The sequence below is a fragment of the Corvus kubaryi genome, unplaced genomic scaffold (assembly GCF_017639235.1).
Source record: "Corvus kubaryi isolate FWS band 111438036 unplaced genomic scaffold, C.kubaryi_AGA036_p1.0 69, whole genome shotgun sequence".
Classification (NCBI taxonomy): Eukaryota; Metazoa; Chordata; class Aves; order Passeriformes; family Corvidae; genus Corvus; species Corvus kubaryi.
The window spans coordinates 1,123,285-1,195,373 of NW_024582057.1; the positions used below are offsets into that span (position 1 = coordinate 1,123,285).

Here is a 72,089-nt window from a genome sequence, read left to right on the forward strand (position 1 = left end):
TATTGATAAGTTACACGATTCGATGCCAAATAAGATGCTTTATAATGGCCTTACAACCCAGGCATCTCCCAGATAACACAGAAAGTCAGCATTTACACCAGCATTGCTTAGACTTCATCAAACCTGCTTTCACCAGGATTTTGAGGTCTACTCCTTCATGCACTCCTCCTGGTCTTTGTGGAGCTCCGAGGTGGAAGGTAGCGGTGCTGGTGGGCGATGGTGCAGCATCCCTACCCACAGACCATTCCAGCCCCAGGGATGGAATAACCAGCAGCTGCCCAAGTGTGCCCCAGGGCGGGGGCGTTGAGGCACTTACTTTGTTTCACTGCAGATCTTACGGTTTTCCTCAGGCTCTCACCCCTGTGACATAAAGCACCAGAGAAAGCCTCTGCTGGGGCGGCCCGGGTGTTGTGTGGAAACAGTGTAGATGTTTCACAGGGTATGAAAGCAACCGGGATACAAGGCTGTATCTTGGGTGTCTTGTACCTGGTGTGTTAAGTAAGGCTCATTCCGGAGGTGTGCGACTGTCAAGGAACAGCGCTGAGGCACCACAGCATGTGGCTAAAACGAGCACGTGCATATGCACAGCCACTGTACTCAAGACTTCTGTGCATGACCTTGTCAAGGGGGAGAAAAAAATCGCTGGCAGAAAAAAATAGTGAGACCACTGGGGAAAAATCCCCAGTATTTAGACCATAGAGCTTAAAAGGCAGAAGTGTGTCAAGTTCCTATAGAAATACACACTGGAGACACTTGCTTTTTAGGATAGATATACACTGCAGACTGTGGAGTGGAGTAAAAATACCTGAGCTAGCTGTAAATGAGCCATCTCAGGCACCAGAAACAATAATAGCCTTTTAGGTTCTTACGCTTGTTTAATGCATTCCATCGGCAGTGATTCCAGGGTGGCTCCAGTTCTCTGAGGTATTTACACAGCAGCTGGGAATGGGCTGCGGTGCTGCCCAGCTCTTGTCCTGCTGCTCCCCTGTGCACAAGTCTGCTCCCCATTCCATCCTGAGGGGAGGGTTCCACCAAGCAAGCACCAGCAGGCTTTTGGCTCCTTTGCCTAATATCACCAGCCCACAGCTTTTTGTGTCTTGAACTTTGTTTCCCTGTTCTCAGCCTCCAGTATAACTTCTGCACTAATTTCTTATTAATCACATAAAGGAAATTTAAACAGCATTCACCCACAGCACAGCTCTCATTCCATCCAGCTTTGCAAAACTTTACCTATGGGTAGTTTATTGATTTTGTCTTGAGAATCACACAGAGCACATAAGCAGAAAAATTGGCCACCTACTGATGAAGATAAAAATCATACATCACTTAAACTTTCTCAAGTAAACTATTTTTGCTTTTCCATTTTCTTATCCTAGAAATATATTACTGTCTTTACTGCTATAAATGGAAGAAGTTCTGCTGTTCTTACATATATATATGCTGATGTATTTTGTAATCTTATATGCTTCATATCTATATTCAGTAACTGAGGTTTCAAAATGCATGCTGCTGTACATCCTGGTGTTAAACAGGCTTGAAGCTGCTTCTCCGAAAAGCTCAACATGTAATGCCAAAATTACTGCAAACTAGGGGAGCAGAAGTGGTGTCTGACTCTCTTTGGATTGTTCACAGATTTCTAAGCAATTCCAGCTGTGAAAGGATATCTGACACTCAACTGTCTCACAGCCATTGTTAGATTTCAACTCAGACATTTGATTTTATTTACTTTTTTTTTCACCCCCTGCAATTGTTCTTCTTTTGGAACACAGGGCAACAGTGCTATATTAAGCAGACAGTGACAGGAGCAGTGGAATCTGTTGCTTAATGAGGTCTGTAATATTCATGTTGGCTGCTATGATATGCCATTACTTAAATGAGAGACTTGTATAGCTGATACTGTCATTTGAAACAAAGAAAAATTATAGCACAGGTACATTTTCAGCAGTATGGTTGAGCAGTTTTTTAAGGTTTAGTTAATAGAATAGAGGATAATGTCTAGCTGGAGTAAAAGAATTATTCAGCTGGAGTAAAAAAAGGTTCTATATTCAGAGCACTCCTTATTAATCATTAAGCACTCCTTATTTATCATTCTGGCTTTTGATTCTTCAAATTGACTTGTGACTGCTAGGTCTGGTTGCACATTTGGCAAGTCTACTCAGGGCTGGTAATTCTTCAAGACACCTCTCGGGCAGCTTCCTTCCATGATAAAGCAGGAAAACTTCCTGCTGATTTGGGCTGTGGTACCAAGCTGTCCTGCCCCTGGGAAGAGTGGCCAGGCATCCATGAGCTCATGGCACTGCCTCTGGAGAGGAGTGGGTGCTGGCTGGGTGTTTTCCAGCCACGGGTGTGCTCCCTGGGCCCACTCAGGTTTGCTGCCCTCCCTGAGGAGACGCCAACCCCAGCACTGATGTGTGGAGGGGCACAGCAGCTTTGGAGGGGACGAGCGCTGCTTTCTAGGGGGTGACAGAAGCTTTGCATGCCTTGGTCTCTGCAGCAGCCCCATGCTGCTCTTCACAGACACCCTCTTCTGCTCAGCATTTTGACACCCACTCATGAGTAGGCAAGGCAGCATTCGAGCACCACACGTGCAATGAGCCTCCTCTTCTTGTGTGGTTTTCCTAGGCAGAAAATAAGGGATAACCATCATCATCATCAACACCATCACCTGTTACTCAGGAGCTGTTTGTGACTCTCTCAACTGCTGGTAACTTAACCTACACTGTAGTTTTGTTCAAAACCTCAGGACGTCTTGCAAGGCCTTTGGAGTCCTGAAGACAATTTTGCTACAGAGTACTATTTCCTCTCTCCATCAGAAACACATTTAGATGCCTTATTCTGTCCACACTGGTGAGATACAGTCTCATTTATTTGATTTGCTCCTTCTTTCTTTAAAAGCAGGAGAACACCAGGGCAAACTTCGCACAAACTGTAGAAAAATAAATCCACTGCATACCAATTTTTTCTTATTATTTCCTCTATTGTTTACCAAAGGGAAAAAACCACCCCACCAACAACAGTTACTCTGCATTTATCAGAGTGACTAGTAGAAAGCATGTGATTCTTATGGTAAGCAGCAATTTACAGATGGCCAGGTGCAAACAACATATCTAATCTTATCATGAATTTGTTTTATTCGCAGCTGCAACAGTTGGTGTCAGTTAATAGGTTACCAACCATGAAGTATATTTATTTCCTTTTATCCTGCTTTGGGGCCACAAAAGTGATTTGCAAACTGTCCTAGATGTTGAATTTACATTTCATTTTTGTGTGTGTGGCTTTTTTGTTATTTAGTTAATGCTACTCAGGAAGAAAATGACAACTTCTTTCAAAGAACCCATTTTGTTTTCATTTTATCTATTTCCTTTTCTAGGAATTTAGAAACTCTGAAGTAGTGTGCTCTCTGGATTTCTAATTTACAGTAAAGCACAGTGTTTTTTCAAGCATAATTTTTTTTTTTTAAGACTATCATCAATGAGGACTCATTTTTGCCTGTTTAGTTCCATCAAGTCATGTGATGGATTCACTATCAGCCTTTCCAAATAATCAAACACAATCTTTATAAGCTGATCATAAAAGAAATAAGTATTAAATTCTCTGGCCATAAAAGAAATTTAAATTTTAAATACCGGTCATAAAAGAAAGAAGTATTAAATTCTCTTCTTAGCTCCATGGCTCACACTGTGAACACCAGGATGTATAGATTTATATACAGCAGTGAACCAACCAAATAAACCACATAACCTACAGAGCTTTCCATATTCTGGTACAAAAATAAAGATGCTGTTTAAAATAAATATCCTTACTAATGAGTCTTTTCCAGTTTTTGTAAGGTGTGACAGTATTGGTTGTGCTATTTTTGGGGTTTTGCCTTCACTTATATCAAGACTATTTTGTGTTAGGTAAAGAGTGATAAAATAAATAATTCCTTGATAGCTATATATATATATTGCTTACATTTATCTTCAAATCTGCTTCCCAACAAAAGGAGTTTTAATAATAAAGAGCACAATTATTAACACATTTCCATGTGTGTAAGTCAGATGTTCTTGAAAGTAATGAAGTTGCACACGTAAATGAGTTTAAAAAAATACAAAGAGAAAAGAACTCCAAATTTTGATCCTGATGATGGTTTTAAAATACACAACCAGCAGAATCTTATCATTGGCATAGAGCACTATATATGCATAGTAATTGGAAATAGTTAAATGTATGAATTTAATGGACCTGAAGAAATAATTGCAGGGAATAAGATTAGCCCCCTTCTCTGCACACATGGTTTTGAGGCGGATTGGAAATCCCTCTGACTTTTTATCCTGAATTATGTTTCCCTTTTTAACACATTTTTGTTGCTCTGATTCTTAGTCCTAGCATTGTATTTGCACTGCTGCATAAAACACTAAAACTAATATCTTTGCTAAAAAAGCCTATTAGCAGTTTTTCATAGACTGAGCATCTAAGATGAAGGTTTTAAAGCATTTTGTAATTTTATATAAATAATGATTGGGTGCATGCCAAGATTTTGCACAAATCGACCTTTTCTCACCATTGGCCTGTCTTCGAAGGCTCTGGTGTTTATCCTTCTTATTGCTCAGCACACTATTGTAGATGGAAAGTCTTCTCCAGCTAAGGCTAAAATCTCTCCAGATGTATCTACATGAGTTACTCTGTCACTGGGATTGGAGACAGAGTTGTCCAGATTGAATAATACATTGTAAAAATGCATGAATTTACTGTTAAGGAAATAGGGCCATAACAGCAATTTTTAAGCTTCCAGCTTAAGGAGCTTTAGTTGTTGCAAGGTATAGTTACTGCCTTACCTGGTCTACTTGTCAAATCGGTACTTAACTTTCATAGACTGAGTATTTGAGTAGTTGACTGCTTATCCTTGTTCAAATGTGCTACTTCCAGTCTAAGGCAGAAGTTTCTAACACGTGTACGCACATCTTACTGCTGTGATGCTACGGACATCACACCAAGTGAGTTCACTCCCTGCCTGCATGTGGGGTGGGGATGGGGGTGCACGTGGCCTCACATCACCAGTGTGGGGCTTGAACCTTCTCCTTTTGCGCTTTTCTCTAAGACTGAGACCTGCTTTTAACAGCAGCAAGGACTATAACATGATTTCCTTATCTCTGGCCCATCCTTAGCTCCTTATCTCCAATGCCCATCGATGTGATTTCAGTGGTTTACTGCCAAGCAAATCAAAGAAGAAAAGCATAGGAGCAGTGGCCCATTTTGATGCTGAGGCAGGAGGATGTTTAGGCAAATGCTGCTGCTCTCTGGCCAGGTCAGTCCACAGAGTGGGACACCCTGTAGAGATGCTCAGGGCATCAGAGGTTCCCATCCACCCCCCACTGAAGGGAAACCAACTGCAAAAGTGTGGAGCACTACCACTCCCAGCCAGGCTATTCCTCACTGGAGATCCACCTCTTCTCTAGAAGCTGGGGCAAGGTGTTGGAATCTCCCAATTCTCATGACATCTGCTTGCTGACCAAGGCATGCATCTCAGTAGCTTTAACACTTGGGTCATGTTTTCATGTTTTTTCTTTTTCTCCCAAAGCAAGCAGAGTGAGAACCTTCTGGCTGTTTGCCAAGGAAATACTGGCTTGAGTGCCATCAAAGGTCTCAGGGTATCATGATTCAACATACTTCCTTATTATATTACTATTTTTGACTGCAGCCCTCTGTAATCCACTGAAGGAAGTTTCAGTCTTAGGAAGGGCAGGGTTCATATCATTTTCTTTAGAAACACAGGTGAGTGCACAGCTGAAATGGGTGCCATGTTGGAGAGAGGTGCTGCTCTCTGCCTCACTGTGACAGTTCCAAGTGCAGAACAAACCACCAGGTGCTGAAGTGCTCATCACCCTCTTTGTGCCTGTCTGTTCTTTTACTAATTGAATGTGGGCAACTTCCTAATGCGGGACACAACTTCATAAAACTGCCTAATCTGATGGGTTCTCTAGGGAGTGTTTTGTGTTTGCCTTTTGTAGTGCAGAGCATGGTCTGACTCCTAATACCATGCAGTCAGTCCTCAAAGTCCATACACCATTGCAGAGGCAGCAGCAACCCTGAAATGACCTGGCTCTCCTGTGCCATGAAACTTTTGGCTTTTGCCCTTTCATTGTAGGTACGTAGAGTTGTTTTGGCCCTGGGAGTTCATCAGTTCAGAACCTGCATTACTTTACTCTGCCAGGGTCGAGCCTCTCTCCCTGCAGGTGGGTTAGGGAAGGAGTTCCCCACTCCCAAGATGACTTCTTAAGTCAGTCTGAGAGCTTTCTGCAAATTTGCCAGTTTAGAACTTGAAATGGTATTGGATTCATTTTGCTTTTTAATGACTAAACACTTCTTTATTTTAATAATGGTGCTTCAGTCACCCAAGTAGTCATTATTCCTGACAGTGTACAGGTGAGCATATGGAATTCAGAATATGCTACTAAAACAATGCTTTGTAAGATTTCAGAGCAAGAAAACACAACTTTTTTTACCCTCACAGAATATTATTTTTTATTATGGACAGTTTTGTTGAAGTACAGAATTTTAGATTTTAGAAGTAATCTTCTGTCTCTTGGCTTAGGGGAGAGATTTATGAGAAGGGGTAAGAAATGCTTCCTGTCCTTCCTAAATTTATTAAGATACACCTTGATTCCAAGCCTTAAAAAGACTGTTACCAGTCTCAGATGCTGCCTCTACAGCAGGTGGGCATAAATTTAAACATTAGCCTCAGCTAAGGGAAGTGAGTGCTGTTATTTGAAGGATGCAGGAACTTCCCTTTCCATTCACAGCCAACCTTCTGGAGAGTGACAGTTCTCCCTGGACTGTGCAGCACCATTTGTTGCCCGCATCAGTGTGTAGGAGAAAGCATGGCTCTCAGCGGTCTCTAAACTCTAACAAACCTCATCGGTATCCCACAGCAGGAACCCTTCTGTTTGTGCTCCAGACTTGAGATTTCATTTTGTCAGCCAAAGTCCTCTGCTGGATATAAACTCAGCCAGGGAAAGACAGGATCATCCATTGGAGCCAGGAAACGACCTTTAGTTTTGACACAAGTCTAAACAGGGACAGATGATACTGTTGGTGCCTTTGGTGCTCCCAGTAATAATTGAGTTTTCAGAGCAAAATTAGATCGAGGTGATAAAAAGAAATATCTTTGATCCTCATCAGTCCAGGCAGTATAGTGTACAGATGGTAGATGGGACAAACACAGTCTTGGCTCTACAAAAGGGGTCTTCTGGCCGAGTAACTCAAAGGCTGCAGTAGATAAAATAAAGAATTCTCTAGGAAAACAAAAAGAAGGATTTAGAGGTCGGTAAAATATTTGATTCAGTGGTGCACAGGAAATAATTAAAGTGGAGAAGATGGGGAAATTTCATTTGTGAGGTTAGTGAGGCATGGGGGCAGGGAGATCAGCTCTGGGGGCTGCTGAAAAGGGAAGGTTTGACCTGGAGGGAAGCTCATCGTGAAGTCGACAAGGATTGGCCCTGACATTGTTTTCATTTTAGTATTTTCATTAATGATTTGGAAGCACATTAAGGAAATCTGCTCATAACTCAAAGAGGCACTGGGTTACCATATGAATGGGGCAGGAGAAAAGGGCTGCAAGAGTACAGAGTGCAAGTCCAAGCTTGTAGAGGCTACCAGCAATCATTACTCCTGTGGGATAAGCGTTTGGTGCTTATAAATGATAAAGGCAGATGGAGCATTCTGGATATACAAGTCTGTCACAGCAAGGTTAGTATCTTTCAAGGTGCAGCAGCCACAGAAAGCCATAAATTTAATAATTTCATAAATCATAGTGATCCTAAGATCAATCTCATTTTCTTCAACGGAGGTTTTGCAAAGCATTAGTACTGTTATACACGGCCCTGGTAAGATACCAGTGAGAAACCTGGGACACTAGTCATTGATTTTTCAGAAAAGATGAATTCAGACTAGTATAGATTTAGAGAATAGTCAGTCCCTAAGGGAGTGGAGATATCTGACAGGTGTATGGAGGCTAAAAAAGATGGGCTTCTTTAATCTGGCAGTCTAGAGGCAGAGGGGGGGGACTTCTACTTACTTAAAATAAACAGCAAATAGGGTAAACAGCTCTAGGAAAGCTAAGCTATGAGTGGGGTTATCAAAGGATTAAATGGCTATAAAATACCTATGAGCAAATTGAGAACTAATTATTAAATACAAAGTTCTGCACAATGAAATCATGTGGTGAGAGCAGGACTATTTAAAACATAATTTAAAATGCTGGCCCAGCAGTCTGTAGGATATATTAGTAATGCATTTCTTTCATTTTAACCTTAATCTTGGTATTCTGTAAAAACACTTTTTGTATTTAATATATACATTTTTATTATGTAAGAAAATAGATTCTCTCTTGTCAAGTAGTATGACACTCTTCTTTGGATTGCAACAGCCTTTAATGGTCAAAAAGCACAAGTACAGGGAAATTCTGTAGCCTCAGACTATATCATGCTTCCTTGGAATGACATGTGCATTGGCCAGCCTCATACCAAGAAGTGCAAGAGGATGGAGCACCATCAGTCACTCTGGGGATGGAACAAGCAGAGCCTGGTGGGCAGCTCCTAATTTTCCAAAACACTGAATACTAAACCTAAAACCCCAAATACGTGAGCTTTCATATTTCGAGCATTCATTATTTCATCACACTGTTTCACAGTGATGCAGTTCTTTGGGCTCTCAGATTTTCAGTCCATGCTTCAACAAAGCAGCTTCTCAAGAGAGCTGCTCGTAAAATGTGGTGGTGTTCCTAAGGAGGACATGTTCTTTTTTGGTCACAATATCAAAATGGACTTAACTCCCACTTCTCAGTAAAATGCCAGTCTGAGCTAGATGTGTGCCATGGAACATTTCAGCCTAAGCAATTTTAAGTATTGCAACAGTAAAATTAAGACAGTATCTTGCAGTAGGAAAAGAGTTGCTCATTCATAAGTTTCGGAATAACTTAATTTTACACTGATTTTGTTATATCTTTGTTATATCTTTCAGATATCTGTTACATCTTTCAGAAGCATTGGTATAATATTTTTTAAATACATTATGACTAATTTCATTATATGGTAAATATACACAACTTTGTTTATACTGTCATAGATGCACAGTATATTTTGAACCTAGAATTTCGGTCTAACTCAACACATTCAATTGCTTAAACTTATTACCAAATAAATAACAACCATACAGCAACTCACCAGCCCAAAACTTGCTCACAGACCATGGAACTAAGAAGTTCAACCTGGAAAACAAATAAAAACCATTCACCTGAGTGAACTTTCAGGAAAATGGTTAACAGAGATCAGAGAAACCTCTTTATAGGAAAGTGCTTTAAGTAATTTTTAAGCATATACTTAAATTGAGGCTTCTGTTACTTTTGAAGCCATTTAGTTCAGTTTTTAAACTATGCCAGAAAGGAATGAGGGGATAAATTTGAGGCGAGTGTTAATTGCATCTAATGGCTCAACTAGAAGAACTGGTTGAGCTTCGTTTGCTGATTTTTTAAAAAAATCATTAATTACTTTGTTGTTTAGCATAACAGCACTTTATAGTTCCAGATAAGATCAGAGATACACTGCATTTTATGTTAAGAAACATGATTCCCATCCTCAGACTGCAGAGCAAAGGAAGTACTGCACATCAAATGCTGGCCTTGTTAAGTCAATGGGAAAATATAACCACTATTATTCTTTTCAAGTTTCAAAACAGAATGGCACATTTTTATTTCCCCTGAAAGAGATTTAAATTCTGTTTTCTTTTTGATCAAGCTATATTTGATTTTCAGATAGAAGGAGGAATGACTAATTTTCAGGGGCTATATAAAACTACAGACACGTTAAATAGAGCAAAACTGAAAATGTAAAGTGAAGAAGTCTGTAAACTGTGGGTGACTGTGAAGCACTTTCACGTGGCTGGTGAATGAGCTGTGGATGTAAGTGCACGTCTGCTAAGTGATGTGTGCTTGCCATGTGCTTAATATAATTGCTTTAGAGTTCCTCTGAGTGGGTGAGAGTCCATCAGACACAGTTTTCTGCTTCTGGGAAGTGGAATGTTGATGAAAAACAAAGCATGAGAAAGTGGGTAAGTCTAGGGTGGTATTTCCACAGATACATGCCTCTAGACTTAGCAATTTGCTTGTCATACATGCATAGCGGTGAGTTTGCCTGCCTGCATTTGTGTCTTGGAATGAAATGTGGTGATGTAAGTGTGGTTTACCCCTGCCTAAAAAGGAGGAAAGTTCCTGGGTGAAGGATGAAACAGAGGTCATTGGGTGTAGGGTCTTTATGTGCACAGGAGCCTCCAGTGTTCCAGGTGCTCAAGTCTGAACCTGTTTGCAGGTGTGCCCATGTGTCTTACAGATGGGCCTGTCAAAAATCCATGTACATGTATGGAAGATGGTCTTCTAGATGTTACCTTTGGGTGCACTTGCACAAGAGAAGCGTTTATTCCTTTATACAGGAGCTTATGTACACCATCTTCTCTTAATTTAAAAACTAAATCACAGTGGTTGCCTTCAGCAGCATCGAAACCAGTTTTAATAATCTTATTAATTCTGACTAATAATACTTTATTCTATAAGCGACCTCACAGCTTCGGAAGAGTGAGCTATGCTGTGTACAGTATAAGGGCCATACACAAGTGCAAGTGTTCTTCTGGTTCAGCAGTAGAACAAGTAACAAATCTGCATATAAAATGGTTTCCATTAAGCCAGTGAGCAGACTGATGATTTGGTTAATTCTAACTAAGTGGCTGCGTTTCCACAGCTCCACAGATCCCAGCAGACCAAACATGAAACCTGCATTACACTGTGATTTATTGCTCTACTTACTCTAGAATGCCAGAAAGAATATTTGCAGAGAAAGCTTGCTAAGGCTCATTAAAAATATGTATTTTAGTTCTAGGAAAGCTAAGCTGACATCCAGGGTATGGAGAGTCCTGTGTCTAGAGAGGAGGACTGTGCAGGAAGATTTAACAGGTTTGTCTGCAGCCAAGCCAGGCTCTCAGGACATTTTCGCTTGACTCTTGGGTTTTTTTCCTTGGGAGAGAGGCAGATTAGCTCCTTGCTACCTCACAGCTAGGTGATTTTTTTAATGCCCTGAAAGGCAGGGTATTTAGACCCTGAACTTTCCACTGTACGCATGTAGGAGAACTTCAAGCTGGGACTTGCCAAATCAATGCACCTGGATGGGTGGGACAAAAGGCTGAGCTCTTGCCCCTCTAGTAGGGGAGGTCAGACCAAGTCACAGTTGTGCCTCAGAACCACAGTGAAATGGCAAGTGGCTGTCAGAGTTGTGCTGTGAGAAAGGGAAAAGTAAGGAATATGCAAGTTAAAACTAGTAGAAATGCAATATCCTTTAAAGTTCTTATTTAATAACTGAATGGGAACAAAAAAATAATAAGCAACTGTGTTAATTGGTTACTTAATTACATTACACTAACCCACACAGTATTATCTAAATATTCCTACAATGTTCTTTTTTAATTTTACACAAAACCCCGGGTGCTGATATCCTTTTGGGTATTAAGCAGTTTTGTATCACACAGGGCCTGACAGGACACAGAGCAGATGGGGGCTGGCAAGGGAGTAGAGGTCAGAATGGCAGCTCTGTCTGTTTCACTGAAATAGTCCAGTGCTATGACTGACCATAAGATGGGAACAGAGTCTCTGTCTGTGGCTCTACTACCCCTTCAGTTTGGATCAAGAGGGTTATTTTGAAGCACAGCTTTCAGCTGTAAAGTACCAAATCAGCCTCATAAGTTTATATAGGGCCAGTACCTGGTGCTTGGCATCAAATGTTATGCTCTATCACTCAGCTGCTAGTGGGCTGCATCCCTTGCTAATTCCTGGGAGCGCAGCCCTTGCCCATCCCGCCTGTCTGTCAGAGATTGCCCTCTATAAACCTAGTAGGATCCATCCTGAGGGATAACAAATTTCCGTGGTTTTTTAGCTCAACTTCTCCATACCGTAAGCCTTCTCCAGACTCCCGCTGCTCCACTGATTAGGAACACTCTGCCACCATTTTAGGAGGCTGCTTCCTTAATTTTGAAACTTAGTGCAGAACATGTAGAAAATTAAGCCAATACCTCTGTTTCTTCCCATTTTTAAATGAGTGAAAATAGAAGTCTGGAATGACTCTAAAGAAAACCACTGGTAACTGCCATGCGTCCGTGACCACCCAGTAGTGGAAAGGGGGGGAGGGTGAGTGTGGGGAGGCTGTTTTAAATCTGGAACTGATTGCATTCATTTTAGCACTTCCCTGCATGTTTGTTTCTATTTGCAATTTTTAATTTCAATTTTTATTTTTAGCTGTGTGCATTTTAATAATTTAACTCAACATATTGATTTATTTTCCAATTCTGCAAGTAACAGTGGTCATTAAAATGGCATCTATTAAGAGTATGAGATTTTTTAATAAAATCATTACCTACCAAACACAAAAAATATCAACTATGTAAGCACTGACAGCTTGGGGTTCTGGACATAGGTGTGAATTTTTTTTTATTGGAGGATTAAGTTCCTGAAAGTTTGTGGAGAATTTCAAGTTTCTGGGTGGGCTGTAGCTGATTAATGGCTTTATCTGCAGACTGCTGCATTTGGCTAATACATTCAGTGCACTCACTCAGTTCTTTCCTTTTATAGAGGTTCCCCTTCTTTACACCATATTTTTTCATTTTTTCTTTCTCTCCTGGATTGTTTCCTCATTCATCCCTGGCACTACTGCAGTCTTTCTCAGCAAACAGAACTACCAAGTGAAGCACAAACAAAAGCTGAAACAACAGAGGCCCCAAATGGATAATCTCATAGATTATTCCATGATTAATTATCCCAGATTTATCAAATGCCACATCCAAATAAGGTCAAACATGTAATTGTAATCTTCCTCAAGACACGCAACCACCCCTTTGCACAAGCCTTGGTTTCTATCATGGAAAGTTTAAACTGACTTCCAGTAGAAATGATAGAAAAAAGAAGTAATGTTGATACATTCTGAGCTATATACTCAACATGTCAAGGAGATCATTAGTGAATGACACCAACGATGTGTCACAGACAACAAGATGTCTCTTTTGCGCCTGTCCTTTACTGACATCCCTGTCACATCCTATTCACCAACCTTGTGCAGTGATCCTCTCGCACTTTGGATCAAAAAATTTCCATGTTATTGTTAGTCAGTTTTGCATACAACCATTTTGTTCTATTTTTCACGCAGTCTTGTTTGTATTTTAATCACTTGAATGAGGAAAGGTTATTCATAGCAGAAATTAGCACTGATAAATATATATCTCTATCAAAATATACCTGTACCTGTACCTAGTTGAATATCACCTTTTTAACAGGTTATAAGCCTCAAGTCCCAGAGATACCCGCAAATTCACTTAATTTCCCTGATTTCACATATAAGTCTCCACATTAGCTATAAATGTGTAAACCCACGTGGAGGTAGTTCCTATTTACTACATAGCTGAGGAGGCACATGGCTCTTTTTTTCTTCCACCATATGGCTGAAGTAACTCATACACAAGCAATTTGTTCTGATTCAGCTGTTTCAGCAGGAAGGATTTGCAGAAGCAGGATTGGGAAATACACAGGATTCTCTTTCACTTCCGTGACAGGAGTTATATTTTTAATTAGCCCCTGTTAGTCTTCTGAGGGCAGCTTGTAAAAGTTTTATTCTATGTCTCAAGTTTGAGTCCCATTTGATAAGGCCATTTTTAAAGTGCATTTAGGGACTATTTCTGAAAGCCTTTTCTGGTTTTTAGAAAAGTCAGATCCTTGGCAAATTCTGTGGAAGAAAAGTAAGAGTTTTGGAGTTTCTATTCTCCCAGTAGACCCGACTTACATGAAGCTAATTGAAGGTATAGAGAAGAGGGGGTAGTGGTCAATATGGTACTTCCTGAAATCTTAAAAGAACCAGCTGTTGGGGAGATCTTATACAGTATGTGCATATCATTTTAAATACCTGAAGGCCCCAGGCTTGTACACTAGGAAGTAATGACAAAAAATAGGTCAATGAACAATGGACACGAAAAACCTGCTAGGTTAATGTATTCCCTGTTACTTGCTTACACAATAGTATCATTAAAATCAAAACAATCAGATTTACTTAAATTTGACAAGTAAAAAGAAAAAAACTGAAAAGGTCCATTTGATATAAATATTATTTAATGAAAAAATAGGATTTAATTATATACATTGACTAAAAATTATAAGCAATATAAGAAACATAGAAAAAATGTAGAACATAAACCAGCCTTATTAATTTGCAGTGATGCCCTGAGAATTTAAAATAATATCTCCTGAACGGATATGGTGTTGCACATTTTTATGAAGGGGGAACACAACATCCAAAAGACTTGCAAAACATTTTGAGTTTGTAATTTATGTAGGATCATATGGCAGATATATCTGGTGATGTCTTAAAAATTTATCTCTAACACAGCATTCTGTCAGAAGTGCTATGGTTGAGAGCCTGTGAGAGAGCGTCCCTTAAACGTCATTGGCCCTTCAGCTTTCAGTTTAATATTTAAGCTGTTTCTAATTGTGTTCAGTTGAAACTTGGCATCCAGTTTAATTTCAGTGAAAAAGAAAAAGGGGAGAAAAGAGGCAAAACTTAAATCTGTTCTGTTCCTGGAGTGCTTAAGTGGTAAAGGAGGTAAAAGTTTCAATCTCTTTTCCCAAATTTGTCCAAGTGTGATTTCTTACCCAAAACATAATGCAATATCATTCAGTGTAACACAGTACAAACACATGGATACATAGCCAAGAACTAATCAAAACACTCAACTTTGAACCTTCTGCAACAGTCTTCAAGAAAACCAAATTAGGATCTTTTTCATGGGGGAAAATGTGTGTGTTAATGACTAGAAAAGGAGCTCTGCACACATTTCAGGAAATTGCATTAGCCTTCATCAACACCAGAAAACTAAAGTGAAAAGTTAGTCTCAGAAACAAACCCTGATGTGGGCTTTAAAAGAGCTTCTGAATGGTTCTCAGTGGATATGTCCCATCCTGCATTTCACACATCACTGACCCCCCCCCAGGCACTGCTGGCTTTCCTCACCCTCTCCTCAGCAGAGGCTGCAAGACGTATTTCAGCCTATAGGGCTTTGGGGGAATAAAATGCCTCTACCTACCCCCAAAGTGACAACAGGATTGCAGGGAAAAAAACATGGTGGAAAATTCAGATTTACAATTGTTACAGCTGTAGCTGGCCCCAGAGAGCTGGTGACTGGAGGAGCAAAGTGCTCCCTCCTTCCCTCTCCAAAGGCTGTAATGGTTGGCGGAAACACAAATTCTGCCATCTACAGACCATCCTTCACTTAGGAAGAGCTGTGGCTTGAAAGGCCCTTGTTGAAGGAACAGCCATCCAGCTTATCTTGAAGCCAAAAAGTGGGGCTATGCAGAGCTCAGCAGAAAAAGAGCCTTTATAAGCACAGTCAAGACAACACTAGTCACTCAGCAAATTCTGTAAGGCAGGAAAACTGGCATCCTTGGCTTCCAGGAGTTTGGTTAGACTTCATGCTTCTTCCCTAGGCTTCTGTAGGAGATCCCAGAAGAGCAAATAAAAAGATAGTCTTGAACATGAAATGTATGGGGCTGAGAAGACACAGCCTGTAATTGAGGAGTGTGGTCTGGGGGTTGTAAAGGGAGGGGGGCAGAGCACAGGCATTTCCCCACTAGACATCTGTGCTGATTTTGCTGATTGCAGGAATAGTGGCCTTCAGGGCATTTAATAAAAAATGATTAAGGAAGAGACAGGACTGTGGCTATATTACTCATCCATTAACTGTCTGCACATGAGATCAGACATCCCTCCCCCTGAAGCAATCCAGCAATGGACTACAGTCTTTGCATGGGTGCTCTGCTTTTCATGTTGTCCAAGAGAATTGCACTTTAAAGATACAGCAAGACTTCTACGAGTTTTATGGCTTTATTACATTTTGTTTGGGTTTTGGTGCAAACTGCTGTATTCTAACAGAATTTTGTATTATGTCCATTTTAATGCTTATGTAATTTAGCATGAGTATGGAAATCACAGGAAATACCAGCCTGGTGTATAATGCCTGCTCCTTACTTGGCTGTTGCTAAACTCTAGGATAAGACTTTCTGAGCACTTTACAATGAACTTATAAAGTGTCTCACTGAAATGCACAGTCTACAGTAGTAGCAGTGAGAGCCAATTTAGCTCTGGCCTGAGCACGTAGAACACATCCACTGAGATGAGTGGAAGCTGATCTGTCCTTGGCCAAGGATAACGCAATGTAATATAAATTCTTTCAGTAAGTGACTGGCAAGCTGATTTATGGCAATTTCTGACAAACCTGCTCTAGCTTTAGGTATAATTTAAGTAGGCAGACACATGCTGGAGGTTTTCGAGAGCTTGCCTGATGCTCCCCATGGGAACTTTCAAAGCCCCAGGTGGTGGTGGGGCACTTGACTCCTGTTGACTCAGAACTCTAATAAATTCCCATATTTGCCAACTGTAAGTTTAAAGTTCTCCCCTCTGATTTCCCAGAGGCAAGAACAACCAACTGTTCCCAGTGAATTTAGTTGGGAGCTACAGAGAACCGTGAAAATTTGTCTAGCTAGTCAGATGCCTCAATGAGAACTCAGAAATACACTCGCCAATTAGGATTTGCCTTTCAGGGGTGTTCACCTGATAACTTTCTCCTGGAGCACATTGATAGTCACAGAGAGGAGGAAGTTAATAAAAACCCCTGATTTCTTGTGGAAATGTGGTTTAAAAGCAATATTTTAAAAACAGTTTACCTAAACACTGTCATTAATGATAATTGTTGTCATCGGCTGTACATGATCATATTGACTGCTTCATGATAGAAGAAAAACTGCTCAACAGATGACAAGTTGTGTTTGGCAAAGGAGGAAAGGAGAGAGGGAAAAGAGACCTTTAAAGACCAACACACTCCTGATCATAATGCTATACATCATCACAAAATCACTTGCAGGTGTACACAAGTCTTGCTGCTCCTTCTAGCCCAGTTTCTGCATGCAAGGTCATCCTCCTGGTGCTACCTTAGAAACTGGCCTTATTCTATAGAGGACATTGAATGATAACACTGTGAGTCAGCTGACTGCTGTGTCACAGAGCTGCTGCTTTCTACATTATCGCAACTGCCAGAGCTCTTACTGCTGCAGTTTTCTAGTCGCAGTGCGGCAAAGCAGACGCATAGAACCAGGCACAAAGCAGCATAGATTTTTTTTTTATTCTTATCTTTTTAATACGAAGGGAATATTCCTGGTGTTAGCGTAGGAACAGACACAGCTTGGATGTGTTGGCTTCAGCCTGGCAGCATTTTCAGCTGAGCAGGGACTGCTTGGAGCTCTGTACCCAAATTGCCTCTGAGGAAGGACGCCTGATTTCCCACTTTGTGTACTAAAAGGGTTTTTTCTTTATGCTACGGTGATGTACCTGCAGCAATCGGACAAAGGAGGTGGTACTTGTCACTGTCTGTCCGACTGGGGCCTTTTGCAGGTACTCCACGGCCGAAGCTGTGCCAGCATCCCAGGGTCAGATAGATTGGTAATACAGGTTGCCGCAATTTCTTACATCAGTTAGAGCAAAGCTCAAACAAGAAACCAGACTCTCTGACCTAAATCAGTCCCAGTCCTTCTGGATACAGGGCAGCAGTCGACTAGCAATGACACAACCAGCCATCAAGTGGAGAGTCTCTGGGATTGCAATCTGTATCAGTTGGAGTCTGAGAGAACGAAACCCTTTCGGGTATCCAGTCGCTTCTCCTTCTAATACTACAAATACTACAACTACAACTACTGCTACTACTGCTTCTGGTTTTCTTGCCTGTAAGAAGCTGTTAATTGTGGTTGGTCTCTGACTGTACATTTGCGTGGATTAGTCTGCCTATAACGCAGTCCTTATCTGCTCCTGCTGGAAATCGGGGCATGAAGTCAGCCTGCTTTAACAGTTGTTTCTTTCTGCGTGATGCTATGCAACTAGAATGGGTTACACTGACAACAAAGGAACAAGCACAAAGCACCACTTTCTTTGCTGGACTGTTACAGGAACATAGCTCTTCTTCGATATGACACCCTGGTCTCTTCTCTTTGCTGGCTTTTTATTTTTTTTAAAATTTAATTCATCTAATCGAAGAGCCTAACAGACACCATTGTGAATGTGGCTTTTAATGATTTGGAAAAGACAGCCTGTGGAGACTGCGATTCGAGACAGCAACACATTTAGGTTATTGCCAATTTTAAATACTTGGTTTGTGAAGCACAGCCCTAAGGGACGAGCTCAGTAACTGAGAAAGAGATTGTAGATAAAGAAATAAAAATGACAAGCGTAATGGAGGCTCTGCAAAAGAGACTGTCAGAGAATCAGTTCATGGATGGCAATTTCACCAGTCTGAATCTGAATAATTCATAGATTGAAATTACCCTGCTTTCACCTTTCCATTTAAACCGGCATGATCTGAATCTCTAATAAATTTTCAAGATAAAGTAAAATGCCAATTTGAATCTGAAGAGCTTTTAAAACCAGATGCTACACCCTGAATCTTTCGATACCTTTCACAATTATCCTGTGAGAACCGCACTTCATCACGAAGCACCATTACCAGTGAAAATTACTGTGATTACAATAGCAACAATAGAATACCATCAAATGATCTCTAATCTACCTAATTTACCAAGGCTGACTGTGTGCCCATTGTGTTTCACTACGTCTGGCATTGGATCAATATCACAGTGGAACAAAAATGCCTTAGTATGTGCTTCCTTTTGGTACCTTTAACTTTGACAGCACAGGAAAAAAATCTACCTACTGTAAAATATTTTTACAGCCAATCTACATGCCTGCTGTAGGACCTGATTGATTTTCTATGATTTTCTTTACTTCTTGGGTATCAGATGTCTTTGTGTTACTAATTAGTTTATAATGTATACTCATGCACAAAGACTGCAGCAAGCGAGTGCCAGCACAGGGACCCTGCACTGCTGCTGCAGTTGCAGCACTCTCACTGGGGAAGCCAAAATGAGTTCGGTGCCTTATGTGAATAATTACTCCTGTATGAGTTAGAAATGCTTTGTAGCATCACCGGTCTTGGTTGTACTACATGCAAAATGTATGCAAAAGCCATGGTCAAGAAAAACGATCGCTTGCAATACTAACAAGATTTTCCCCCCTGTTCAGCAGTTAGCATGTGGTTGTGAGAGACAGGCTGCGACTCCTTCTGTGCGTGTGTGTATGTGTGTGTGTAGGTACACATGCACATACATAAATGTAAAGCTACTGTGCTCTGTGAATGAATATGTGCTGATCTCTGAAAGTAACAACTTTCTCTGACAAGCCAGGCGCTGTGTTTTGCCGCAATCTGCTCAGTTGTAACAAATCCCTCTTTGGAGGCGTAAATTTCCTATAGGATGATGCATGACTTCTGGAGCAGTAAGTACCCTTTATGCAATATGTTGGTGCCTATAGCTATGCTGCAGAATAGCATTTTAAGCATAGTTTGAGTCCTTGTAGCATAACTAGAATGTGAAGAAGTGAGAAACGTGTAAAGAAGGCTAGAAACAGGCATTCTTCATGGAGGCGACTGTATCTGCTGTTTGTTTGTGTGTGAATTATATACTTCAGGCTTGTTTTTCATTTTATAATCAGATTTCCTCTGCCTTCAGGGAATATTTTCTAAGGGAGGAAGGTAAGCAGTATTTCATCTTATTTCTATGACTGTGTTGTATTTCTGTTGAGGGAAATGCATGTTTACAGCACATAGTTATATAATACAGCATGATCTCATGACATCTAATTAAATGTTTCAATATTTGTTCACATTAAAACTGGGTGAGAAAACATATTTAAAATATGGATTTTTATTGAAAATACATTTCTAGAAATGCTATGCAAAAAGCAATTTACAGACTGTGTTTGCATTCATCTTTTGCTCTTTACTGTTGTTAAATAAGTGCCTATTCTACTGAAATACTGATGGCCTTGAAACCTTTGGATTTATGTATTTTGTTTTCTCAAAACACAATTTACTGTACTTCTAAATTTTCCGTATATTAGTGGAGACTGTTTTCTAGAGGTAGAAGAGGCAAAAGGTTTTACAGCTTGAGCTGTGATAACAAAGGAACTTGAAAGGGCACAAAATATGACTATACAAAAGTCTCAAATTTTAAATTATTCAGTAACGTGATTTAGCAAACTGCTGTTCTTAGACTACACACTCTCAAGTTACTACACTATCTGGAAATATTAAGTCCATTCAGTGCTGTATTTATATTCTTCATTTTCATGTAATATTCAAACTTAGCAAAGAAAAATCTGAGAGCAAATACTGAAACTTTGGTAAAAGTGTAAAACCTCCATTATGTTACTTTGGTAATAAAATCAAGAGATTTAGACTGAGCTTTGCTGAAGAGAACTAGGCATTGTGGTTTAACTATTTTATGAAAAGTGTTTTATGTTTTCATGTACAGAAATATAACATATACTGCTTTAGCTATTGTACTGCAAGGACCATCCAAACAGGAATGTGAATGTTTTGCAAAATACCATACAAGTACCTGGCAGCATTTACAGTATTATTATTACTGCCACAGTATTCCAGTATCATATGCTACATTGAAATCACTGGTCTGTTAACCAGTTGGATTTCATGGAGTTTTTACAATCCTAATTTTTTTATCAGTCCTATCTGCTGCGACAGCCTGTAGAAAGTAGCTGGCCATGGGGTACAAGGTGTCCTCACTAACAAGTGCAGAGCAGAGCTAAAGGAGAGTTTACAAGCTATTGGTGGGCTTAATGTAAGGGCCCAATTCGAATCCTTCTGTGGAGCCATGTTGGAGTCGTCTAACTTTGTGTTTCTGTTACTGAAACAAATAGTTTAAGCTTGCCCCTGGCTTTCTCCCACTGCTCCATACTGGCCTCACATTTCCAAACATGCAGTGCTGGTCAGGCCTAATGCTGTTTGCCAGTGTGAGCCCCTGCAGTAGTTGCCAGAAGCTGTTAGGACAGCACAATCAGATGGTAAGAGTATCTGTGAGACTCTGCTAAAAGTACTCTGGAAAAGTTTGGAAACCTTGGGAAGTGAACTCTGCCTTTTGGGGTGGTGTGTGTTTCAAAGGCAGCAGGACTGCAGTCTGTCAGCAGGATATGCTGCACATACAAATGGAAAAAAAGCCTTTAAACCTTTTCAGACACAGGATTGCGAAGAGAATCTTAGCACTATTACCTCATAGAAAGTATTAAAATGCAGTCATATCATCCATGTGTTTTCTGATATGGCTACAGCCAATCACGTAGCTACAGCTGACCTATACAGTTTAGGATATATAATTATATGTGTCAAAATAAATGGCAGACTGCAACACGAATCTTCTAATTTAAGGCCACTAATTTCAGAAATAGAGATTCAACAGTTAATATACATCATATCGAAAGATGATACATGAAAAACATACTGGAGCCCATTCTACTACCACAGAATTTAATAACAAGTCTCCCTGTGCCATCAACATAAAAGATAGATGCACTAATTTCCTTCCATTACATCCTTCTTGTGAAAGTTGCTACTATTTTGTTGGGTTTTGTTCTCCTTGGTTACAAGAGTTCTGTATAGTCGACACAACGTTGAACAGAAGATCCTTTCTGTTCACCAGGACTCAAAACCTGAGCTAAACATACACTGAAATCAACATCTCAGAATAGGTTTATTTGACAGCTGCAGGGACCTTTTGTCTGTAGTTTTGTTGATTATATTTGTGTTCACTTGCTTGTTAATTCTGCATGATCACCTGCTATAAAACACAAGTTCTGATCTGTAATGGTTGTATCTATTTGGACAAAAGCCCTGAGGATAGGAGGGTCTGTTGTGGGTTTCATTGTTTTGTGGGTTTTTTCACTGTACTGTTGCTTTGAATTAATTGCAACTGCCTATGGAAATATGATCCCTTAAGAATGTAGAGAAATGCATTATTAATGATTATGTATGAAGAATTGCTAGATTCTCCTGCACTCTGGTTGCTATGAATTTCACACCATTATTCCCAAAGAAAAACATTAGGAAGAAAGCAAGACCAATGTAACTTGGAATGAAAAGAGCAGCATTTCCAAACCAATCATTTTTGACACAGAAAATTCAGAGTTAAACAGAAGAAAATCCAAATGGTTCATTGACGCAATTAAAATACCTGAGCAGCTCACTTCCTCTTTGATGCCATGTGATAACTCCAGGATGTGATAGAGGTAAATAATTTTGCTATGTCAGTTTATACTATATGGACAGGATCAAAAACCACCTTTGGCTTTAAAAGTATTTGCACTGCATCTCACAGTATCAGTTCAGTTTCTTTATGGACTATAAATGTACACCTGCTCTGTGCTTTTAACTGTGTAACATAACCAGAAGTTCTGAAAACTGAATGATTTCTGATCAACCAAAAGAGGGAAATGAAATCCTAAATGGGAACTGCAGAAGAGCCAATGGGTTTCCCAGGTCTCATGCCAGCAGACACTCTGGCTGTGGGTTTTCCAGGTCAGGTTAAACTTCTTATTGTGTTAGGACTTGTTCTAAAAAAACCCCATAGTTAAAAATGAGCGGGAATTCAAAAGAGGGCCAAAGTTGTGCCCAAAAACATAGGGTTTTTTTCTTTTCTAATTACATTTGATATTATTTCTGCCACAGGTCTTTTCTCAAAGTTTACCAAGAAATTGTATCCAGAAGAATATTTGCAATAGTATACCTCAATTTTAACTGGTCATGTATAGTGAAGCACACACAATGAATTAGCAGTTGTGGTAAATGCTAAACTGGGAAACATTGTTGAAAGGGAAAAAACATAATAGATTGTGGTATTGACTTGGCTGTGGCTGTACTGTTCACTTATACTCAGTATTTCACAGAGGTAGTGCAGAAATGCATGTACAGCTAAATTATATGCAGTTACACTCAGCGAAATGCTCAATAGAAAAGCCTTTTGTTGTACTCACCTGTTTCTGTTTCTTCTGCCTATGTTCGTTCAAAACCCATCTCCACTGGCACAGCAGTCACAGCAACTGGCTGCCCCTCTGACCTGCAGGTAAGAACTTTCACTGAGATAGCAAATGGGTGAGATCCCACATCCTGTGCTCCTAAAGTCAACGTCCTGGTTGGTGGGGCCAGGAGAGAGGCAGGTGTACAGAGGGGCATTGATGTGACAAACTTCTGACTCCCATACAAAGCAAAAGCCGTTATTAAGTAATTAAGGAGGAGTAGGAACATCTTTAATTTCTACATTTTCAGAGGTAGCTCTTCTGCAAACTTGTCAAATTCATACCTAGCATGAGTATCACGTGGTGAAACTCCGAATCACGCAGAAAATTTAAACTGTCAAACTGACATTGTGGGAAAAGGATCCATAACCCAAGAGACTACACCAGCGTTCACTCATACACATATACACAGTGCTAGCACTACTGTTCAGATACAGCTTTAAGGCCCTTTAATGTGCATGTAAATGCAGCTGCCTATGCCACTGCATGCATAATGTCTGCAAAGTGACCATGTATTTCAGATTTGGCTTAAGCAGCTGCATCCCACTTAAACTGGCCTTTTTGGTAATGGTATTTTTGCTTTTCCTTTGAGTGACATAGCATGCCCAGTGTTATGCATACAAGTAAGCATGAATTGTTGCAACTCCTGTTCTCAAAAGATATTGTTTTACTCAAAGCTTGTCTGTACTAAACTTACCACCTTTTCATGAGGGGCAGCCTGTCTTTGCAAGCTGATGGGCTTGATATGGTTATGAATTGCTTGCAGTTTGTGTTTTCTGTATTCTGTCTTTGTTTCATTATATTTAGGAGCTGGAGTGCACCCTTTCCTCTGCCACAGAACTTGATGCTAGGTAATTATTTAAAAAAACATTTTAGGGACATGTGCTCATCTTCTGAATGTCCCACAGTGTGTGTGACTTGCTGAGCTCTCAGAACAGTATCTGGAGTCCATGGGGGTATGTGCAGGATGGATTTCATTAGGGAAAAAACCAAAAAAAAGTAATTTTCTGGTGCTTCTGATGATTTGCCTCAATTTACACAATACTTTTAACCATAATCTCTGAGTCTTTATTTTATTTTTTGTAAATAAGTACATCTATAAACACAATTCTTTCACCTTACAGGGCACTTCATGAAAATAATTTAGCAAATGTGAGTCACATAATGAATCAGTAACAGTTGGGGGAAATCCTGATGGAAAATAGTTCTCTCATCTTTAGTGCTGTGTGTGGTAAATTAGGAGCAGGCTCTTCAGGAAATGAGGACAAAAAGGCGGAATTGCTGCTCATTGAGAGTTTGTCTTGAGCACAGAGTTCATGCTCTTTAAGAACAATAAGAACATCCTAAGTCTGTGTTTGATATAGATATATATGCATATATATATATACACACATATATGTACATAACTCGGGGGAATTTTGATCACTAGCTAATACACAAAAGTTATAAAATAGGCTACTCTAAAGAATTTTAAGTTTCAGTGGTACATGGGAATGTTAGGGGCAAAAATAAAATACAGTTGTTAAGGGGCATCATAAATGTGTGAAAAAGACTGAATACCTGACCAGAATATTTTTTAATTTATAATGCATTAAAATACTGTCATAATGTAGTACTGAAAAATTCCCAACCTCCCTTCTGTTTCAGATTTGGAGAGGTCCTTTCATCTTCCACTATAGCAGTAGCCTAGGGCTCTTGGCAGGTACATATTTCTACCCAGATAGTTTATATTATTTGTAGATAAGTAGTCCACTTTCTTCCACAATTTCTGTGCATTCATAACAACACACTGGAAAATAGTTGCATTATTATATATTTAACCACAATACCTGTCAAGAAAAAACAATTTTATTGTGCAAGGCACTGTATGAAGGGAAAACAAAAGGTCCATACTTTGGAGTTGATTTTTATCTGAATGAAGAATGATCACTAAATACTTGAGAAAACAATGTGCCATTTTCATATAGAGAAGACAATTTTTAGAAAACATACAACAAATAAAGTTATAAACTATAGCTGAAAGATTCATATTAAAAGGGTAACCCAGTTTTTGAACAACCTTATTGCAAGCCTCACCTATTTTTATCAAAAACGAAATGCGCTTGCAGTGATGAATTGATGATTGCTTTTAAAAGAAAGTGTGGCTCCCACTCCCTCCAAAGAATAACTGCTTTCAGTACCTGATTAGGTGGTAGAAATAACAATAACAATAGTAATACCCCTAACCAATCATTCTTGCACCATTCATAAACTTACATGTAGCAGAAAGCAATTTAATTTGTGTGTGAGTCTTGAAAAGCTATTCATCTGCTGGCACCAGTTTTGCAAACTTCCTGTGTCTTCTGCAAAGATTTAAGAACTTATCAGGCCTGGGTTGGAGTGACTTCTAGAAATGAGGTAGCCTATATTCTGTATATTTATCAGTGGTCACTTAAATACAATGCAAACAGATATTTTCATGCTCATGAACAATCTACCATGGTAACAGGGAAGTTTCTGTATTTTCATTTAAACGACTCACAGTAAGTTGCTGATTTTTACTACCCACAGACAGAACACTGAATTTTATGAGACAGATTTGAAGTAAGAAAATCAACTATGTATCCTGGAATATAAAAAGTAGGGAAACTTTTTGGTTTAGACAGACAAGCAATTTATACCAGAAGTATTTGTGATTATTTCCGTTACGTGCATTTGGTTTTCTAATCATTGTAATTATTAAATTGGGCTTGGTTTTTAGTTAGTTTTTCTAAAAAAAGTGGTCATTAACCTGCATCAGAGCTGTGAGTTCATTTAAATTCCTTCATAATTCAGGTTCAGTCAATCTTCTTGTATCTGCATGAGAAAATGATTTAAATTAGTAAGGTGAAGTTATATGAAGGGACAAGGTGGCTTTTGCACAATTAGGAATGCAATTTTCATTGATGATGGATAAGTATCTAGTTATTTTAGAAGTGCCTGTCACCAAGTTTCTTAAAAGTATATTTACTCTTTTCCCCCATCTTTTAAGATTTATCACCATTTGCAAAGTACTTTTATTTAATATTCTTCCCTACTCCAAAACAGGTTTATTCAGTTTTCTGATAATTAATAGACACTACCGAGGGTATTGAAACTGTATTTAATAGCTTCCCAAATATTATATTTTTTTCTGCTGGATTAGAACATACTCTGTTGAGAAAACTTACTTCAAAAATCAGCACATCCAATAGCCAGAGACAGACATTAAAACTAGTCCAACACAAAGATAAATCAGAAACCATAGGTTACTGCCTCTATTTCATGATATTTCCAATGTTGATGACCACTAGAGCCTTGCTACTAATTTCATTCTTTGAAGCTCAGTTCGCTAGTTAAATCATGAATCTTTCCAGAGCTGGAAAACTACTTGAAGTAGAATTTTGGATCTTGCCTGTCCCATTGCATCACAGCAGAGACATGAGTCTCAAGTAAAACCTGGAGATTGTAAATTGAGGTTGAATGTAACTATAGTATATAAAGACTGCTAGCAGTGGGCCATGGGGGCCAGGATCAAGAATCAGTCAGAAGTTACAAGGGACAGGACTAAAATCTGGTCTTCTTCATTGCATTTAAAGAATCAGCTTTGGTAGGATGTGCTACCTAGTATAAACCAAACCATCTTTTGAATCCTTACCAATGGTTTGGGTTTTGCTCATGAGCTCTCCACCATGAGCAAAGGTGTAAAACTTAATGGAGAGAGACACCTTTGCTTTCATCTACCTGACCTCTACTGAGCACTGATCACACCCAATGTGTTAAATTTCATCCCATATTGTAGTTGCATTTCCATTGCTCACAGCCTTCAGAAACACACAATAACCCAGCACTTACAGTTGCTTCTCTTTGTTTCTCCTCCTTGGAAATCGTGGTTTCACTTTCAAAAACCAAATCAGGGGCTATTCATTTACAAGCCACAGTAAAACTTTACCAAGTCCCACCTCTGGCTGGGTGCTATTGGGATGGGCAGACCAGACTTCACAGAGGGGAAACACATTCCTCTGTTTAACAGACAAGACATGGTGTCCTCCCAAAAGTTTACTGAGGCCTTCAGGCTTGTAGCTTTAGTTAGATGTAAATGGCAAAAACTACTGAACACTGTAGCTAGTAACTATGGGTAAGAAGAGGTTAAAAAAAAGAAGAGAAAAAACATTTTCATACAAAGGTGAGTTTAATTGAACTGAATATTATGTTTTGACGTTTTCACAATAAGCTAACAGCTATGAAGTTGATAATACAGCTTCTTCCATAGTAAATCTTTTGCAAGTGGGCTTACAGAGAACACAACTTATAAATCATTTATGATAAAATTACATTTATAATTACAGACATAGATGCACAGATACTCTTGCAAATAAGAATTTTTAACACAACTTCATGCATATGCAGTCATTTTATTTTCAGTAGGGTTCTGTCACTTATTTATATTTTTATACTGTTAGGGAAATACCACTATTTTGCCTTTGCAATGTTTTGGTTTCCTTTCTGCTGCTTGGCTTTGCTGATGAGACAACACAGATTAGTTTTTAAATAGCTATAGTTCTTCAGATGGCATAGTGGTATACCACAGATCTGAATTTCAAGAGCCACTACAGTGTTGGGTGAATCATATTTATTAGCTATTAATAGTGAGACTATAAAAGGCATCAGAAGCTGCACAAGAAAACCTTAAGAAGTGCTTTCATTTTGGGTCTCTAGACTAAATCCCTGACTGCAATCTCAGCAAATTCTTTCTGTGTTAGTGGAAATTAGCTTCATAATATTTTCCTTGTTTTCTTTGGACACCTTTTCTGAATTTTAAGTTATTCTTCTAACTCAAATATGTTTGGTTGATGCTTGCTTCTTTCTTTCTGATATTCAGATTCCATCTTTCCATGGTGACCATCAGGGGCTTTTTTCCCTAGTACTGGGTTAGAGTTACAGCAAATGCTCATCTGAAGAACTCAGGGGCCAAATGTGGATCAACTGGTATAAATAAATAGGCAGATTTTTTTTCCATCTGTCTCTCATTGTTGTTCACACAGTGATAATATTGTTGTCTACACCTTTAAAGAAAACAAGGCAAAATAAAAGTAGTAGAAAGATACGCTATGAAAATTAGAATATGACAAATTGCTTCTTCACATTAAAAATAATTAACTTCCAACCATTGAAGTACAATGCGATACCTATTTATCAAGTTAAATTGTTTTCCTGTTGCAAAGCACAAATATAATTACAGAGGCCTTTTACACATGGATGGCACTTGCTTAAGGACTATTTTTAACACTGTATGCATAAATAAGGTTGAATTTCAATTTCTTTTTTTGGGGTTTTTTTTTTACCCCATACTTTCAAAATGCAGTCCTTTACTTATTCACGGAACTATGTTTGTGGCATTTTCCATGAGCTCAACAATCCTCATCATTAAATATCCTGAGCTGTTATTTTTTTGTCCCCACAATTTGTATTGAAAAACTACTCTAGAACCTCACCACTTTTATGGCCAGAATCTCTCTAGCTTTCAGCCTAAATTTATTCATGGCCAAATTACACCCATTTGTTCTTGTGCCAACATTGTCTGCTAGAGTAAATAGTTCTTTTCCTTGCCTACTGTTTACCACCCTATTGTGTTTTTAGAGAATAATTATTTCCTGTATCAGTTTTTGTTTCTACTAGACTAAACAAGCAAAAATTTTTGAGCCTTGCTCTTAAAAAGACTTCACTCCGGTATTCTATCCAGCTGTACACCTGTTTCACTCTCCACAAATGTGATGAAAAAGATCTATGTGAGACCTCTCAGGTGCTTTAAGCAGTGGCATAGATTTTTTACTTTTCTCTAAATAGTTTTTCTGGTTCATGCCTGGGTGGCATCTGCTTTTTCATGGTTGTATCCCACTGGCAACTTAAAAACCCTGCAGTCAGCTAATATGCATATGTAGATCTATCTCCAGTGTTATTTACAACTGATGTGCTCCTAGTTTATAGCAGATTTTTAAATTAATCCTAGAGTACATGTCTCCACTGCCAACACCATGTGTTTCAAGAGTGAGTTTAGCAGTGTGTATTTTTAATGTGCTTTTTCCAAGGGTAACACATGTTTGGGATAAGATGATGCCAAAGATAATAGAAAAATAAAAAGGAATAATGTTGTGAGACCAAAGGGAGGCACTCAGCACACTGACAGGACCAGGCGTGATATATTAAGGGATAAGGAGTTTTCACAAATGCTTCAGTGTAATATGATTAAACATAAAGGTTTGAGTGTGATACACTGCATACAATACATTAGGACATTCTTTTTTGGCCTTACAAAAAAAAAAGCTGCTTAAATACTGCATTTCAAAATAATTAGGATTATTACGTCAATTACTTCCAGGGTAAAAAAAAGCATTAATACTGCCTGGTCGTAAAGGTTCCATTTAAGGACCATACATTCTGGAATGAAGACTATATAATTCTTATGTTTCAAAAGACATGGACATTTTCACAAGCATGGTGATGATTTTGGACTGCAAGTTCAGATAGCTAAGAATTTGGAAACTTTGAATCCTTAAGAAAATGATGGACATTTCCTCCTTTTGATGTGGAAGCCAGCAATTTATAAAATACCTTTGGCTGTGCAATAATAGATAGCAGAAGGGTAATGAATTCCCACACTTACCAGCTTTGCCCTTTATTAGAAAGATAAACTAGATTCTTGAAGGATTTTTTTAGAGGGAGAAAGATTATTTAAAAGTCATATGATAGCGCTTTTAAAAAAAAATTTTGTGTAAGAGTGCTGGATGAGAAAATTTATTTAAAAGAGTTATCTGCTAGGGCTTGCAGCTTTAGAGAACTCTTGAAAAAACTTTTTTGTCAGTTTTAAATTTGATGGGAATCTGCTTATTGGGAAGGGAGTCTGTATCTGCTCAGGATTATTTTATTAAGTTATTAAGAGGTAGTTTTACTTAGGGTGCCCTCCTTGACTATTGCTACATAATACCTTCTTTGATGGTTGAAGTGGTAAAGCAAGCACATTAACTTTTTGATGCATTATAATTAATGTTTAATACATTATGTTTTGTTTGGGGCAGGGGCACCCCTGTGGAACTGATAGCTGTGCAATAATCACTGCTACAGAAAGCAGGGGAGTGCCTGGAGCGCCACATCCAGCTCTGGGGTCCCCAGACAGGAAGGACATCAACCTGTTGGAGAGAGTCCAGATGAGGCCCAACACAATGATCAGAGAGCTGGAGCATGTCCCCAGTGAGGAAAGGCTGAGAGAATCGGGATTGTTCAGCCTGGAGAAGAGAAGGCTTTGGGGTGGACTAATTGTGGCCTTCCAGTACCTGAAGGGAACCTGCAAAAAAGGGCATGTAGTGAAAGGACAAAGGGAAATGGCTTCAAACTGAAAGAGAGTAGGTTTAGATTAGGTATTAGGAAAAACTTCTTGACTGTGAGGGTGGTGAGGCACTGGAACAGGTTGCCCAGAGAAGATGTGGATGCCCCTCCCCTGAAAGTACTCAGGTCTAGGTTGGAGGAGGCTTTGAACGATCTGGTCCAGTGAAAGGTGTCTCTGCAGTTCACAGAGGGTTTGAAGCTAGATGGTCTTTAGGGTTCCTTCCAACGAAGCCATTCTATGATCCTATGATATGTAAATAGTGGCTTCAAGAAGTAAATTGTTTGATATTTCTGTCATAAGAGTTTATTTTCTTTACCCACAATTCACTGTATTTTTAGAAATATTTGAAACATCATAAACTTGCAGGCCTTCACTGCAGCAGGGTGCAACCAAGTGATCATTTTAACTTGACAAGATTAATTTTAAAACAGTTCTTTCCCTTAATACACCTCTTTCTTTTGTCCTAGCTGTAGCTAGTAAGAGTATTTGTCAAACCGGGACAAAGATTCGTTATTAGTCTTTCCTCTTTAGAGAATGATACACTTTTTGTGTTGATAAAGGAAAAGGATTTGCAAAGTGCCTGACAAAGAGAAACATCACAGAAAGTAGAACATGTAGTAGATGATAACACTACCCTACTGATTTTAATCTCATAGACGTGTTGGGCTAATTAAGAAAGAATTAAACTACACATGACAGATACCAGTCACATTGCTTCATATACTGCTGGAGGATACACAGGACCATAGGGGTGATGAAAGCAAGAACGTACAGGAAAAATGAAATACAATTGCTGCATCCAAGTACGGTGGGTTTGGCATACTTGTTTGACAAGATGTTCTTTTGCACAGCATAATTTTGTTATTAATACAGATTCTATATGGAAAAATATTTGTTAAGTGATTTAATATAGGCTGGGGGTGGGGGGCAAAGAAGAACAGAGAATCACCCTTCAGCAGGTATTTACATGGCGAATGCTTGTATTACTATCTTAATACAAAATAAGAGTTTCTCCTTTTGTGCAGTACTTTCTGGCGCCATTTTGTAATTAAAATCAATAATAATTTCCCAAGCTGAGAAAATTTATGTTTCTCTGAGAAGCTGACCTCATCAATAAGTTAATACTGTTTGGCACTTATAGGGAGAAGCATCCAGAAAATATTTTCTGTGTAAAACAGAAGGGGTTTTTTCCTCAGTTATTTTCATTACATGTGTTAGCTTCTTTGCCATTAGATTTCTTGGAGCTCTGATTCAGGGCAAAATAGATCTGTTGTTTCCTGAAAGAAAATTAATTAGTATGGAGATGGTAAGGTAACTTTGGTGAAATAAATCTGTTTTAAGAGGGTTAAGGTGGAGGTAAAACAGAAGGATATGATAAGTTTCAATTTCACTTTGTAAGAAGTGCCATGTTAATTCAAGAGAAAAGGTGGAACAAAAATCCACTCTGGGGATTAGGAGCTGTGCACAAGCATGGATGCTGCTGTGCCATGCAGGCTAATGCAGGCACATGGCAGCTGATGGGACAGACCCCTGTGCCTTGCTCCAGCACTGACTCCAGCTTCCCCTTCAGTCTGGGATGGGAGTGGTTTAAAATGACATAGTCTACAATGCTATAGTCTTATAATATGAGGGTTTTGGCAACTTGGTCCTGCTTCAGAGTAGTTTAATGCTGAGAGCAACTCTACAGCTGATGAGGATTTTTCTGTCTTTCAACTGACCCCTTAAAATCAGGTGTTTCACGGCATATTTTGTGTAGATGACTGGAGTGTTGCATGCAAGTAGTTGGCGACTTGTGGTTTCAGAGAAGGCAGTGTGTGTACTGTGCACAGCCTGTGTGACTACTGAAATGATACAGCGAGCCACAAATGTGCTCCCAGTTTCAATGCCCACACATTTCCTGCTTCTTCACACACAGAACTGCAATAGGCAGGGCTGGTTTAGGAGGCTCTTTGGGATCTTAGCAGAGCAAGTATTTCCCCACTGGAGTCGGGAAGTGAAAGAAACTGTACCAATTGGGAGCCAAACAGCAGCAATGCAGGACCTATGGCAAGATGCTGCAGCTCATGAAGGTTTGTAATACCATAGGTTACTGTAATTATTAAAGAAACAGGAAATAAATAATCAATTCCTCCCTTATAAGCACTTTATATACGAGATGTGCAAAATGGTGGAGTTGAAAGGGAGATAAGGCTGTTCACACTCTCTGCCCGAGCTGGATGTGGGTTACTCCCTTTCAGGTGTGTGGTCTAAGCTTCAGGTGATGGGAGTGGTTCCATGTTTTTTGAAGTTTTACTTTTTCTTCTTTTTTCATCTTCCTCCTGGCATATCTCAGGCCTTTCCCATGAGCAGTGTCAGTAGCAAAGATTGAGCAGATGTCTCACAGTGCTGTTCCCATTTTGCTACCACAGTATTACATACACTGGGTCACCAAGCTTTCTTTTTGCCTGTTCCCCTCTCTGTCTAAGCCTCAGCTGAACAGTCTGTTCATTTAAAAAACACTATCAAACTCCAAAACCCCCACAAAATTACCCTCAGAAATCCCCTGCAAGTTCACTTCCAAATTTGAAGCTGCTCTTTCTTTTTCTTCCAATTCTGAGACTTTATCTTCAACTTTGTTGAGTCTTTGCAGGCTTTGTGTCACTTGCAGAGTCCTAGAAGGTGGATTACTGTACATTAAGAATAGACTCTTAGAGGCTTCCAGTGTGACTATCCAGGTTAAAAGTCCTTCTAACAAACTTAATCAGTTTAATCATTTAAAAAAAAAGAAACTTTCAAACCATTTTGCCTTCAATAGCAGAAAAAAACCCCAGCAAAACAGACACCCTGAGAAAATGAAAACAGCAAATCCACTTGTTATTAAAAAGTAAAAAATGTTAACAGAAAAGGTATATTTAAAGTAATATTTATGAGTGCTATACACATGAACATTGAACATATATTCCCTTAAAATAATCTAGTAAGGAAATAATACTACCATTTGCATTTCACTTTTGCACATAGATTTATTAAGATAATATATGTATCTTCTTGTTTGATGAGCCATTGCTTTGTCTCTGTCTCAGCCTGTCCAAGATGTATGAATATTGACTAATGTACAGCCCATGGTGTATTATTGCTTACTTGAAGCATAATACTGCATGACCTTGTTTTTTCTCTTAATTATATTTTTCCCCTTGTAGGAAAGTAAGTTTACTCACTCTGAATCATGCCAAACCGCATAATTTGGAAAGGAATATTGTGGCTCTACTTGGAAAGTACTAATTGGGCTCCAGCCATCACTGGGAAAGCTGTATAGTCTTTTATTATTTTAACTGGCCAAATGCCCTTTGTTACCACATTAACAGTCTCCCTATGGTGCATGTAACTTTGATATTATTTTCACTTTTAAGCTAAATTTGACCAGATGAAAGACACAAACCCTCCAATTTTGAAATAAAAAAATAGCATGTTTTGTTAATCCTGCATTTCAGAAGGAAAGTCTGTGAAAACGATAACCTTTGTCTGCTGGCCAAAATTTTGTTCAATAAACCCATCCTGCCAGCTGTTCTCATTGGCAAGAGGAAAGATAATGTTTTGGTATCTTTAATATCTCCATTTTGAGCCGAAGTTTTGCTTGTGCCATCATTTAAATCATGCATGTTAACGTCAGTCTGGCAAACAATACTGCACTTTATAAAAAGAGCTCAGTTTGGATGGTTTCACTGCAGTGTTGCAATAAAGCTGCTTCAGACTACCACATACAGCTTCGGTCACTCACTGCCTATGGACTCTTGCAGGCTCTCTGGACTCTGCTGCTGAGGAACTGCTTTCAAAGTCCTAAAGAAGACACTGAAAGAGATATAAAGGTGCATTGTAGTCCAGTGTCACTAGGAGCTAAAGGCACAAAACATCTCAAAAGACTGGGCTCTCACTCACATGCCTTTGGACCTCATCTCTCGAAGCAGACTGGACAAGGACCAGCTTGGTGACTAAGATCCAGACCCCAGCAGATGAGGAGGGATGGCCAGACAGAAACACTGGCATTTCTAGGAGACAAAATGTGGTCACCTAAAGCTCTAGGCCTAGACAGATACACTTCCCACACTAAGAATATCTGAATCAACATGCGCATAGGGAATGCTCTCTCTCCAGATCCATCTTTGACTACAAGTTTTAATTTCTGCTGGAACATAAAGGGTGCTCTCATCAAGTTTAAGAACATTTAAGAATGTCTTTCTCAGTTTACAGGTAACCTGAAGCCAGAGTGGTTACAGGATCCCACACCTTGGCAGAGGATTATTTCTGCACATGTTTCGAGACAGCTCAGTACTAAAAGCTTACAAGGGGAGGAAAAAAAATTATGATCCTGCAAAAATTTGCTTGGGTCTTGTCCTGAAAAAGTATGCTTGAGGTTGCTCAAAAAAACACAGATCCCTTGAAGGTTTCAAAGATTTCTTAAAGCCCTCAATGAGCACAAGCAAATTGATTGGGATAAAAGTAGGTCTCAAGTCTTTGCCTGTCTAGACATAAAGCCTCTTTCACTAAAATGAAGCATGAGGGAAGACAAGAGAGTCTCATAAAACAAGAATTTCATTCATTTGTGCATTACTATAATTATACTACTGTCTTAAATGCTCTCAGGTTGATGGTCCTTGTGACCTTCCCAGTATGTTTCAAAAAGGGGGACAGTGCAACCTTGCAAAATCTGAAACAGAACTGAGCCCTCCCTGAACCTTATTGGCTCCTTTATAGCTTTCTACTTGTATTTGACAGTGTAGGGCACATTCCAAAGAAAATGAGCATAGTTCCTATGTCCTGCTCACCTACTGCTGTTGTAACGCCTTGATGTAAAAACTAATAACAAAATAGAGGGTGCATTTTGTTATCAGGCCCAACCCAATAACCATGCTAATGATAGCGCAGTTGTACTTGGGATGCAAGTTTTCATTTAAGTACATCTCCCCTGACATCTCCAGTATGTGATTTTTGAAAAAAAAAAAGTATTTTTTCAACTTCTAATTTCCTCCAGAAGCATATAATCATTCAATACCTTTTCCTCTCCTTCAGGTTAGCTTTCATCACCTCAGATACAGCTACAAGTACTTATTTGAAGTTTTCTTGCCTGCTGAACTGCCAGAGCCTTTCAGAGTACATTTCAGGTGAGGTAAATCCATCAATCAAGTGCAAAAGCACCAGGGAAACACACTTTAAAATGACAAATACTTTTTGGTAGCACTCTCTCAAATTACTTCCTCAAATTTGGCTTTTTGCAGTTAGCATGCCTCATGCACCAGCCTGCCCGCTCCCCATATGTCTCTATGTTATTATTAATGTGTACTGCAGTTCCACAAAGGTGTTCTGGGTGGAACTTGGCCCAGAGACCTTGGTCAGAGGGAAACTGTAAACCCTGGCCTCTCTGGAAGGCCAGTGTTCCTACGCCCCTGCTCCAAACCCTGCAGTGGGTGGCTGAGCACCCTGGGCAGCGTTGTCCCAAGCAGCACAACAGGACAGCTCCCGGGACATGGCCAGGAAACATGCCAGGCTCAGCCCTGCAGGTTGAGTTACTGACACTTGCCAGCTGCTCCTTGTGTGGAAGAACTTCAACACCTTCCTCTTGCCTTATAAATACAGGTATTGTAAATAATACAATTATGCCAATAAATAAAGGTAGTGAGTTGAGAGAAAAAGACACATGTTCCATTTTTAAACATCAGTCAGAACAACTTGAAAAAGGTAGATGGTCGCATCATCTTAAATGAAAGGAAAAGTAATTGGGGAAAAAATCCACAGCCACAGTACGTGAAGCAGACCATGAAAGCCATCTGACCTGTCATGTGAATCCTTCTGTATGAAAGAACTATGTTAACAATAACTGTAATGAAATTAGACTTATTATGCATGCATGAGCAATAAACCTCCCCCAGAAAATCTACTACAGTAGTAATCAAGGTTAAGAAAAAGAAAGTGGAAGCTTGTAAAAGATGTATCAAAAGTGACAAGCCCAAGAGGAAGATACCTCCCAGCAGTTCAAGGCCTCAGAGAAGGCACTTTCGAAAAAGCTGCTGTGGTTACAGAAGTAGTTTTTTACCAAAGATTACATCCCTCACAAAGTTTAAGGTGAAAATAAGCCCTAATAAATCACATGCCCAAAAAGACATTGACAGCCATCAAAAACTTGTAGCTAATACTTTTCTGTAGCAAGCAAGACACTTGTCGAAGAATGTTGTAGTAGATTGCTAAGATATAAAAGGAGCACACAGGAGAGAGAAGGTCATGCCAGTGAGCTGCAGGAATTCTTTGCATCCCTGTTTGCTATAAACTCAAGGACGTTCCCTTGTTGGAAGCCCATTATACAGCTTATATTGGAGAGATCACTGAAAATTATATAACTGTTTCTAAGAAAGAGAAAATAGAAGAAATAGAATACTAAGTTGTAGCAATTTCAAAGGATAACGAAAACTAGGATTAGTTTGGCAAAGAGAAGTCAAAGAAGTGAACTCTCTAAAATCATGAGTAGCAAAGACAGGTCAAATAGGGAATGGAACTTTTTTGTATCATGGGAGGCAGTGAACAAGGATGCATCAAATCATTAGCTGTTTGAAAACAAATGAAACCAAAAGCATTTCTTCATACAGCATGGTGGTAACCTTGAACCTCTTTGCCACAAAATGCTGTGGTTTACAGAATTTGGCATGAGTTAAAGATCTCCTGGACAAACTCATCCATCAGTACTTGTTAAATAGAAAGTCTCTACCTCTGACTTTGGAAGTCAGATTGCTAGAAGTTCAGAACACAAGGCAGGTAGTTATCACTACATGATTGTTGTTTTATAATAATCTTTAGTAATTATCCTCCATTTTTGACCACTTTTCATCACTCTTGGAGCCAGAATACCTGGCTAGATGGACTAGCCTGGCTAGATGAACCTAGATGGTTCAGCCTGAGCCAGAACAGCCCTTCTTACATCCTGCTTTTGAAGTAGCCTCTGCAGTCTGTGAGGAGTCCTCCATGGATTCACTTGAGTTAAGCTGTATAACAAGATAACAAGAGTCAGATAAAGGATTCCAAACAGAATTAAGACTGAAAATACTAAGTAGATTTTGCTAAGAGAGCAGGATCACCAAGTAATGTAAAGAAAAGGTAAAGCAGAATTAAACTTGCATATATTCTGTAACTCTCAGAGTAAAAAACGACACCACACATGAGGAGACAGAAAATAATTCTTCATGCCTGAAAAAGAGAAAAATATTCCCTTCCTCCCAGCTGGTGAAATGGCAAGAAAATTGTAATGTGTCCTTAAACTGAAAGAAACTTAATTCTCAGGTCAAAACTTTGTCAACACAAGTTAAAAAAAACCAGCAAAAAACCCCCTCTGCAAATGGACAAATAAGTATACATTGAAAATGAAAAATATATTAATATACAGAAGTGCAAAACCAATAGAAACTTAACATTATCTGCCTTTTTTTATAAAAAAAAAACCTGAGGTAATATAGCTATGTAACCCAATAAAATGGTCTTGGTCATGTCAGTCCTCTGTCATGGAAAATGTTTAAATACAAAATGTTCTTTCATATTCGTTCTGTTAAAGAAATCCTTACACAGTGTGAATTACTCGGGATTCACGCACTTCTGCAGATCTATAACAAGGCACAGCAGCTGAGAGCCCACCCAGAACATTCCATGTTGGCTGACACAGCAAAATTGGAAATCCAGCCTGACAAAGCAGTTTTCAGTGAGCTCATTGCACATGAGACTGTCAATTGACCATTAACTGAGCTTTCCATGCACCAACCTCTACCAAAAGGAAGAGAGAAAAGAGAAGCAATGGTGCAGGGTCTGCAGTCCCCCTTTCCTGCAGCCCTTTTCTCACAGGGCATTTTCTAGGATCTACACAGTACAGCGACAAAGTGAGGCCAGGAAGCTGTGGGACCTGCAGCTTTCATTTCCATGGATCGTTTTCAGTACAAGCCTCAGCTGAAACCTGTTCCCTTTTTCCCATACACTCAAGAAAATATCCCTGATGGTACATGCTTCTTCTACAATTCTTCACAGTGAGACTTAAATTGCTCACCTCTAGTTGTCCCACCTAAACTTTCTTTCACTCCAATTTCTAGGTCAAATAACTGCGTCAAGTAATTTAAACTTTATAATTCATAGGAAACGCTTTGCTTTGAACTAAAATGAATTTTTTTTTTTTTTTGCATTTTCAACCAGTGAAATAAAACTGCAGTCATTTAGCAAACATCATAACCTGAAGTTAGCCAGCAATTTCTTTCATGACATACACTGAGAGAGAATTTTGCTTTTGTAATGCAATTCCCTAATGATCCATAGTGAACACAATAGGTTGCTTTCTGTATAACCTTGAGAAAAATACAAAAGGTATTTCGTTATTGTATGAGATATGTAAACATGAAAAAGTTTCCTGTTGTTTTAAGGAATGACTTCTGTAAGCAGTTATCCATAGTACATCTAAATTAAATAGCCACATTAGAAGGAAGAGAAGCCATTTTGTATTCAGTCATTAAACAGAATCAGGAACAGTTGCTAAAATAATGTATCCCCATTATTCATTACTATTATGCTTCACTTGTAGGAATAGATACCTGATAAGAATTGTACCAGAACTAAAAGCTGCTAATGAATGATTAAAGACTAGGCAGCAGATGTGAAGGGCAAGTAGAACAAGAATACCTCATTCCTTTTTTTTCCTGAGTACACTTATGTGTTCTCCTTCATTCTCTTCTACTAAGTTTTGGTTTCAGATCTCTACCATATAATGGGCTGAACTAGGATGGGATTTGGACTCTTTCCAACCTTGCGGAAAGCTGTCTTTCTTAAACTGTGACAAAATAATCAAAAACTTGACAAATTTTATTAACTACTACTACTACTACTACTACTATTAATGTCCTAAATGTCAATAGAAATACTTCATTTAGATGATTTTCAAAGCATTTCAACTATACTTATGTCTTATAACTAAAATCCATTTTAGGGAAAACCAAAATTTTTAATTTGATGTGTCAAAATCTTGCTTTATAAAAACTAATTTTTCATGGCCTTGAAATCTGATTTGACCTACTTCTGACAAAGTTTTGGCTAAGAAAAATAGAGGCATTTTTGGATGAAACTCATTTTGTCAAAAAGCTCCAAGCTAACTTTGCTGTCTGTGACAGTCTGTACAAATATCACAAGAAACTTCTGGTATACGCAATGGCTTAATCAGCTGGAACTTGAATAACACGCAGACACGTACCTAACTGATCCCCAGCTGACTAGGAAATCTGTGTCCCATATGCTGTTTAAAAAGGGAGGTCGTAAAATTTAATTAGACAGGAGAAAGAATTGGAGCTTGGTTTCCTGGGATCTTTGTTTATTTGTTTGTTTTTAAAATCATCATTCAATGTTTAAAAAAATTTATATGCCTATTCAAACTCCATATATTCACCTAATCCACAGATTGCTCCTGCTTACAAGGTTTGTCATGTACTACCTAAATTCACTGAGAATTTTATTTGCATCCCAAGAATTCAGGTCACAGAGAAACCACCTTGAGAACCCAGGAGATGAGTAAACCCATTATGGACACACATGCTAGATTGCCTGGGAAATTAGCATGCAGTCATTTATACCACAAATGAATGCTTCACCAAATCAGTGTCTTTCAGTCATAGCTGTCAGCAGACTCCTCGTTTTCTTCTTCTTCCTAGTGAAACGGCTCAGGTTTAGGTAGCAAATCAAAACTCCCTGACTCTTCATAGGTAAATTTGCACAGATCTTTCGTAAAAAGCTCACAGACCTCCTGAATCCATGGACTACATGGAGAAAGCAGCACTAGCACCAGTGCTACAAACTTCTTTCCACATAGAAACTCTTCACAATGCACAAAGACTGTGAAGTACCTTTACACTGCTTTCAAAAAAATCCATCTATTTCTAGTGCAGCGACTTTCTGGTTACAAACACAGACCTGTGTTTCTAAGTGACCTGTCCAAGTGACAACGGGAGATCTTTGGGTTATGATTAGAAAGCAGATTGATTATCTAGTCACATAGTCCTGTGTTTTCTGGTTCCAATTCCGGGGATTTTACCCAACCACATTGAGAAAATTTTCCTCCTGCTCAATGAAGAATTGTGCTGGTGGTGCAAAATAGAAATGTTGCTACGTTTCTTGGGCGTAATGAAGTGCTCGTGGCACCAGCAGAGACTTCGACTTTATACTTAAGCCTTATTAAGGCTTAGTTAGCTTTTAGGGTGGTAGGAGAGCAAGCAAAGAGCCTGATGTGCTCTGCCAGAGCAGCTTTATCAAGCCCTGCAGTGGCAGTCCAGGGGATTACCAGCTGCAGCTGCCTGCCTTCGGCAGGGCGGGATGCCAGCCCTCAGCTGCTCCCCTTGCTCTCGTGACTGCAGAACGTGTACAAACACAGTTGGGTCTCCTCATGTCATCTGCACTTAAAAAGCAAGAGGAAAATGCAGGGCCTGGAAAAGACCATCTCCCTGATGGCAGGGCACAAACAGCTAGCTGTCCTCTAGCAAATCTAACCACAGTCATCCCTGCACTGAACCGGGTGTGAGAGTCAGTTCAGGCTAAAAATAATCAGATCGTTTTGGGGAGTGTGGCAGGGCAGGATCCAGGTTGTTGGCCCCATAAACAATTTTACAAGAGCTAAAGGAGGGCATAGGCTGGGAATGAGCAGCTGGGGGCTGTTAAGATGTCATTGTCAGTGAAGGGCACCGCTTCCCTGAATTTTCACTGTAACAGAGCTCGAGTGTTCAGATAATCAGCCACGACATCTGAGATATGGGAGCAGATGGGCCAATACCTGCTTAGAGTGCTCTAGTTTGAGTCACTGAAAAGGACATCTGTCTCTGCTCTCAGGCTGGGTGCCTCAGTGACCCCACTGCAGCTGGGGAGCATCTTCTGTGTGTTTATGAGTGAGTATTTCTCAGAAGCCTGTACTCTGAGTGCTATTTTGAATGAATTTTCACAAGGCAGCCAAAACCCCTCCTGCTGTTAAAATGTGCTGAATATTGAGCCCTTGTTGCAACACATGAAGGTACCACAGCTCCCCAGAGCAACAGCTGCAAGAATGTTTTTAAGATGCCAAGCCCAGCAACCTTTTCCCTTAGCCTTGTTCAACAAAATAATACAGTATCTGAAACTTTTCACTCTGAGGCACACAAGTTTTTGAGACTTCAGCCTTCAGAATGAGAATTTAGCATAGTTAGTGACATCTGAAAGTTGAATTTCAGAAGACAAATACTGGACACCTGTGGCTACATTATCCTTAAATCTAAAAACTTGCCCTGTCTTTTTCCTTGTATCAAACTCCAGGCCCATCACGTTTTTGTCAGTAACACTTGGGCCAGCATACAACACTAAAAGCATATAGAAGTGACTAATATGAAAGGGCTGAGTAAAAGGCACTAAAAAACTAAACCAGAAATAAATCATTGCTTAAGAATTATTGTTTTATTTGCTTGTCATTAAACATCTGTTCATAGGCACTGCAAACGTTCCACTTTGTGCCTGGGCTTAATAGTGTCAACTTTGCAGAGATGCCTTCTTCCTCCTCATTGTTTTCACTTGGTTTCTAGGGCAAACAAAACCCTCTTTTTTTTTTTTTTTAAGTCCTTTAATAAATTAAAGCTGTTATAGAGACAGAAGTAAATAACTGCACAGTATGGAAATTTTTATCCAGCAAGCCTCAGAGCATAACAAAGGTCACTATATGCACCGTATCAAACTCTTTCTTGCTCCCTTTGTGCCCCCCACTCCACATCACCCCAGTAATCCCCAGAACTCTGTGGTGACTGAGTAGAATTTGAAGTCAAGTTTTGTCCTGAAAAAATGTAGAGCTAGCCCTCCTCTTCCTCCCCTCTCCCTGTCATCTGCTGACATTTCCAGATGACAGTGTACTGAATCCGAACTGTTTCTTTTGCTGGGAATGCCATCTGTGAGGTGGCAGCTGGGGTGGGAGGGAAGGCACATAGCAAATGAACAGTGATAAATATAGACAGTAGACTAAATTAGGGGAAGTTCCACTTCTTTCCAGTGTTATGGATCTTTGCACGCTTCCATTAAGTGGATACAGCTTCTCTTTAACTGGTGTTTGAACATCTGGGTTGTTTAGCAAGAGAGCAAAGTCGAAATATTGGAATAGAGATGTCAAACAAGCCAGTTTGGGAAAAATGCAAAAACTACTGAAATTTCCTAAGTCATTTATGGTTCCACTCCATTTCTATCATGTTACACTATCCTGGAACTAGCAAGATGAGTGTACATATTGTCAAAAGGAATATGTCATAAATCATCCAAAATGAAAAATCAGTGAACATCTGAAGGTCATACTTCTTGCAGAGAAAAGATAACACCAATGACCAGATCATTGACAACTGAACATGAATGCTACAAAAAAAATGGTGGCATAACATTTTAATTTCTCATTTTAATATTCAAAAGATTACATTTGAATCACCTTTTTTGCTGCATCACAGAAAGAATAACTCAATAATTAAAACCCCATATTAAGGCATTGAGTTCTGTAAATAAGATGATGGCAGAGGAAATTCTAGACACTAAAATTTTGTTCATATCTCTTCCCTAGAAGATTGCTAACAGCATCATGCCTACACAGAGACACAGAAGGCTAAGGTGGGAAGGGACCTCTGGAGATCTTCAGGTCCAACCCCTCTCAAAGCAGGGTCCAAAAGGTAGCAGGTTGCTCAGGGCCATATTCAGTTGCATACTGAACTCTCTCCAAAGACACAGACTCCACTTCCTATTTGACTCAGTGTTTGATTACCCCCATGGGACAAAAGTTTCTTCTTCTGTTTAATGGAATTCCCTTTGTTTCAATTTGTGCCCACTGCCTCTTACCCTTCCCTGGATACCAGTGAGAAGGGACCAGTTGTGTCTTCTTTGCACCCTCCTGTATTTATAGACATGGATAAGATCCCGCCTAAGCCATCTCTTCTCAAGGATAACATATTAATAAATATTAGTAAAACATTAATAAAATATGTAAATATATACGTTTACTTTGGAATCACTTCAGGAATATCTGCCCTGATTTATCCATGGTTTTCACACTGAATTCAGCTTCCAAGATACCTTTTAGGCAAGTGCCATTGTTGTTAGGAGTTTTATGAACTGGAGAAGGAGACATTATTTCAGCAACGTTGTATCCTTTCCAACTAAATATACCTAGGTAAGTAATTTGGTAAGACATTCTTCTCTTCCTTTCAGTGTTCAATTAGAACATTTCAACTTTTTTTATCTCACTCCTAGGGTTTTTCTAAAGTTCATTAATTTTAACAGCAAACAATCACAAGAAGTGAGCTCAGGCCTTGAGCAGCTCTACAGCCTACAGCTGCACTACACCAGGAGGAACTAAACCACACAGAAGCCTTTTAGTGCATTTTAATTTACAGAAGTTGGATTCACATCCCAAATTCACTTGTTTTACCTTAACTTTCTTGGCTGACTTTATTTAGCATTGCCTGGAAGTAAAGGTCCTATACTCAGTGCTGCAGTTCTACATACACAAGACTTGAAGAGAAGGAAAGGATATGTCATACCAGCAAACAAACTTAGCTGATGTTGGTTCGCTTCAGCAGAATCTGTGTAATCAAAAGTGTAAAACTACATACACGTGTCAGTTGTAATAAGCTTGTCACTCTATCCACTCTTCAGATTTCCTAAAAATGCAGTCCACTGTGGCAGTAATATTTACCTGTAGTGCAAGATAAGACTTTTTCTGTTACGATAATGCACAGACATCTTATATCTTCATTTAGGCATCAGATCTTTTAAAGCTGATACCCCATGCTGATAAACAGGGTTCTCAATGGACAGCATGAAGTTCATATCACCAGCAGTACATATCTCCTCTGGGTGTGGGAAACCACACAGTAGCTACCTGTATAGGTTGCAGTTCCATGTTTCCCCTTCAGGTGACAAGCCAGCTCCCTCCTCCCTGCTGGTAGAGCTGTCCTCACTTTATCCTTGCACCACTGAGTGACATTTCTGCATGGTTGCCCACCAAAAAACCACAAGGTGTCTGCTGCTGGGTTGGATTCCTGATGCCTTACCACACCGAAACTCTTCAGTGACCGTGGTCAGCCAGCACCCAGCCAAGCCACAGTGTCAAGAGCTGACTGTCTTTGCACTCTGAATGACACTCTTGGAACTTTCCAAAGGTATTGGGAAAGTGAGCAGAAGTGTTCTGGTTTAAAAATGGGTCCCCAATGCTCAGAGAACCAGCTGAAACAAGGGGACATGCTACTAACTGAGCCAATTGCAAGCATCAGTTATATTCTAAACATGTATTATTATGTGTAATCGTCCTCTACAGTGTCCATGATGGATTGGTAAACAAAGGTGAGCTAACATGCATCACATAAAAATTAAGAATAGTCCACACCTCCAGTTTTCAATGGGGGATATATTACAACCATTCTGATAACTCCTGTGGGTTCACTTTCTGGCCTTGGTGGAGCAGTTTTCTTTGTCCTTCTCGGTTTACCTTAAAATCTTTCAGTTTGATTAAGAACTTACAATTTTTCTTGAGGAAGAACCTGGAACCAGAGGTCATCTGCAATAAATTCAGAAAAGGTTTTTCACCACTTCCAGTGAGTGGCTCACAGAACAGTAAAGAAAGCACAAGCAGATTATTATGATATTTTAAGAATATTCAATCCCATTGCTTTGCATAAAATTCTACAGAAATTCTTAAGGTGTCAAGTAAGCATCTGAATTGTATTTAAATAAAATTAACCTTACAAAACCACTGTGTTCTTAGTCTAATAATTTTTCAGGTATCTTGATATTTAAGACCTCTCCCCACGAAAAAATCAAATACACTCATAAAAATATAAAGTTTATTGACCCATTTAAGGTTATGTATGAAAATGGAGAAACTACATGACTTCTGATGTGTAACTAAGAGAGAACCATTTGAGTGAACTGGTTCTTATTCCTGAATGGTTCATGCAGCTCATATACTCCCAAAACCAGAAATGGAGTCAATATAATGCATGAGGATCAGATTTTGATCATCCAAGGCCATTTATACCACATCAGAGAACTTCAGCAGGCACTTACCCAAACTCCACAGTCACCTTCAATATCGTAATTCAAATTTGCATCAGAAAACCTGCAAGAAAGCAGGAGTACTATGTATATCCTAGTTTTCTTGAACTCTTTTCTGACACAAAAGCTTTGGTGCTCAGCAAACACTTTCCTGTATTTTGCTATTTGTGGATTTATTTCTTTTAAGTGGCAGGTACTATACATCTGTTTTGCTCTAAAAGAAATATTTGCCAATTCAGAAATGGAGTGATGGTTGAGCTGGGTAACTAGCTTAATAATGAGGAGGTTTGGTAACAAAGCAACTTACTGAAATGGCCACAGAGATTTTCATTGAGGTCCCAAGGGACTTTGTGCCTCCTCTCCTGTAGGAACCTCTCATGGATGATCCAGTCTCCACCTCAACCATCCAAAGTTACTTAGTTCTAACTAAAATGATGTATGCAGAGGATAACTGTGAGAATGACAATCTTAAAAAGAGGCAAATTGTAATTTTAGTTGTGAAGAATGAGCCTACTTTTGAACATCTTACGGGAGCAGTATAGCACTGCTTCTTACACAGCATCCCTCCCCACCAGCATTTTCTGTGCTGGAGTAAAATAAAGCAGCTGGAGTAGGATGACAGTTTGCTTCCCTTCTGATAGTGGTGCTTGAGAAACATCCGTGTTTCCTGGGATGGGTTACACAGGTACATGGTAGCACAGCGGCCACTGCAGACACACAAGAAGAAAACAGTCCAAGGAAACCAAATGCTTCAGCCTGACTCTTCCTGGCCTTCCTGGCTCTGACCTCTGTGTGTACAGTGCAGCCCTCACACAGATACATGTAAAGCAGTTTTTTGTATTAAAGGAATCCATTAGAGATGGATTTGAACTTTTGTTCAGCCTCCTGCCACCAATGTGCACTGTGATCGCACAGAGAACATAGCCCACTTGTCTCCATTTTCTTCCTTCATGAACCAGAAAGTGAATATGATGTGCTAGTAGTAGTTCAGAAGTGGTCAAACTGGTGAATGAATAAGCTTTTAAGCTAATGAATAAGTTGTCATGCAAACACTGATTTTTTTAAATATCCTTTTCCATTGCTTAGTAAGCCTTGATAAATAGGTGCACCAGAAACCAGTATATGCTAGAAATTACATCGAAGCTGAAATCACCACTTTGTCAGGAGGGAAAAAGTTTACACAGAAAAAGGATAAATAAGGTGAAAGAGAAAGGATGGCAGTATGAACAACAGGGGAAAAAACCCAACAGTGAAACATAAGTGCTGTGGTTCAAACTATTTTCTCTGTTTTTCTCTTGGGAGAACATTCAATGAACCTGGGCAGAAATGCCTTTTATTGCCACCTAAACGTCTTCTGAGGTTTCCCCTCCAGCACGTGGAGAGGAACGGAGTCCTCTGAGAGGCAGTGAGAGCAGAAGTTTGGGTAGGTGCACTAAACACTGCCTGGAGGAACCTTCTCCTTCACACACTACTGAAAATTAGGACACTGTCTGGCTAAGTGAAGTACTTCACCTTGGGTGTTCCACATTAAAAAGACTCTTTAGCATTTTAAAAGGGAAGATAGAAGTGTTACCTGAGTATAATTATTATAGAATCCTGGAAATTCAAATTCTTGTTTTTACACATATTCATTCATGCAAATGTGGAACCTGACCCAGAAATTTTATTCAGGTGAGTAATCTGCCTTTGACTTCAGTGGGATTATACTATATATGAACAGAGCAATCAAGCCAGGTTTTGCATTTGCAGTCACCTCCATTTATCTTCAAGGGGGACTGCTCAGTTGTAAAAATGCCCAAATCATGCCAATTTGTCCAGACAAGATATCAAGTCTCCTTTTTAATATTCAGCTTCAGCAATATGGAAAGCAACACTGCCAAATACTCCATAACCATTTTACTGCGATTACTCACATTTTGATTAGAAAATTCTCATTTCACATGGGTGTTGTCACCTGCCCTGTGCTAGATACATCATGTCTGCTGTGCAGTTAATTACACAAACACTGAAAAATGAGTTTATGACCTGGAATGGAGTTTTGATAAACTCCTCTGGAGACATACCTGAAACACAACCCAGGAGAATCTTGAACAGATTCAAATGATTTATGCATATACAATAGCACACACAGCCTCCAAACAAGCTGAAGACCTGCCAGGAGCAGAAGTAGTTCAATATCTGGTTTGAAATGAAGAATGTAGAAGAGACCATAATTGAGGAATGAGGCACTGAATCCTGCAGCAGTGGGAAGGTAAGAAGAATGCTAGTAATTTGGGAGATTTACAGCATCTGTGTACTTTCTGATTGGGCAAAAGGGCGAGGAAGGGACACAGAACCAGAATGGTGAGGACAACAGATATGGAAAGCTTCATATCAACAGTGCTCTGCTGTTTTCTTACTTAAGTAATTAATACTTGGCCTTCTGAGCCACAGGTCTAATTCATCTATCACTCTGTAACAAGAGCAACCCTACCACCTCTCCTATTTTGCCTCCTGTCCTGCACAGGCTGACCGCTGACTGTCCCACTGGCTCAGCTGCCCATGAGTGAGATCAGGTCAATGCTCCGGCTCTACCGGGGCTGAGGTTGTGGCTCCAAATGTCAGCAAAGCTGAGGCAGCAAGCAGCTGCCACAACAAGGAGTGTCCCCACATCTCACTTGCTGTCACCTTCTCCCTACCACCAGCCGTGGTCCTTATCTGGCCCCTGGGTGAACTGGTGCAGGGAGAGGGACAGCACAAGCCAACCCTCCTCAGAGAGGCAGTTGTCAGTGTGGTGTTGGCTTAGTCAAGCCAGTCATTAAACAGCAGCAAGCACAAACCATTGCTAAAAGCTCTCTGAGTGTCTTTTCACATGTGGGCTAGAAAAGTGGGGGGCTGTGGTATTGCTGCAGCAACCAAGAGACCTGAAATAACCAGTATGGTGAGCACCATTCTGAAAACACATTCCCTTATTCCTTGGAGCAAATACATTGGGTGCCTCATACCAAAAAAGAAATAAACTAAACGAACCAAAACAGTAGGTTAGGAGCTGGAAAACAAAACCAGCTAAACATAAATAAATCATGGACATCTTGCAATATAGTAAAATACTTAGGCATTGTCATCTGTTGCTTATTACAGTTTCATTTACATTGGAATTTTCTTTGTTTTCCTGCAACAGTTGTGTTACTGTATTATTTTAAAACTAGTCAGTAATGTGAATAGAAGAGTCTATCTATGCATTATTCTGGCCAATATTACATTATACTGTGTAAGAAATGAGAGTTAAATCAATTTTAATGCACCATTTTAATAAGATGACAACCACAGTTCTCGATTGCAATTATGGAGAAAATTACAATTTCATTGGTACTGCTTAATATTAAGAATACAAAATTTACCTTGATGAACAGTTCATTGTGTAAGATGAACCCAAGCTATTTTTCTTTTAAATAGTGTCTTGGCTTGTTTTATTTCTTAACTTTGACTGTTCAATAAAGGCATAAAGAGTTTTACAGGTAGGGTATACAGAAATGGGCTGACTGGTTCGACATCAAATTCCTGTACAGTGATTTGAGAAAAAAACATTAATTTTGAAGCAGCTCTGGAGGCTGAGTATAGAGACTATTAAACATAAGTTTTATATATGCAGAAAAATTGCTTTTGCATGAATTCACTTTTAAAATGTTAATATATGCATAAGAAAATTGTGTTTCTTAATCTCTGAAGAAACACTTACCACTAGGAACCACTTAATTCTTTTCCTGTGCTTGATTTATTAGCTTATGAAATTATGGTAATAGTTTGCATGTTAATGGTTTTGGGGCTCAAACGACCTGATTTTAATAATGAAGTAATTTATGCAGTAAATGTAATCAGCATCTATGAATCTCACTTAAAAGAACATATCAGTGATTACCTATGCTAAAAACAAATGACTGTCAGCATGGTATACACTGTATGTTATGACAGGCAACCAGGATGTGTTCAGCTCAGCACACCCTTTAGGCTGTCTGGGTTCTGCTCTGACAAACACCACTGAGGCTGGCAACTGCAGCTCTAACAACTGTTCACAGATCTTCCACTGCAGACTGACTTCCTCTATTAGTCATCTTCTAAGGAAAAGGACAAGGGTAGGAGATGGGCATCATCAGAACTGAAGTCTAAGCTGGAACCTGAAGGAATTCCTCCATGCATAGAAGAGTCCTGTGGCACAGAGACCTCACACATCTGGACGAAGCGGGTTGCAGGAAGAGAAGAAAGTGTTTGTTTAGGGAAGAACTTGTAAGTTTTATGAATTACAAGAAAAAGGAGACTTTTATTAAGGATTTGACCTGCATGGCATATAAAAGATGCAACCCCCTGCAACATTTGGTAAGCCTATGTCAAATGGATCCATCACAAGGATTCTTTCCTAAAAGAATCCTTGCCTTTCTGTATTTACAGACCTGCTCACTGTCAGGATGTATATGAACCATGCCTCTGTTTCCTTGTGTCATTAACAGTGTTGTTCCCCAACATGAGCAGAAATACGAGACTGGGCTTTGAAAAGCAAACAGCAATGCTCTCTTTGCAGTAAGGCAAACTTGTGTTTTGATAACCTGCTGAACAGTGAGATTCATTTTGGTATAAAAGATTCAAAAATACATTACTAGCTGCCAAATATGATCTAACTGTTCAAACACACAGACAGAAGCGGAGGGAGGTCAGATTGGACATTAGCCAAAATGTATAAAGTCAATGGAAGAAATCCCATTGATTCAGCAGAGCTGGATCATTCGTTCACCAAAGAAATCTCTAAGGGCCAGAAGTCCTCACCACTTCCAAGGACCCAAACTGAACAACTACGTTTTGTAATTAATAAATACTTGGCATGCAGCACCTCAAGTATGATACAAAACTGTCTTCAAACACCATTTCCAGAGCTGCACATTTTCAAATCAAAAAGGTGTTCTGTTCTGGAGTATGGCTAATGCTCTCTATTCCAGAATTCAGACTGTTAGCTTTATGAAATTTATGTCATATCCTAACGGGGAAAACAAGCAAAAGGACAAGATACTTTAGCATTTTTAGACTTTTATTATCTCAGTCATAGGCTCCATGTAAGACCAAGGAAGGTATGGATCATGCAACAGAAGTCCTTCAAATCTTGCTCCTTCCCATGACTGTGTATTCAGGTGCTGAGTAGGGCCTCCCAGAACCTCACTAAGGAGCCGTGGGAGTGAAGGCAACCTAAAGCCAAGGCTGCTGCCTGCACGGCAGCTTCAGAGAATGGCGAAGCTAACCCTCCCCGTTAGCCCTGGATAGGGACTGGACACGGCAACACGACACCTGATAAAAGCGTCCCTGCAGAGGCAGAGACAGAGACAGGGCTTATTCTTCAAGCGGCAAAATCCCCAGCTCTGAGGAGCCCCGGCTCAGCTGAACTCCGCTGGTGTAATCAGAGCAAACCTGATCAAAGGCTGTGTGTTTGCTTAGGACGCGGATGCCGTGCACGCTGTTACCATGGCACCGTGACAGCTTAGTGAGCTGTCGCCCGTCACCCGAGTCGCTGTTACCGGGCACACGCGGCCGCCCTGCCCCCGCTCCCCGGAGAGAGGAGCTTGTGCCGGCTCCGGGAGAGGCTCATCCATGAGCCCTGGCTGCTCCGAGCTGTCTGCTCCGGCCCTCTCGCAGGCCCAGACATCCCTGTCTCGCCAAACAGGATTTCTGGAGGTGAAATTTCCCCTCCTCCATTTCCCTGTGTTGTGCCTGGAGGACATTCCCCTGACAAGAGGGACCTGCTGTCGGCGGCAGAGGCAGGGTCAGGAAGGCGGAAAATAAAAGGAGAAATTTCAAAGTTCAGACAGTTTTCTTGGCAGACTGTGACAGCTCAAAGGGGTAAGGATCTGTCTGATGTTTACTTGGAAATCCAACAAGAATAGCTTGCCGCTGACAAACTACGCTCACAAGCACAAGCCCAAGCTGCAGAGCCCCAGCACTGGTTCACGCTTCCCATGGGACACACACTCAGACACCCGGACAGCCAGCACCTGCCTTTCAAAAACAAACGGGAAAATCCCGGCATGCTCCGTCTCCCCTGCTTGTGGGAATCTCAGCCTCCTTGGCTGGGTCAGGACGGGGGGCCCTGTGGTTTCCCTGGCTGGGAGAGGAAAGGGAGTGCTGCCATAAGGGCCCTCTGCTCCCAGACAAAGGCTGGGTGCTGGGAAAGCGGCAGCATCCCCTGCCTGGCATTCTGGCTGAGAGCTTTCCACAAGCGAAGGGGAATAGAGGCTCACATTTGTAGGGGGAAGAGTGTGAAATCTGCAAGGAAGAGCCAGGGGAACTGTAGTGCTTCCTCATCTGCTATGCCTTGGGTAGGAAGGCACATGTAACCATGGCTGCTTAGCTGCAGCATGGAAGGCTGGGATACTGGCATTTAAGCTCCAAGCATTGAAACACAGTATTTACAGATGGACTAATTTGCTCTGGGTATAACACTGCATCTCCAGAAAATAGCTTGGTAGAAACCAGTTCTGTATTTACTTATCTGCGTTAAAGCAGAACAGAAATATACCACAACATGCACAAAATGTTAGGTGATTTGAAGCTATCAATTTGTTCACTAGCTGGCTTAAATAACAGCAGACTGTTAGCACAACCATCTTTGTTTCACGCTAGTATTGTATCTTACATCGTGTCTTGATTTAATATCAGGCTTTAAATAATCTGGGCAATAATTCGTTTCCCTATATACTTGTTTTATCCTCAATAAATAAGCCTACGTTCTAACGATGCCTGTAGTTTCTAAAATGTAATCAGCAATAATATTTATTGCTTTTTTGTGTGCCCATCCAGAAAAAGAAAATTGTTGCCAGAATAACGCTGAGAACAATAACAGGATGCAAATGTGCACCCTATTCTTGCAGCTTGCATGCTTCACTCAAGAATCATGTCAGCTCGTGGGGAAGTAGTGGGAAACCTGACCAAATGAGGAGTTCTGATTTGTGTCCCGGGCATCTTTTTGCTGGATTTGTCACAACTAATGCCCTTTTGCTTGTCTCTCTTCACATGCTAGAAATGTACATAGGCCATAACGGGAAATCTACAGATTTGGTAAAAAAATTGCCATGATTTCAAAAACAGGTGAGAAGAACAACATATTGCAAGCTGAGAGGAGAATAAAAATATGAGATTCAATGTATTCATGATTTCACAAACAAAAAGGAGAGAAAAAGCCCATCTTCTAGTAACTGAATACCCTGATAATGCCTAGAAATGGTTAACCATAGGGATACGAGGTTTTGCACATCTCTGCCTCTTTCACTCCCCACTCCCACTCCTGAATCTAACATCTCCTGCCTCCTTCAGTGCTGTTTCACGGCTCTGTGACTCCTTTCCTCCTCCTGTGACCTGCCTCTCAGAGCATCTTTCTTGCTCCCTCCTCCCCAGCAGAGCAGCCCCAGGCCAGGGTGACCTCTCCCTTGGGATCTTTTGTCTCATGGTCTCAGACAGCGCGGAGTGACAGGGAGCAGGAGTGACAGTGAGCAGGATCCCCACCCCAGCGCCTCCCTAATCAAGCAGCGCTCACACAGCTCACATGCCTGCCTGCAGGCTTCTTTCTTTAATGTGACATTGATCATCATGACACAAAATGGTCACAGATATCACTTCCTAAAATTCAGGAATGTGACAGCTAGAGACAGAATCGCTAGTCTATGGCCTGAAGACTATACGGATTATTCAGGTCAGGATAAATCAGGATGGATATTTGCCCTACTTCCATATTCTAGCTATTAATAACCAAAAGCATGCCAGATTGTGGCTTGTTCTGTGCGACTGCACAAGGGAGCAACGCACCCTCCCCCACGCCTCCACATACACAAGCACAGATGAATATTTTTGGCTTACATTCGAAAGCCATTCGCAAACCCAGCCCCTGAGCTCAGAGTAAAGCCCTGAGCACATGGAGGCCCTCCTTCACCAGGCAAGAAAGGGAAGCCAAAGCACGCTGAAAAAAGATACGGGAGACCTCTCCTGGTCTACTGCCCCAGAAACCCTGAAGAATGCAAGCTGCTGCTCTCTGTTTTCTTCAAGGCACAGCACAGTTCAGTCAGTCAGGGCTCACCCCTTTTCCCAAGTACACTGCCACAAAATGAATGTCCTCTTGAGAAGGTAGAGCAGCTACCTAGGGAAGCACAGCCACACTGCTCCTGGCAAGATTTCTGTCCATCACACCTATACAGGATTTCAGTAGGAAGAAGCAGCACTTCCTCCCCAATACTGAAAAGGAGAGACCATACAGCTACAGAATTAAATTAAGTTGCACCTTCCCCAGCTTTAAAATAGCAAGTGAATTATCCTCCCTATTTAGTCAGCAGTCACCTTTTAGGAAGATGCAAGGCAGAAATTGCACAGTGTCTCTTTGCAGAATACTAGCTTTTGAGAGCCACCTTTAAAATTTTGGAAGATCAAGCCTCAGAAGCCTGTAGCTCTGCTACTTTTAAAATAGTCTTTCAAGAGCCAGCTTTTGCTTTTGGTTGCAAAGGGGGAAAATAGAGATATTTTTCAGATCACTGACATGGAAGAAAAACTGCCCTGACAGCTGAGACAACTTCCCTGAATAGGATCCCTCTGCTCTTGGGAGTTGGAAAGCTATTCTCTGCCATCCCTTTTGGGGCACTTATGCAATCTGCTCTAGCAACCTGGTGCCAGTTCAGTTCAACTACAGACCAGACTCTCTGGACTGTCTAAATGCCATTCCCTGGATTTGCCTAGGAATAAAGCCTTTATACTTCTCCCAACCACCATATTCATGGTCTGTTACTGTAAACCATTATGGCTACTCCCAGACCATAAAATGCCACTGGTTCCCATTTTAATTCCAAAAAGATAGCTCTTAAGCAGCAACTGCAGCACATGGCAATTAGGCAGCACTAGATGAACTGTCTTCTGTGTTTCTAGACACTACTCCATATTTTATTTATCAGTTAAAAGCCAAGCAAAGTAACAATAACAAGAGTAGGTGCAGTGCCAAGAGCAGCACACAAGCCTCAACAACACTCATTTTCCCTCTCCTGCTTCTCCCGCTCTTGACTCTGATCTTAGTTAACACGAAGCCTCAGTGACTGCAGTTCATAATCCTTGCATCTTTGGTCCTCTGCTGAGCAGAGTGCTCATATTTCTATGCCGTTTCAAACAGGCTCTTCCTGCTCAGCTCATTTAATAACTTGATTTGCTAGATCTCTATGCATTATTTGGCACAGAGCATAATAAGCAGGTGCCAAGTCCTATCTTGAGTTACTTTTCCAGAGATTCTTTAAGCTGGGGAAATAAAAAGTGCCCTTCACTTTATTTCAGTAAGAAAACCTATTTTTTTTCTGCTTCCTTTGATTCTAATCATAATATTATCCTGGACAGAGACATCTTCAAATAAATACTGGTCAGAGGTTTCCTGAGGACCTGAACAGAGAAATGTTAATAAAATAACAGAAAGCACACTCTAGTCTCCCCTCTGCATTGGATTGTTCAGCTAAAGCAACTGTATTTTTGCTTATGAAGGTACAAGTTGGTCTAAATCATCCAGAGCAGTCCAGGAATCTAGATGTGCTGATAATTGCTCAATCACTTAGTGATTAACACAGGTATCTCTATTTCCAGGAGTACTTACAGAGCTTCCCCACTGAAAACAAGAAGAAAAATCTCCAGGCTTGTTATGTTGAAAGGTCAGCAAGGAAATGAGAGGCAGTTTGGGAAAGAAGAAAAGATGTGTAGCACTCCCATATTACCAATAGAATTTTAAATGGACTTTAAGGATATAGGTAAATGGGAAAAAATTTAATATTTCCTTCTTTTTGCATCCCTGCTAAAAGAAAAAACAATAACCTGGGTCACTGGCCTTTCTAAATTCAGGGAGTCAAACATATCATTAAGGATGGCAGAGGGAACAAACCCTCTGAGGAAGCACAGAGAAAAGACAATAGAGAGAGCAAGGAAATAGATGGAGTCCAAAGGTTTTGAATTGAGCTAATCTATGAGCAGAGATAGAAGGTGAGAGGGAGATTTCTCTTCTTCTTGCTTGTCCCTATCAGTCAAAACCTGAAGTAGGAGATCTGATGTACCCTTCCTTCATGGCTCAATAGCTATGATAGAATATGGTCCTCCTTTTCAGACCTAAGTTATATTAGTCAAGAATGACTGCTGGGTTGACAGCTGGGACAGCTTGTAACATGGAAAAAAAAACTTTGGAGAGAGAATAAGGAAAAATGGGATTATGTACACTTAGAAGTGAGATTCAAATATGGGAAAAGCTTACTCTTGAGCTACAGTCAGTGTCTATTTACTGTAAGTGCTTATTGCTATATTGGATCCCACATTGTAATTAGCAATTGAAGCATCAAATGATGGAAGTTTGATTTCATTTGCAAACATACATATATGTGTATATATATGTACATATTTACACAAGCTGATGTCTCATCAATGCAAAATACAAAGGCTTAACAAATTGTGCAATTATACAGTTCCTGCACATTTTCTGCTACTTTTCATGTAGTATTTGAACATGGCTCACCATGCTATCAACATCTTTTCGTTATTTAAATGTTTAAGCTGCTAATTATCATATTTATTTCATTATAGAACAATGAGATTTCATGCCCTCTTATAAAAGATACAAATATAAAATTGACATTGTATGAGAGGACGTTTTATTCAAATACAATACTGGCTTTGTGGATAACAAAAACATATATAAAATGTGTTTTTCTATAGTTACTACTAATTTTTCTTATTCTCTGTATCATAGAACATGTGCTAATATTTAGGGAGGCCTGCTGGAGCTCTTACACAGTTATTTTTTCCTGCCTGACATTACCAGTGCTATTTTCCTTTATACATCCTTCAGAGAAGCACTTGTCCAATAAAAACCTTTCTTCCTAAGGGAGATTCCCTTGCAGAACACCGCCAGCAAGAACTGATACCAGGGAAACAGGAGGAAGCCGCATCAGAGTCAGCTTCCCAAAGAAATCTAAACTTGCCCTCATGTTCCTCTGCTTAATGAGGCAACAGCTCTAAGTTCCAGCGCTGTGAACAAGCGATGCAAACATGCTAACACATTTCCTGGGAGGCTGCTGGGAGACAAACAACTTTGCAGCAGCACGCTATGGACTTATCAAATACATACACATACTTATGACAGTCCTATTAAAACAACAGGCTGCTTCTATCCCATGTCTGTGTAGGCTGTGCGCAATGGGAGCCTCTTTCTCTTCAGTCTCTCTGGGTGCTACTCCATTTTTCGATCCAAAAAAAAAGAGAAGCAATGGCCTCTCCCTCTTTCTTCCCTTACACGAGCTTTTGAGATTTACAAGGTTTTGTTTGCTTTGCTGAGAAGTGGAAAAAAGACCAAAGAAAGGTCAGATGCTCACAACAGCATATCTTTTTTCTTGTTCTTATGAAAGGGTAATATTTACCTATCTAAAAGCATTTTATTTATTTGCTGAGCGGAAGGTAGGAAGGACTTTGGAGGCAGAAAATATAAAGTTAAACCTGGTTTTGCAGAGGCAATCAAGAAGGGTTCTCAGGAGATAATTCTGAGAGATTGAAAGTCAGTTTAGCTCTTGGACACAACTTGGGTGTTCTTACTGACAAACATTGTCACCTAATTCCTGTGAAGATTCCATCAGCGTTTCAAAGGACAGCAATAATCCCACTTAAAATGCTTTTTACAAAAAAACTTCTTTCACCAAGGAATTGATTCACTAGGAAAGTCTCATTTCTCTAACTAGCACCAAAAATCCAAACTCATGCTACTCTCTGATATGTTCCTGTAAAAGATATATATATGAAAAATGCATGCACTTATTGATTGTAGCTGTCCATGTATGCCAATCCAAGATTCATTTATATTTCTATTGAACCAAACAGGAAACTCTAAGAAAAATCCATGTTGTACAACAATTATTGGGCAGCCTTTGGACCCTGACTAGGATATTATGTAAGCTTCAACACTTAAACATGAGTATGTTTAATGAACAAATTTCTTATGAGAGCAAAAATTGAGAAGATTCTTTGTTAAACATCATCTATGTCTTGAGAGTTTGTTACACATTTTGACAGTAGCTCACCAGGCCCTAATAAATATTTTATTCAACTATCTCTGCTTTGAGGCTCTAAGCAGTAAAAATATTTTTCTTAAATGACGGATGAAGAACCAGTTTTGGTCACAGCATGATACTGAGCCAGCTTGGCAAAATAGGAAAAGCATCAGCTACCACTGTGCACTGGTGTGCCCAAGAAGTCACAACTGGATTTACAAGGTGAATTAAAAGTTTGGGATGTGTTCCATATAGAAATGAGATGGAGTATCTCCAGGTGGGTGGTGAGAATTTGTTGGGGGCTTTTTTTTTCTTGACCACATCAATCACTAGTAATTTGATTATTAATATTCAGTGACTCAGTAACTAGGGAATACAAAATAAAAATAGTGATTTTTTTTGACACTTTACGAACACGTATATAAATCTTGAAGTTCAGAGAGGGACTGGCTATGGCAGATAAGTTTAAGAAGTTAGTTACTTCTCCACAATTATTTTCTATCCCTTTATCAATACTAAGATGGATATATGAAGTTAGAATAACTGAACTAACTATTAATCGAGCACTAGAGATTAGAAGACTTTCACCTGCACCTTTTCCTCCTCCTCTGCCCCATGCATCAGGCTAGGGAAAAAAAGCAAGTAACAACCAGTCCTCCAGGCAAACAACCTCAACCTTCAAGATGCTGTAGGCTAGAAAAATAATCTTATATCAAGTAAGCAGACAGACCTTCTTGAGGAATCATCCTGGCTTGGGAAAGAGACCTTGTACCATAAAGCTATCTCTTAAATAGCTGCTAGAAGAACCATCTGTATATCATCTGGCCTGGAGGCAAACTGGGAATATGAATGAGAAGTCTGAAAAAAGTAAACTATTCTTGGACCATCATTGCCTTTTAACCCACCAGGTTAAAAACCATTAGAACTTCCATGTTAACCCTGGTGTATGGACACTGTGTGGAATTCCACAAAGGTGAAGAGCCTCCTTCTGAGCAAAATAAGCTTCATTTTCAAAGCAGTGGTTTGAGGTTCACCCAGGAAGGAGTGAAATCATCAAACCAAGGTCAGTGATGTCATTCAGGACAGTCCCAGACCACAAAGCACAAGCATGACTCACTTCTCAGGGTCTAGGAGTGTCTGGAAGTGCCCAAGGTGCTGTTTGAACTTTCTTCTAGAGGTGAATTTCAACCACAGATGTGAAAACGATTGAGGGTCAAATATACAGTGAAATGGATATTCTGGAAAGGGAAGAGGGAGGAAAAGAAAAAAATAATACTGGCATACTGGAGATGAGGGCACCGAAGGAAGCACATAAGATAGGGCAGAGAGCTCCCATGACTTTGAGCTTTGAAGCTGAGTATCCCAGGAAAGCCTGGCTCTCTTGCCTGTGTCTGGTACTCTGAGCTAAAATCTTTAGTGACTGAAATAAAACGGAAACACAAACTCTTACTTCTCAGCTGTACTTTCCCAAAGTTTGGCTCAGGATATCTAAAGGGGCAGGAGCCAAACTTTTATGGTTTTAGGCTTTTTAACCTGGGGCATACAAGCTGGCCAGTGCTCTTGGTGATTGTACAACAGATTGCACTACCCCATGTGCCACAAAATCATCTGGTGAGCTGCAGTGCAGTTTGCAGCATCTATCCTGCAGACATCCAAGATGATGACAGCAGAGGCTGCTAACTATGGCAATAGGTGTCTTAGGAATAGCAAAGGAGGTGTAGGTACCATCTGCGTCTTTATGTGTTAAGTTCAACCCAGTTAGTTCATCAGGATTGAAAAACTTTATTACACCCAACAACAAAACCAAGGAATTAAAAAAAAAAAAGCGAAAATTCTCTCATGTTCAATCACTGAAGGTGGAACAAGAACAACTCTGGTACAAATATTTCAGTTAAATAAACAGAGGAATTCAGTAGATGCCAAGAAATCTATAGTAAATAGTCTCATTTAGGAAACTGTAACAGCCTGCACAGTAGGCTTCAGCATAGCATTTTCATATGACATCCTAACAACAAAAGCTGATGAAATTTCATATTGTTCACAGTGAAAACACTAGTTCTTTTTTCACTGTCTTTGCATTGGTTTAATCTTGCCCCAGTGTATTTTAACTTAAGCCAGTCTGGGATGTTAACAGCATACAAATATGCTTTTCCCGTGAGCTGCCTGGGAAAGGTTTTTTGAGCTGAAACTGTGTTAAGCTGATTACTTCTTTTAATTTCTCCTTAATAATTGAGCATTTTTAATTGTTTGAATCTTAACAGCTGATATAGCTGTTTAGAGAGTCAGGGGATGCAAATGAATTCTGAGAAATTATTTCAATATAAACGTATGAACTCTATGCCATGGCAACAGCAATTTTTCATTAAATTATAGATTCCTCAGGGTTGATTTTGCCATATTGACAAGATCATTTCATAGGGAGAGGAGGTAAGGGAAAAGAGAGATCTTACTGAAGAAACAGAATTGTTATGACGAGCAATTAACAACATATATCCCAGCATGTCACAGTGGGTTTTCTTTCATTTCACGAAATAGACTGATTATAAAAATGCTTCCCATTTGAGTGCCACAACCCTAATGCAGTTTGCGTCAGGCTGCATTTTCCCTCAGGCTGAAAAATACTGACATTGGCAGGAACACTGGATGTGTTGAACCTGCCATCAGCAGCCTGAAAAACCTCTGTCCTCACTATTGCTCACAACTTCTAGTGAAAGACCTGCTTGTGCAGATGGGGCTAGTTCAGTTCCACTAAAGAGTCTGCTGTCACAGGGATTCACACTTTTCCATTTCCCCTATATATATATATATATATGTGCTCTTTTCTTAATGTAATCTCTTCTCTTTAAAATCCATGCAAACCAAACCAAACCCCAAACCCACTACACCAAAACCAGCCCAGGAGCCTCTACTCCACAGGCACTCTAGGTAAATGATCCACAAGGAGTGAAAATAATGTAAAGGTATATTTACATGACTTCATTACTTGCATTTGCAGATCACATCAAAGATGGTATTGACAGAGCTGTGAAAAAACATGTCTTGGTACATACTAAGGTTTTGTTGTTGTTTTTTTCATATTTTCATGGCTTAGAGGAACTGTGGTGTCTTCCCCTCTGAGTATCACTACACAGTTTCTTAATGGAAAACTAAATGAGTCCTTGGGTTTTCTTTTCCAAGGTTCCACTCCTGATTATAAAGAGCTATCCTTTAAACTAAATAGTTAGAGAGTGAAGGTGTTTCTCTTTTATTTACATAGGCCAGAGTGAGAAACAATACTGAGCAGTAAATCAAAGATCAGTAGTAGCTTTCTGAAGGTGTTGTGTCTAAACTGAATGTTAGACAGTGTAACCCTGGCGTGCTAATGGTGGCCTACAGTCTTTATTTGAGTGAAAAATCTGGGTACAGCTAAAATTTCTACTACTGGAAGACTTAACCTGGAGCAAAAGGTTTACACAGACTCCATTGTTTGCTATTGCTAAGACATCGGTCTGCACCAGAGTCCTCCATTTCAACCTCAGTTCCACAAGTCTTTCCTATGGAAAAACAGCAAAAATGAACCCTCAGAGTTTTCTCTACTTCCAAACTGCTGGGCTATCTTCCACCCTTGAAATCATGGCTTCTTCATGGCAACTTAAAGAGCTTAATGACATCTGTACAAAAAACCAGAGTGCTGAAAAAATCTAACTCAGAATTTTTCTCATTCTTATTTCAAGTTTTAAAAACATTTAAATGGCACAAACCTAGAGGCATTACAGAAAGCAGTCACAGAAAGGAGAGCACAAACACTTATTTTTTGGTCTAGAAAATAAACCCTACCTCCAAAATCAAAACTTTACAAGACTTCATATTTTATTGGACTTATTATTTCAACACACTGAAAGAAAACAGGCTGTCCCCCTGATATTGTGGAGAACATGGTAAAAGGCAATCCCATACATGGCAATAATCAGTGATGGTTAAGATTTTGCATATCAGGATTTCCAGAAACTAAAGTTGTATAAGATAAAGCAGAAAAATAGGGTGGAATGTGCAATTTGATTTTCTGTTTGCAGTGTTCAAATTCTAATACTGATCCTCAGTGATGGGGTGGTACCAAAGGCCTTAAACCTCCTATGTAGAAATAGTATTTTTGAGGTCCATAACTGGCAGCTAAACTAAGTTTTCTCTCTCTGTTTTTCCTAAGATTATCTTAGAGAAAAGGCCCCATCTTCAAAAGACATTTATCGAAGACTTATCTATAAAAGCTCTATCTTCAAAAGTCATATTTGCACATACTAAAGCAGTACCTCTTCCTGCAGTGGGCTCTCTAGTATAAGCAAGTGCTGGCCTGAGATTACAACACATGCACACACAGAGAGCCATAAGAGATATTAAATCTGATGTTTCCAAATACTTAGATAGGAATAAATTCAATTTTAACATTAGGCAGTCCATTTTTGGTGCTATCCTAGGCTGACCTCCCTCGCCTTTGAAGTCCCTCCTTACAAAATCTGATTGGGGATTTCCCTGTCACAGTATCTAAAGTCCAACCTTTATCACAGCACATGGACTCCTTCCTCTCATAACACTTGTGAGGAGTTTGTTTGGTGCTTTTTTTTTAAATGTTTGGTTCGGTTTGGGTTTCTTTATTTGTTTGTTTGCTTTTAAGGGCTCCCATTAGCTTGACCTATTCAGAAATCTGGTAAAAATGCCAGAAAATGGTAGCAGGGTGATCTTGCCTCCTCATTTGTTAGCTTCTGTTAGGAGCGCTGGGAGGTGACTGCCTCCTGCTGCTAGCCAGCCCTACACCAGCCATGGCAGAGCATTAGAGGAAATTACAGAATCACAGCTGGCTACTGGTTAGCAAAACCCAATCTTCTGCTCTAATTTTGAGGAGAAGGGAGGCAGGACAATATGCTGCAAAAGTTTTTTACAAATTCCATCAAGTTATACATAGAAAGGAAAATAACATAAATACTTGCAACACGTTTCTCTCTTCGCTGTGCCTTCCAAATGCAGTTTGTCCACATTTTCTAACCAATCATTCCACTAAAAACAGTTTATTAATGGTGGAAGGTTTACTGATATGTTTGGAAAGTATACACTTGTCACAGAACAAATTGCCCTCTGTGTTTTACATACAGTGGGTCAATTATTTCATTTGAAGGCTTGAAATTACTTTAGGGAGAAGTGCACAAAGGCACAACTTCAGATGCAGTAGTGGCTTTGCCTCATTTTAGATGGCAATCATCCAGTACTTCAGCCTGTTCAAAATGATCCATCTCACTCCTGCTTTAGGTTGTATTTGCTTCATTATTTCTCCAGAGCGACCTACAAAGTTTCTAGAAGCAGCAAATTGTCTGCTCTAACACTCTCTAGGTATGTAAATGAGCTGGTTAGTACATCAACTGTTCTCAGGAAGATTTCACTGGCTAGAGTTGTAAAAGAGGAGCAATAAAAATTAACTGTTATTTAGACAATAAAAATGGCAGATCTTTACTAAAGGATCACTTCTAAAACCTGTTTTCTAAGCATTCCACTCACCCAGAGTACAGGGGCTGCCTGTTGGCACTGAAGGTTGTATTTAATGCTTCAGAAAAGCAAGGAAAGGAAAAGCACAAGCCTGTTCCCCTCTATAGATTTATTCATCATGGAGAGAAGCCACTGAAAATGGGGTGTGTTTTTCCCAGACTATTTTACATTCAAAACAACAGCCCTGTCTGCACTGGAAAATTCCACAGTATGTGGAGACCTACAGAGGGACTGAATGAAGGGACTTGGAGAAAAAGGTACATGTCTGAACTAGATTGAATAAGGGTAACTATGCTCAGAATAAATCTCACTCAGATCTTCTGAAGTTCCTCCAGGAAAGTTAAAAAAAAAAAAATCCAGATTGTAATTTGCCTGATATTTCTAAAATGAATAGAATTTCCAACAAGCAAAAAACCCTCCCATGCTTCTCCACCTGACATTTACCTCCTTTCAGACATTGTTAGATAAGAAAATCAAGTTTTAGAATGGAGAAGTTGCATAGTCTTGAACAATCATTCGTGGAGATTGTCAGTGATGTCAGTGAAAGCTGATTGTGCTCAGCTCCCTACACTAAACAGTGGCTGTGCTGAACAAAATGTGTGCACACATGCACACAGCCCCACTCTGACAAAGATACAGGAGCTTCTTTTCCCTGTTCATCAGGTGTTCATAAACTCTTCAGTACTAGCTCAAGCTGCATTGCTGTGAAATCATAAGCAACCTGAGAAAGGCTTCTATATGAAGAGTATGTGCATTCAGTACTCCGATGGTCTCCGTAAAACACATTTAGCACAACTCATGCACATAACACACTGAGGTAAACACAAACTGTCCATGCGGGAAGCATGTTCACTATGGCTATTCAGAAACCTCATTAAAAACTACAAGGTGTGTTCAACTGGATCTAAATCTTTGTTCTTAAAATTCAGATGCTAGTAGAGATGGGAAAATACCCTGAGAGCCACGAGAGCATTCAGGGAACTAGACTGAAAGTTAAACAGAGCTTCCACTTTGCTTCTAGAATAGCTATGTTATAAAAATTTTACTCTAAGAGCCTTTCCAGATGTAGCTAGATAGTACTGAACTCTGTTTCCACTAAGAGATTTAGGAATTGTATTAGCTCACATGGAAATAATTTTTTAACTAGCTGGGAGTGGTTCCCTGACAGTTCCTGAAGCTGTTCCCCCATGCTCATATCCCCTCCTCTCTGGCTCATTTTAGGAGCTACACCCAGTGTGCAAAATGACCTCTGCACCTAAAGAGGCACAAACTATTTTGTGCATGGAAAGAAAGTAATATGGTCACTGACAGGCTAAGAGCACTGTAACAGCCAAAGCCAAGCTTTGTACAGTTTTTACCTGACAAAAGCCAACTAGATGGACCTGTCTTCATAGTGCTGTGATGACATACAGTGACTTCAGCTTTACTGGGTCCTCAAATATTATGACCAATGCAGCTTCCCATGTGATGAGGTAAGAAACTGAGAAGCTTGGAAAACCTGGGCTTGTATTTTCTTAAAGTCTGTAAACTTGAAAGATCCTCTTCATACAGTCTGAAGTTCAGAGAAACTAGATTATATAAAAATCAGTGATGGTGGAAGAAAATACAGTTGTATTTAGAAATAACAGCAAAGATTCAGTGCTGTATACTGAGCCATCAGGATGTCTTTTCAATTGAACTTTGTCTCTTGTCTCTCACCAGATTCTTGGGCCTACTTACATAATTTTTTTTTTCAGCCATCTATCTGGGTATATTTCCAGGACATTATACTCCAAAATATCACAGCAGTCAGGATAGTTTATGAAGAACAAGATACAAGCATGCAAGATGGTGAAAGGGGAGGCTGAGGAACAAAACTCAAGTGGAGGACAGCAGCTGGATGACAACCCCAACGCGGAAGAAAAAAGAAGTGAGTAAGGCATTCAGCCAGAGAGTTTAATCATCTGCAGTATAACAAATATACTGAATTACTGTCCAAATAAAAGACTACTAGGGTAGATAATGATGATTGGTCAGAAGAACAGAGCAAAGGAAAAAGCACAAGGAAGAAAATGGGACCACATTGTCTTCTCTTCAAGGCAGCTTTAAATATGCTGTTCTCTGCTTAGGATCTGGCTCATTGTAAGAAGCCAAATACCTCAAGGAACCACATCTGCTTACCTTAGGATCTCCCTTCTCTCTGCTCTCCACAACTACAGTGGAATCAGGTTTTCTACACTGATGTTTTGTGCAATGTCTATATGAAGGGCCATCACTCTGTGGCCATGGTCTTCCACATTTGTATGTCACTATAACAACAAGCCCACCACCAAATGTAGGACATGCAGCAGATGGAGCCTCCACAGACTCTGTGCTTGCCTTGTGTTATCTAAGGGCCCTATGACCAACACCAAGCTGCAGCCACAGCACCAGTTTACAGGTGTTTCTCCAGCTTAGATTCCCTTGTGTAAGTTTCTATACACAAAACTGGCACAAATGAGACAAGCTATTCTTCCTACATAAGCCACTTATTATAACTATTGCTACATATTTAGGAGTAAGACACCCCCACCCCCCAAACTTCAGTATGAATGAATGGATAGAGATATTCAGCCTAGTTATCTTATTAATAATTTAATCTCTTTCAAACTGCATTAAATCTGCCCAATGCATAGCCTCTACTCAGAATTTAAATTGTCAAAATAGTTTATTGATTAACTTAATTTTCTGCTGACTACAGCATCTGCATTTTAAAATGAGGCTTCATTACTTCTTTATTTTTGTTGTTTATCATTCACTGGGAAACAGACCCCCAAAATTTCATTATTCTGTATTCATATACAGCATTAATGGCTATTTTACTCACAATCCTCAGAATGCAAATAGAGGAGCTGACATGGTGTTTTAATTGAATTTTACATGCCAGTTTGGAGTCACTTCCATTTAAATACAACTTAAATGTGGGTGACAGTTTGAATATCACTATGCTGTAAGTCAAGAAGACAGATCAGTCAACCAGAGCCCCGCTAACTATATGGATTTCCCATCTTGCTAATGTAATTCCCTCCAGTTTACATGTCTCGTAAGCAGTATTTTTGGAAGTAAACAACTGCAGGAAGAAAACACCAGATTCAAAGAAGGCTTATCTTATTTCCATTGAGCGAATTGGCCATGTGAGATCTGGGGCCATGCTCTGGGAGGAGCAGAGCTAGCAGGTACAAGACCTTTGTTACATCTGGACCCACTGGTTATTTCCCTGTGAGTTGCTAAAGCATTCTTAGCTCCAAATCAAACAAATATGAGCTAGTGTGCCTTGCTGTCCTGAAACTGTACAAGCCAAAGACAAAGTGTATGGAGCATGACATGTACACCACAGTCCCCCAAAACGAGGGGAGCCTGTGCTTCTCCTCATCAGACTGGTTTGATTCAAATCGGGATCATATGCAGTCTGTTGAAAAAAACCAGGCAATTCTTATTATCACGCACCAGGGAAGCAGCTGCCCTTTCAGAGCTATGTATGCTGGAACAACCTTCACTGTCAGTCTGTCTTTTTACCCTCTTTCCCTCCTTTTATTTTCAAAAACTTAATTTTTGCTATTTACTTTAGTGTATGAAACAGCTGCTTCAAAGTAACACAAACTTGCCAAGTCTGAGGCATCGAAGCATGCCCAAGTTTTGCAAGGTATGATTTATAGTTCTATTTTTCTTGTACAGTATGTGGGGAAGCCAAGAGTAAACAATCCTTTTAGATATCAGGAATCCAACAGTCTTTTAACCTAGGATAGCCAGTGTGAGGCAAACGGTCTAAATATATTTTTGTTACATTTTGGCAATACTGTTTCTCACCAGGCTTCATGTAAACCTGTAGGCATCATAGTATATTCCAAATTCACTTAAGTGGCCCCTGTCATATAATTTGCCTATAGAATAGACAGTTCACAAAAATTAGGAGATGCCACCAGTGCAACAAATGCAAAATATTTTTTAAAGAGAATCCCATTTATTTTTAAAATAAATCCTAGAAATAGAAACACCCATATACACCTGATTTTAGAAACAGGGGGAGACATACTCATTTGGACAAGATTTGCATAGCCACATGGCTTGGATTTTATTAGCCGGCTAGATTTTATTTAAAAGAGAAAAAAAAAAAAGGTTGGATTTTATAAAAGCACTACCTTTTTGTTGTTGTTGCTTTTATTTATTTGTTTGTTTGTGGTTTTGGTTTTTGTGTAGCCAGAAGTATCACAAAACAATTCCAGCTAATTTGGGCCAAAAATATTGAATACATATTGTATTCTATTTTCACATACCAGAGAATGGTTTCTTTTAAAACCAAATCAACCAGAAAAAAATCAGCACCTCTGGTACAAAAATACACATCAGAGACCCAGGATCTGAAGTCTGAAGAGTGCTGCTGAGATATTTATTTCACAAAGGGCTGTACATCGCAGGAGTCACTCTCAGCCTCCACCAGTGCCAGACAACACTGATGTCAGTGGCTCATCACTGCCAGTCTCCTCGCTGAAACGTGACCCTCCTTGTGACAATAAAGTGAAAGCGAAGCTCACAGTGAAAATGAAAACAGAAGGTTTACTGAGCTGAATGCCATTCTGCAAATACCTGAGCATGTACAGCACGAAGAATTGTCCTGTGTCTGTGGTGCCAAGAGTGTCCACTGCTCTGCTGAACTCACCGAGAAGTGCAGCATGCTCCTCAAAGGGCTCTGTCTGCAGAACTGTGTGGGACACTAAGAAAAGTTATTGTCTCCTCTCCAGATTCTCGGTCAGTTCAGTAGGAAATAATATCTTGAAGCTCAGGGTGTTGGGACTGATTTTAATGCCCTGTTTTGCTGAATTTTGAAAGGTACACCTTATATGCAGTCCTCACCTTTTTACTTGGATGCATGTGGAGCTCTTGAAAAGCAACATGCTTTTCAATGAGGATGGAAGGAGGTTTTATGCCACTGGAACAAAAAACTTCATGTTGATCTTTTGTAAGTAGAGATTCCAAAAGTAAACCTGTCTTGCCAAAACCAAGAAAAGGGATGACACCTGAAAGTCATATTTGGATGGAAAAGAGCAGCAGTTGCTGGAGAGAGTGAGCAGAGATTCATAGGAAGAAAAGTGTAAATTTTCTGTGTCTGTGTGGATGTTTGTAAACATTCTGCCATCTCAATTAAAAAAAAAAAAATTAGAAAAAATATTAGCTTTTAGAAGACAGGGCTCTGTCTCTACAGCAACAAAGCAAAGACCTGTAATGACAGAGCTGCACCAGACAGGGCAGGTACACAGACCTGAGGTGGCTGTGTGGAGACTAAAGCCTGACTTTTTTTTCTGATTTCCAAGTAACCCATTCAGGGCTTGACAATATCAAACTAGAATAAGCACTCTTGTAAACAAAGCACATTACAAGGCAGGATAACTTAAAAAAATACCGTTATCTCTACAATGAAAATCTACTTCTACAGTTAAAATTAATTTTGCTTAGGAGCTGAGGTTTCATGATGAGATAGAAGCAGTGGGATGGGGAGGAAATGTAAGATCTGGTCACTAGGAGAATTTGCCTTTAGGTCTTGCTTTTGACTGTTCATGAATAGGGTTTTACACCTTTCTCTGCCAAACATTTAGCAGGGAAGCTGGCACAGCTACAATAGGCACAGTCTCTCCATCTGAACCTGCAAGACATACCTGATGATAAAGTATATGAAAAAACCTGTGTGCAAGACATGAGGTAGTTGATAGGAAATAAAAGACTCTCTCACTCTTCACTCCACACACATGCTTTGGGTAATATTTGTAACAATAATCAGGCTTTATTTAAGTCAGATTTATTTAAGGCAGTTTCTTGGTCCGAAAAACAGTTCATTTCTTTGGGAAAGATGGGTAGAACATGAAAAAAAAAGAGCGAAAAAAAAATTAGTTGATTAAAAAAGAAAACTAGTAAAGACCAGGATCAGGAAACAGCAGTTTGTATCAACCTATTAAACTGATGGATAACAAGCTCCGGAGGGAGGAATTAAACTGTTGAATGAGCCTTCAAGTCTCAGAAGAGAATTAAAACGCATAATGTCTCATGTTGGGAAGATTGAACCTTTCTTCTGGTTTCGACAAAATAAAATTTATAGCTTTGTTTGGCGGCCATAAGTATTTTTTTAAAGACTAAAATAAACATCTAGATTCTATTTTTGCAGTTCTCATAAAAGCAAACTCTGTGTTTCAGCTGATGGGAATATTTCAAGAAATAATAGTGTCCTTCAACCTACAGGTACGCAGACAAACATACAACTGCAAGATCAGCAGCTGCCCATTTTTCTCAGACTTCTGTGACCACAGTCGTTTAAGCTGCCCCACAGAACCACATAATCAAAAACTCTTAAAAAACCCACAACCCCCAGACAACCAAGAAAAACAAAACTGCCTCAGAGAAAGATAAAACCATAGAGTGTAATTTTCCCCCCCTTACAGGGTGGCCTAAGTCTACAAAATGTCTCAAATGCAGTTGGTGTGAACACAATTAACAAATATGTCAATGTTAGATCTCCTTAGGACATGACAGGAGGCAGTAGTGGCAGTAAATAAATGTTGTTCTTGATTCAAGCCCCCTCTTAGCAGAACACTGTGAGGCAGACTTGGTGCAAATGAGAAGGCCAGTGAAATCAGACACACTTTGCTTCTCCCGAGCCAAATCACTGCTGAGAATTCATCAACAATCCATAATATGTTAAGAATGATGGAAGTGATTCTATACCGTCTGTGATGTACAGGTGTCTTTAATTATATTTTCCAAGCATGAGAAACAGCAGTCACTGGCAGATAAAATAAGTAAGAAAAGATTAGAACACAAGAACAACTGAAGTTTGGCAACAAAGAACTCCAGTGTTCCCAAAGAGAGAGGCACATTTCTTCATAGTCAGTACTGCCTGGAGAAGTATCTCCACTTCCATTTAGAGTAGGGTGGGTGGAAGGTGAATGCCCTTTTGCACAAGCTTTTCCAGATGCCCTGGTTATCCCCCCAGATGTGAGGAATGCATCTCTCTGATGTGGATAAGGATGAAAATCAGGAGGTTCTGTAAAAATCTCACTGAACTCTGCCACTGGATGTACAGATTTATGCTTTAGTTTATCATCTCTAAAGAAAAGATTTTGGTATTTACTTTTCATTGAGTATCTGGATAGCAAATAATAAACAAGATGCTATTAATAAGCAAGTACTGTTGACAACATTTTCCTGAAGTAAACCCCAAAATTAAAAATGCAATTTACAGAAGGACCAAACATTTTTTGGTGATAAGGTAAAGCAGATTTTTTTCATCAGCAACTTGAATGTGTTCCAGCTACAGAAATCAGTAGCTTCAGAGGTCAACAATGCAGACATGCATAGGCCGAATCCTGAAGTGAAAGGCAGCTAATGCTGGAAAAATGCCAAAGCTACATTGAAATTACTGGTGGCACCCTGACCTGACACAGCAAACAGAGGAAGGCATGTTGGTTAAGCTTTCAGTGAAATTGTCTGCAGTACTGGAAAAATGCAGAGCAGTAGCAGGAAAAGCAAGATATTATTAGCCCTTTCAGTCAAAATGGGTTCTGTAAGTGCAACAGAACTGCTCCAGTTAGAAAAAGGAAGTATTGCTTTCCCTGGCTGATACCACCTGTGAGGAGAAGAACCCAGAAATTCTAGGTAAGTAGGTGAGAATTTTTAGCTACAAAACTTACTGAAAACCAGCTGAGTCAAAGAGTCTATCCCCACTTGAAAGAGTGTGCTTATTCAGGAAAATGAAAAACTGGAGGACTGTGACAAGATGGAGAGATGAAAACGGGGAATAGGAGCAATAGAAATCAGCAGAATTAGAGAGGGAGTAAGTCCTCGTTTTGTTGTGGGATCCTTTGGCTAAGCAGACAGCAAGGTGTGCCAGTGGCTGTGTGCAACTGTTTTACAGTGCTCTGCAGAAGGGACACTGCTATCCTACCCATTTTGGACCAACTCTCTTGCTAGAAGGCTCTTTCAGCAACCTAATTCCTGAGGCCAATTACAGTGCCAAAACAACTATCCCTGTGGGATGGCAGTAAGGAGCTGTTTAATTCTAGCCAGGTCCCTTACTTCCACCAAGAACACGCAGAAGGACAGTGCCACAGCCCTTTCCCCATGTCACAACAAAACACTTGCACTTGTGTGCCATGGCTTTCCTGAACAACCAGCAGAACCCCAGCCCTGGTCAGAAAGCCCCGTGTAGCCCATGCACATGGAAACTGCGGAGCAGACAGTTCCTAACCCAAAAGTTGCCCAAGAACAAGGGGAAGGACTTAGCTGCTGTAAGCAAAGAGCAATTCGTGCTCTTTCTCTTAGCCACCACTTTGCAGTTCCTCATGAGACCTACCTGGGGAGCATGAATTGTCTCCTTTCAGCTGGCACCTTCCCCAAAATCACCTCACTCCAGCGTGACCAGCTGAACATCCCTCAAACAGTGAGGAAAGGAGTCCCCAGGAGGTGGACAGTGGTTATAGAGAGGTGCTCACTTTCACTGAAACAATCTATTTAGAATTTCTCTATTCTAAAAAATCTATATTTTTAATCCAACTGTGGACAAAGGAGAGGAGTGATCACACTGGATGCAAACCAGACACTCCTGCTATGGAACATGTCTTCAACTAAGAATGAAGTGTAGGAGGAGATGCTTTTACCATCTTTGTTAAATTGAGCAATGCCTTTGTCAAGCTATTGATTTCACCAGGATTTCCTCAGAGGACAGATCCTTAGCATCAGAAAGAGTGGACCAGCCATGTGGGTTGTAGCAATATTTATGGATGCTTTACAGATCAAAGCCACAGTATAGCAGGCACTGAGCTAACAAACCACAAAGCTCACCCAGTGAGCTGCTACTTGCACATTTGCAGGAGCACTGGCAAGTACAGGTGCCTAGGAGGAGCATTGGGAGTAGTAGATTTGCAACACTGGTAGCACTGAGTGCCCTCATTCAGGTCCTCCACCCCGTTAGGAGGACTGCTGCTGATTTTTGTAGAGCAATACACGCAGTCTGTCAGTCACCGCTGACCCCAGCCAGCT

The 72,089-nt window shown here is 39.9% G+C and overlaps 1 long non-coding RNA gene across 15 annotated transcripts; it reads left to right on the top strand.

The window, feature by feature from the left end:
* Positions 1 to 17,143: 17,143 nt before the first annotated feature.
* On the top strand, positions 17,144 to 52,231 carry LOC121674587. 15 transcript variants are annotated; one of them, XR_006019685.1, is made up of 6 exons: positions 17,144 to 19,430; positions 19,647 to 19,686; positions 22,124 to 22,235; positions 23,034 to 23,068; positions 23,829 to 23,872; positions 34,179 to 52,231. It is a non-coding gene; the product is annotated as an uncharacterized LOC121674587 (long non-coding RNA). The 15 variants fall into 15 exon arrangements; XR_006019687.1 differs by having other exon boundaries at positions 19,664 to 19,686; XR_006019680.1 differs by adding an exon at positions 24,669 to 24,723 and having other exon boundaries at positions 17,144 to 22,235.
* The last annotated feature ends 19,858 nt before the right edge of the window (positions 52,232 to 72,089 follow it).